Source organism: Miscanthus floridulus, chromosome 8 (genome assembly GCF_019320115.1).
Source record: "Miscanthus floridulus cultivar M001 chromosome 8, ASM1932011v1, whole genome shotgun sequence".
NCBI lineage: Eukaryota > Viridiplantae > Streptophyta > Magnoliopsida > Poales > Poaceae > Miscanthus > Miscanthus floridulus.
This window is the reverse complement of record NC_089587.1, coordinates 157,371,124-157,443,212: the sequence shown is the minus strand read 5'-3', so window position 1 is coordinate 157,443,212 and position 72,089 is coordinate 157,371,124. Positions and strand designations below refer to the sequence as shown.

Sequence of the window (72,089 nt, the reverse complement as noted above, 5' to 3'; positions counted from 1 at the left end):
AAAGGTGCTATGGAATATTCTTTGTCCAATGGTACACTTGATCATGGGTACTCCTGGATTGTCCTTCTTGATAAGGAATGGTGAAGCGAGGAGGTGGTCATGCTCAGATTAAAGTGTGTTGATCATGTTGACTGATTCTTCTTGTGGCTGCCTGGTCTTGTTCCTCCTTCTTCTTTGGTTGTTTTTCTTCTTGTTTACTATTGTCTCTTTGAGCAAATACACCATCTGAGGATGACTAGGAGAGTGGTGTATACGATTCTTGAAAGTAAACTTCTCCTTTCTATTCTTGATTGTGAAGCCGATCTTGGCACTGTCCGCATAGATGATGGCTTTTGTGGTGCTCAGGAAAGGTTGGCCCAAGATGATGGGTGCCCTTTCATCTCCACCTGTTTCCAAAACCACAAAGTCCGTGGGTACATACGACTGTCCCACTCGAACAATGGCATCTTCAAGAATTCCATTGAGGTAGCAGAGCGACTGATCTGCAAGCTGCAAACACATATTTGTGTACAACAGAGTATCTCCATTAATTTTATCATAAATTTAATTTTGGCATGATGTTGACATTTGCGCTGAAATCACAGATAGCTTCTTGGAAAATATGAGGTCCAATGGCTATGGGGATGACAGGTCTCCTAGGATCACCTTTCTTGTCAGGCAAGGAATAATCTATCCACCTTTCTATCGATGGTTGTATGCAGTAGTATGCTGCATTGTGAATATCGACAAGATTTGTAGTATCTAGATCTTTCAATTGCCCCAAAATCTTACCTTTATCAATCAAAGGAACAGCAGCCGCCAGCTAAGCTATTTGTGATTCTATCATTTTATTAAAGCTATGCTGGTTTTTAATGGCAGAAGAGAAGCTATCCATTCTATTATTTATGTTTTCTAAGATTTTATCATTGGAGGCTAGTTTTCTAGATAAGCCCTTCATAATTTTAGCTTGGCTAAAAATTAACTCTTGAAATTATTGTAATTATTACCTTGGTAATTACCTTGGTAGTTGGGCCTCTATTGCTGATTCCATCCTTGATTCTGTTGAGGATGATAGTTGTTGTTGTTGATGAAGTTCACATCCTCTTAGGTTTTAGGATAGTTGTTCCTTCAATGCCCAGTGTTTCCACACTCTTCACAGGTCATGCGGGAATCATGAATGTGCATGACTTCTTGCTTCTCATTAGTTCAGTCTTCAAGCTTCTTCATGAGTAGGTCCATCTTGGTAGACAACATATCTACCTCCTTGAGTTGATGCATACATCCACCTCTTTTGTGGGTTTGAAGGCGTTCTTCATTCCAACCTTAGTTGGAGGCCATCTTCTCTACAAGAGTTGTTGCACCTGGGATCATGAGTGATAGGAAAGCACTTCTAGCAGCAGCATCCATGTTCTCACGGGTACTATTAGTCAACCCGTGGTAAAAGGTCTACATGAGTAGCCAATTCTCCATCCCATGATGAGGACATTATAATATGTAATCTTGGAAGCATTCCCATGCCTTGGGGATAGATTCATAATGTTGCTGTTGGAAGCTCAAAATTCTCCCATGTAGAGCATTGGTCTTGTTTGTGGGAAAGAACTTTGCTAGGAAGCCAGTGGAGCAATTATCACATGTAGTATTTCTATATTTGTTGGCATAGAAGCATTGCTTCACCTTCCCCAAAAGTGAGAATGGGAAGATGCAAAGTAATATGGTGTCTCTAGATACTCCTTTGATGGTGAAAGTGTTGTAGATCTCCAAGATGTGTTGGAATGAGCATTCGCATCTTCTTGTGCCTTTCCACAAAATTGGCTAGCTTGCACCATATTTATGAGAGCTGGCTTGAGCTCAAATCCATTATCTCTAACATTGATCGCTGGTCCAGTATGAATGTTGGCCGTAGTTGGAGCAGAGAACTCATAGAGGGTCTTGTCAGCCATGGCTTCAAAAATTGGTGTTAAGCTGCGGCTTGTCTGGTTGTGTTCCGATTCTAGAGATGGAACTTTCTTGAGTTTAGCTATAGTCCTAATTAATGCTTCTAGATCTTCAACATAGTTTGTTGGAAGGTCAAAACCGGTCATACATTACCCTGCATAAGATATAAAAAATAGACAGAACAAGGGTAAGCCTATTTGAGCAGAGGTCAATGGTTATCTCAATCACATCAATAGTACAAGTTTATCAATATTTCCATCCTGACTACCTACCTTCCCCGACAACGGCGCTAGAAATGCTTGTTGGTATTTATTAACTTGTCACTTGTTTAAGTAGCCACCTAATGTTTATTGACATTTCTTAGCATCACTTTTACTAAGTTGTCATCCCTAGCTATGATGCCAGAAATGCTTGTTGGTACTACCTAGTGCCACCTCTAGAATGACACTAAGAAGTTCTTTACTATTTTATGTGACTAGAAAGAATATATAAATAAAAGGGATCTACAAGTGTACAAATAATTATACCATTGTAGCACTTCACCCAGGAGTATTCTAGGTATCGTTATTTATATTTTTACCACAGGGAAGGACAGGCAGTTGGAATATATTGATAACTTATACACATGATGGAGAAATAAACTATAACTAATATTCTACTCACAACAGGGGTAAGTCAAGAGATAAATATGATAAGTAATGATAAATGATGAATGATCACTCAGAGTACTCCTTTCTATGGCATTAGCATTGCTAAGTAGAAATTAGAGGAATAATTCCTAAGTCATTCTTAATTACAAGTCAAAGCATACGTTGATTAATCCAATTACACTTAGTAGTCATCGCTAAGGTCAACTTCATATCTACACATAAGGGATATTACTAAGGAAGATCAAGAACAGAGCATGTCTTCCTTCATAACTAGATCCCACTTGTCCTATGTTCAAGGAGTGGACTACAAAGGACTCAACGGGAGTGTCACATCCGCGATCTACCACATGGCCAGGAATATAGGGTGCATCCATAGGTAAACAACGTATAAGCACCACACTTACACAATGTTGACCACTCACCCCATGTACACTAGAGCGAGCGCAAAACAAACTTATGCTTGAATATAACCACAATCTAGCTATACTAAGCATATAATCAAAGTAAACAATGAACATGATAACTAGGAACATACAACAACAACAACAACAAAGCCTTTAAGTCCCAAACAAGTTGGGGTAGGCTAGAGTTGAAACCCAACAGAAGCAATCAAGGTTCAGGCACATGAATAGCTATCTTCCAAGCACTCCTATCTATGGCTAAGTCTTTGGGTATATTCCATCCTTTCAAGTCTCCTTTTATTGCCTCTACCCAAGTCAACTTCGGTCTTCCTCTGCCTCTCTTCATGTTACTATCCTGACTTAGGATTCCACTACACACCGGTGCATCTGGAGGTCTCCGTTGCACATGTCCAAACCATCTCAACCGGTGTTGGACAAGCTTTTCTTCAATTGGCGCTACCCCTAATCTCTCACGTATATCATCATTCCAAACTCGATCCCTTCTTGTATGACCACAAATCCAATGCAACATACGCATTTCCGTGACACTTAGCTGTTGAATATGTCGTCTTTTCATAGGCCAACATTCTGCACCATACAACATAGCAGGTCTAATCACCGTCCTATAAAACTTGCCTTTTAGCTTTTGTGGTACCCTTTTATCACATAGGACACCAGACGCTTGCCGCCACTTCATCCACCCTACTTTGATTCTATGGCTAACATCTTCATCAATATCCTCGTCCCTCTGTAGCATTGATCCTAAATATCGAAAGGTATCCTTCCTAGGCACTACTTGACCTTCCAAACTAACATCTTCCTCCTCCCGAGTAGTAGTGCCGAAGTCACATCTCATATACTCAGTTTTAGTTCTACTAAGTCTAAAACCTTTGGACTCCAAAGTCTCCCGCCATAACTCTAGTTTCTGATTCACTCCTGTCCGGCTTTCATCAACTAGCACTACATCATCCGCGAAAAGCATACACCAAGGGATGTCCCCTTGTATGTCCCTTGTGACCTCATCCATCACTAAAGCAAACAAATAAGGGCTCAAAGATGACCCTTGATGTAGTCCTATCCTAATTGGGAAGTCATCCGTGTCTCCATAACTTGTTCAAACTCTAGTCACAACATTGTTGTACATGTCCTTAATGAGCCCGATGTACTTTGTTGGGACTTTACGTTTGTCCAAAGCCCACCACATAACATTCCTTGGTATTTTATCATAAGCCTTCTCCAAGTCAATAAAAACCATGTGTAGGTTCTTCTTCTTCTCCCTATACTGCTCCATAACTTGTCTTATTAAGAAAATGGCTTCCATGGTTGACCTTTCGGGCATGAAACCAAATTGGTTCATAGAGACCCACATTATTGCTCTCAAGCGATGCTCGATAACTCTCTCCCATAGCTTCATAGTATGGCTCATCAACTTAATTCCCCGGTAATTTGTACAACTTTGAATATCCCCTTTATTCTTGTAGATTGGTACCAATATACTTCTTCTCCACTCATCAGGCATCTTGTTCGATCGAAAAAATATGGTTGAACAGCTTGGTTAACCATACTACAGCTATGTCCCCGAGGCATCTCCACACCTCGATTGGGATACCATCCGGTCCCATCGCCTTACCTCCTTTCATCCTTTTCAACGCCTCTCTGACCTCAGATTCTTGGATTCTCCACACAAAGCACCTATTGGTGTCATCAAAAGAGTCATCCAACTGAAAGGTTGTGTCCATATTCTCACCATTGAACAATTTGTCAAAATACTCTTGCCATCGATGTCGAATCTCATCCTCCTTTACCAAGAGATGCTCCCTTTCATCCTTAATGCACTTAACTTGGTTGAAGTCCCGTGTCTTTCTCTCATGAACCCTAGCCATCCTATAAATGTCCTTCTCTCCTTCCTTCATACTCAAATGTTGATAAAGATCCTCGTATGCTCTACCCTTTGCCACACCTACAGCTCACTTTCCAGTCTTCTTTGCCACCTTATACTTCTCTATGTTGTCCACACTCCTATCATGGTACAAGCGTCTATAGCATTCTTTCTTCTCCTTAATAGCCCTTTGGACTTCCTCGTTCCACCACCAAGTATCTTTAGCCTCGCATCCCCTTCCTTTGGTTACTCCACACACCTCTAAGGCTACCTTTCGAATGTTGGTTGCCATATGAATAATATTAAGAAGAATGTTGAATTAATTGTAGCAAACATATGAATAATGAAAGATACAAAATAGGATACAAGGGGCTATACCAAGCCATGCTATTAACATGATCAGGAATCCAAACGAAGCTTGCCTCACTCTAGATCTAGTCTAGCTAGCTATGCCCTATAATATGGGTTTCTATCTTCTTGACTGAATGACTTGAATCAGGGTTATGTTTGGGGGGTGGCAGGGGCTGGTATATATAGGCTATAGCATCCATTCTAAGCTCTCAGATCAAACTGACTTGAAAGGATGGCGTAGATGCAAACCCTAAGGCGGTGGAGCACCGACATTCGAAGGAGGAGGTGGACAGGGGTTGGCCAGCCTACAGGTGGGGCTAGGTGGCCCCACCTTGTAGTGTCTCATGGTGTTCTTTAGTGGTTTGGCTTCTAATGTCCTCTAGAACCTTCTAGAGTTGTTTTTGTTGTGGATAAGCATGATTAATTCTAACATGTGGGTCCACCTTGATGGTTTTCTGAATAAACCCTGCTAAAAACATAGAATCACCAAAACTCATGGAATTTGTTAGTTTAAACCCCTAAGACTATGTTGGTGATTACTTTCATTCATTATATTGACAATTAATAATGTTTGTTAACTACCATCATTTTGATAGAATATCGTTGGCAGTCCTCTAAAGGGTAAGTGCTTGATGGTGGGCCTATGACTTGATGTTAGGCTTGCTTCTAAATTCAATGGAGTAAGTATCAAGCTCGATAGCCCACTTGATGATGTGGCCATTGGCCTCTTTGTTGCGGAGAATGTCCCCTAGAGGGAACTTGGTGACCACGGTGATCTTATAATACTCGAAGTAATGGTGGAGCTTGCATGATGTGATCAGAATAGCATATAGCAATTTTTGAAATTGTGGATAACGAGTTTTGGGCTCGTTAAGGACCTTGCTGATGAAGTAGACCAGATGTTGCACCTTATAGGCATGCCTGGCCTCCTCACGTTCGACAATGATAGCTATGCTAACGACATGAGAAGTGGCGGCGATGTAGATCAGTAGAGTTTCATCTGGTCGAGGTGCTGTCATGATCAGAGGCTTCATTAAAAACAACTTGAGCTACTCAAAAGCTATATCAGCCTCCTCTAACCAAGAGAAGTGCTCAGAGGCCTTGAGGAGTTTAAAGAACAGTAGTCCCTTTTCGCCGAGGCGCTATATAAAGCGGCTTAGAGTAGCCATGTAGCCTGTAAGCTTTTGTATGTCCTTTACGTAGGCCAGATATTTTATGTTGGTGATGGCAGAGACCTAGTTGGGGTTGGGTTTGATGCCATGGGCACTGATGATGTAGCCCAGTAGTATACCAGATGGAACTCCAAAGATGCACTTTGAAGGGTTCAACTTACATCTGTACCTTTTTAGGTTGGTGAATGTTTCTTTGAGGTCAGCGATGAGATTATCGGTGGTCTTGGACTTGATGACCACATCGTTGATGTATGCTTCGGCATTGCAGCCGATCTATTGATCGAGGCACATTTGGATGGCCCTTTGGTAGGTCGCCTCGATGTTCTTGAGTTTGAAGCACATGGTGGTATAGTAGTACGCACCGAAAGGCGTGATGAATGATGTCTTGATCTAGTCGTCTTCCTTCAAGGATATCTAATGATAGCCGGAGTAACAGTCGAGGAAGGAGAGTAGTTCATAGCCGGTGGTGGAGTCTACAACCTTGTCTATCCGAGGCAGACCAAAGGGGTCTTTAGGGCAGTGTTTGTTGAGATCAGTATAATCAATGCACATTCTCCATTCTTTATTCTTTTTTTTGAACAAGAACAAGATTCGCTAACCACTTAAGATGATACACTTCTTTTATAAATCTAGTAGCTAAGAGCCATTTTATTTCTACCCTAATAGCCTCCTTCTTGTCTAGCGTGAATCATCAAAGTTTCTGCTTGATCAGTTTGGTAGTCGGCAAGACATTCAAGGAGTTCTCGATCTTCTCCCGTGGTACCCCTGGCATGTCTGTAGGTTTCCAAGCAAACACATCGGTGTTAGCACATAGGAAGGAGATGAGCATGCTTTCCTATTTGGGGTCGAGGTGAGCCCCAATCTTCAAGGTCTTGGAGGGGTCATCGAGGCTAGGGCCGACCTCTTTGGTTTCCTTGGACTTGGCGGAGGCACGAGGAGGCTCCACAGATGGGATCTCTAGGTCATTGGTAGGCACCGTCTTGGTGTCGGTGACCACATTAGCCATCTGGATGGAGAGGTTGGTGGCTTTGGTGAGGGCAAGACTTTCTATCTCGTAGGCGTAGGCGATAGAGAGGTTTTCCCATAGGGCCAGGACTCCTGCAGGCAAAGGCATCTTCTGCACCAGATAGGCATAGTGCAGTATGGCTATGAACTTGGCTAGAGCTGGCCAACCAAGTATGATGTGGTAGGTGGTGTTGAAGTCAATGGCATAGAAGTTGATGTGTTTGACGCGGTAGTTGCTAGCCGTGCCGAGCTATACTGGTAGGGTGATCTCTCCAAGCGGTTTGGATGCCCTACCAGGTACCACACCCTAGAAGGAGGAGTCAAAGGCTATGAGATCTCCTATCCTAAGGCCTAGCTCCTTTAGGGCTCTGGTAAAGAGGAGGTTTAGAGCGCTCCCGCCGTCGATGAGCACTTTTCTAAAAAGCACTTTCTGGACGATTGCACCAAGGATGAGGGGGAAATGCATTGTGTAAAGGGATGTACACCCACTAGTAGGACTTGCTAAAGGTGATGGGGACCTCGGACTAGGGGCGATAGCTAGGGTTGGCGATGGTGTCTTCCGCATTGATGGCGAGCACCCGATGGGCGGTGAGCTTCTGATCGCTTCTGGTTTTGGTAGAGGCAAGGCTCTCGAAGATGGTGGTGACCACCTTGTCATGATCCTAGAAGGCATTGTTGTTGCCCCTAGGTGATCGGTGGCCTTTGACTCCATCGTTGTTGTCGTCGTCTAGCTTTTTGGCCTAGAACTCCCTAGCCAAGCCAAGGCAGTCCTTCATCTTATGCTTGGCGTTCTTATGGAGAGGGCATGGGCCATCGAGGATCTTCTTATACTGCTCATCATAGTTGTGCTTGGCATGAGGTTCGTCAAAAGCAGCGATAATATGGTTTGGTCAGTGGTGGTGATATTGACCAGACTTGGATCCTTCTGGCCGATCACGACCACTGTCCTAATGGTGACTACGGTCATCGTAGTGGCGGTCGCTGTGGCACCGATCATCGCTGCGGTGAGTTGGGCGATGAGTGCCCACATCCTTGTTGAAGCGCACTTTGGCTTCTTTAGCATCGACGTACTAGTTAGTAGTTGTAATCATCTTGCCAATCCCCATGGGTGGCTTGCAGTTGAACTTGGAGCAGAGGTCATGGTGATGTAGTCCTCAGACGAAGGCGGTGATGACCTCAGCTTCCATGATGTTGGGAATAGAATTCCACATCTTAGAAAAGCGTCTAATGTATCTATAGAGGAGCTCGGATGGCTTCTGGTAGATTTAGTTAAGATCATGCTTGGTGCTTGGCCAAGTGCATGTAGCCATGTAGTTGTCAGTGAAGACCTTCTTTAGCTCTTCCTAGGATCCGATGGAGTCCAGGGCAAGACTTGTGAACCAGTTCATCGCAATAGGCATAAGCATGATAGGAAGATAGTTCACCATGACACTGGTATCTCCCCCAGTGGTGCAAACAATAGTGGCATAAGCTTGTAGCCACTGAGTGGGGTTCATCCATCCTTCGTAGGGCTCAACCCTAGTGATTTTAAACCATGGGGCCACTTGAGTGTCCGGAGTGCCCTTGTGAATGCTTTAGGCCCTTTAGGATCATCGTCATCGTGATCTATGGTGTTGAGTGGCTAGAGGGCTGAGTCCAGATTACTAAACTCTTGCTCGTACTCTTGATAGCGACATACTTCTTCTTCATGGCGACCGAAATAGCACTCGTTGATATGTCATCACGTGTCTTAGAGATTGTTGAGGTGTGCTCGGACATCCTAGTCATCGTCCTGGTCATGTTGGTGAGGGTGTTCGATACAGTTGCCCCTAGCTCCCCCCTAGAGGGGTTGTCTATCATCATGGTGCTGGTCGATGAAATGACTTGGGTGGCAATCAGATCTTGGAGCGGCTGATCGGTGGATTGAGCTTGTGGAGTATGAAGGTCTCTGATCCTGGTGGATCTCATTGACCTGGCAGTGCACCACTTTAAGCATGGTAGTGACCTTGGTGACCTTTAGTGTCTGCGGGAGCCAGGCGAGCTTGTTGGTGGCCATGGCCAAGTTGGCGCTTGGGGTCTTGTAGACAGCGTGGCCATCAACGTGGACAAATTCGTCATCGAGGTTGTGTTGGAGTTGGCATGGCCTTCCTTGCAAGTCGAGTTGGGCCTCAGCTAGCATAAGGTCAGCCTCATTTGCTCGATGCTACGCATGGTTGACATTCCTGTTGATGTGGGTGGTGCGGTCCTCCTCGGTTTTCCCTTCCCATGGGGGCTGCTGATGCTGGCGTTGAAGATTGTGCCTCCATGGAAGGGAGGGAAGGGAAGTTGCTCGGTGGTGGTTTTGATGACAGTCTTCATAGAGCCCTAGGACTTGGAGCCTAGATTCTCCTCCAGGATGGTTTGGAGGGATGCTTTGAGGCGTCGGCTCACATGTAGCATTTTGACACTCGGCGGGACCTGGTCGGTGAGAGGATGAGCATCTCCAACCTGGTTAGCGAATTTGCCCCTTAGGGCATCTTGATAAGTGGCGGTGACATTGGTGAGCCTAAAGGGTAGGGCCGTAACCCTTGGAGTTTCTTGAGCAGCCTCTAATAGATCTAGATCAGAGGGTGGTCAGCATAGAACCAGAGTGGTCAGAGCTAATTCTATGATGGAGAGGCAATCGGCGAGCTTCTGGCCAACCTAATCGATGGATGTGATTAGATCGTCGTTGTTGATTTTCCTCCTCTGGTAGTGGGGGAGCGGGTGGTGAATTGTTGGTGAAGATGACCTTGGAGGTGGTTCCAAGATCGAATCTATAGTCGCAGGTGTTGGGGTGATCGGCATAGAATTGATCTACATCGGCTCGATGAGCTCTCCGACTCCATCAGCATTAATGATCCACAAGATCGATCTGACCATGAAGATCTGACCGAGCAGTGGAGGGACAAAGAGCCTACAAAATGTACCATCTTATTTGACATGGAAACAGCACGCACACCCCTACCTGGCATGCTAACTATCGATAGAATATCGTCGGCAGTCCTTCGAGGGGTATCCTATGAAGGTAGATTGATTGGCAGAGATGCATGTAATCAAGAACAAGAAGGCAACCGAGACACATGAGTTAGATAGGTTCAGGCCATTAGTATGACGTAATACCCTACTCATGTGGTCTATTGGATTATATTGGCTATCGTATGATATTGCGTGTGTTTAGAGGGGGTCCCTATCCGCCTTATATAGTCCAAGGGCCAGGGTTACAAGTCGGTTAGATCTAGGAGATAACCGGAAAGTAATAACAGATTATAGGCATCATGGGATCATACCTATCCTAATAGATCTTGTAGTATCTTCTGGACATCTTCCTGGTGTCTTGTGGGAGACATCGAGTAGCGTCATGCCCCGTAAGGCTTTATCTTGTGGGCTGGACTGCCCCTGAGGGCGCAGCCCATGTGGTCTGCCGTGGGTATCCGGGGTTGTACCCCCCACATGCCAATACTCAACACAAAAACAAGTAGCATATGTAGAAGGTTTTCATCATGATATTTGGCCTTGGTAGGAAATTTCTCACCATTGAGGAGTATGTGTGAAACTATGGATTTTGACAATTTATTAAAAAGAAAATTCTACAAGTACTTTGAATAGAAAAGGTTGGATTTCTATGTCAAAGCCATATCTCACTTCACAATAACTTAGTCAATATATTTTCATATATGACATTTTCCCACAAGCACTAAGTGTATGTAAGGAATAAAAATTATGCAGGCCATTCTCAAAGAGCTATATTCATGTTCACTTTCAAAATTTGACTCTAAGTGTGAAACTTGTTCTTTTTAATTTACATGTTTCAATGAGTGTAGAACCAGGAGTATGCATATGAACAGGTGAAATAGGATCAAAGTTGCATGCAAGCCCCAACACTAATTCATTATGTGGTTTGGTGCTTTTGTTTCATATTTTAAGTTTGATTATCATGTATGGCATTTTGAAACACAATCAAACTTATAGGAACTAAGCATGGATGAGAAGATGGAGTGCAAACTAGTGTGCCTAAGAGAGAAAAAATGGTAGGGTTGGGTCCCCCACACTTGGACTTTTATGTCATTCGACACTAAAAGCCAAGTGTGAATGTTGGAGCATCTCCTTAGTCTATATTGCAGCACCCATGTTCTTAGAAATCATTCATCCTTCGTTTCTATAATTATTAGTGGCAATGAATTCTCAAAGGGAACTTGTCTGGCACCAAGTTTTTTTTGTTTATTACAGGAGAAAGGGAGGTCATAGCTTTATTCTTAAAAGACAAGACTAAACTAAGTTTATTATGCAAAGCAAATATTATTATTATTATTATTATTGGAAAATTCTAGTAATTGAAAAGTAATAAAGAAGTATGGTTTTTTTTATTTATCATTATATGATATTTATTCAGTGACTTTAGCATAGTGAGCAAGGCATAAAGGTGAAACAAAGTAGAGACAACCAAGACAAAATCAATGAGTGAAGCATGTCATGAGATGTTTTTAGAGAAGTTCACCCCCACACTTGAATTTTGCAATATGCAAAAATCAAATTTGGATGGTAGCACTCTTCGCTGAATGTGCTTCATTTGTTCTATGGTAACTGTTCATTCTTTTTGCTCAAACCTCAAAAGTTAGTGACAAAAATACCCGAAGGAACAATTTCACAAATATGTCCTTAAGCCCATTTTTCAAAAGTCATGTTATTATTATTATTATTATTATTATTATTATTATTATTATTATTATTATTATTATTACATTATATATATTTGAAAGTAAAAGGATTTTTTTGAAAAGAGTAATTTTATTAAAGGAAATGACAAAAGGACGGGTTATCTCTCGGAAGTGCTTGTTTTAGGACAAAAGCTCATCCTTGGGAAACCTTTGAATTGCATCTTTATGTTAGTGAAGTGGTTCCCCCCCCCCAACACCAACCTATGTGGGCCTATCTGTAAAAATCATGCCAAGACACCACAAAATTTGCAAAATTTATAATAGACAAAAGCATCTACAACAACCCTTTTAAAGTTTTTATGGACACAGATCAAGAAGGGGTTGTAGATTTTGCAAGTGATGGCAGAGTTACATATTGATTCAGGAGATTTCTCATATGAGCACGAATTTGATTGGTGTTGGTATTTCTTAATGCAAATAGAAAGATCTACAAGCGCATAGAATTACCATTGTAGCTTTCACCCGGAAGTATTCAAGGTATCATATTTTCCATAGGGAACGAAGGTACTTCTTCTAGCTAATTCATCCAAGAACAACTCAAGGGTAAAGTTGGAAAGGGTAGAGATAGATTCCTATGGCTTAGGGTCTAAGGATAGATAAACTTTACTTCTACTTGCTTACTTTGGGCACCAGCTTATGCTTAGTCTGCCAAGCAATACCAACCTCCAACTCTACACCGTACCTGGACGTGGGGGATTACGAGGGATGGACAAGGCTGTCACCACCAGTAACACCCTAAAAATTTGACTTAGTTTCAAAATCACTAAAAATTTGAATTTTGAAAACCTTATATAGAAACCCACATATATAGTTGGTTGACCTGAGTAGTAGTATAAATAAATCAACATAGGAAATAAAATATTATGAAACCTTGTGTGCTTCAGTGTTTGATTGCTTGTTGAACATATGGTGGTACCTTTATTTTCAAAAGTTGCATTTAGTTTTGAATTGAAACCATTTCAAATAGCTTAATAGGAAATAAGGAAAATAGAAGAGGAAGGGAAATAGATAAAGTGACACTAGGCCTCTTCTCCCTCACCCTCTCCTTTTGGCTAGCAGTGCAACCCATCCCCTTCCCTTTCTCCCCTTCCTGTGTGGCCGGCCTACGGCCCAGCACTGTAGCGGTAGCAACCCACTTCCCCTTCTCCCTCTCCTTCTTGCTAATAGGTGGGACTCGACCATTAGCTTCTTCCTCCTCCCACAGAGCCTAGCCTGCACCACCATACTAGTCCCACTGTGGCCCATCCCGACGCCAGGGAAGACAAGCGCATAGTCGTAGGGTTGATGACACCCCAAGCCGACCCATCTCCCCCTCTCCCCCTTTCCTTCTCTCTCAATGCTCATAGCGCATCAATGCTGGTAAGGTAGCCAGCAAGGGAAGCCCCACTGATGTGACCAAGCATGTCACCAACCTTGCCAGAATACGAATGAATGTGGAAGCATCTAGCTCACCGATGTGACCAAGCTCGAGCACATGCGAGAGGTGGAAAATATCCACCGGCGAGTGAGGAAATATCTCGCCGCTGCCACCGACCTTGCCCGCCTATAAAAGGGCCTGGCCAAAGAGTTTCCACCTCAACCATCACCGCTTCAAGCTTTGTAGTGAGCCAGAACACACCATCACTACCTCTGTTTCCCCTTCTCCATATCGGTAAAGCTAGATCCATTTCCCCTGATCTGGTTTCTGCCGATGCCATTGGAGCCCCTCTATTCTTCTCCTCCTCTCGCTACATCCATAGCCAATTGGAGTAGTAAGTGAGTTTCTCTAGAGCCTCCTCCACCTGCTGGTCTAGCTACTTTCCCTTCCCCGCCTCTATGTTGCGCTGTCCGTGAGCGACGAGCATCACCAAGCCACCATGGCCACCGGCTAGCCATCGGTGAAGCTCGGCTAGCCCTTGCGTCACCTCCACTACACTTCCCACAGCCCTGCGCACACTCACATGTAGTTGGTTAGGTAGTTTAGGATTGATAGGATCCCCATCACCACTTGCCGCCGTAGCACCGGCTCCGACGAGCCTTCACCACTGCCACGGGCGCTCGCTATTGCCATTGACCACACCACTGGCCGTGGCAAGCCACCCCGAGCGCTGCCCACCCCTTAGGCACTTTCCCCAAGGCCCAATGCCACTAGCATAGACCACTCTAGTGAGCCCAAGCCCCTTCCCCTATTCTGAATTGACACAGATGACCCTCCTCCCCTCCCTTCTCTCTCTGTTGGGTAGGACCAGGGCAAAACGACATCGCTGTTACCACCCATCCCCATCCATCACCGTCCCCTTCCCTTTTTCTCTTTGCCATGTGGGCATGGCCCTAACACCACTGATGCCATCTCATGTTGACATGGCAGTGTGGCCCACCTGTCATACACACACACGCACACCCACCACACACAGCATTGGGTACACAATGGAAATTGCTAGGTGCAACCGGTTAGTGCACACAGTGTGTTAAAAACCTATTTTCCTGACTAGATGCATTAGAGAATTTAATTATGTAGTTTGTACATATTTTCATGCATCAGAAAACACATACAAAATTCCACCTAGTTAAATAACTATCGGATAAACTTCTAAAATAGATAACTTTTAAACCCTGACTCCTGTTTACATGGAACCACCTCTAAAATTCATCTAAAATACAACCCCATCATTTGCACCTAGTACCACCATATTGTTCTATGTTTGCCTTTGCTTTTACTTTATGTTTTAGTAGTAGTCTTAATGATCATTACGCCTGGTAGATGATGGTGATCGTTAGGAGAATGAAGCCCCAAATTTTTTAGACGTGCTGGAAGGTGACAACGACGAAGGCAAGTCCTAACTTCCCTCCCTACCGCCTTGCTTTAAACCACTAACATGCTAAAACTAGACTATGAGATTATCACCCTAGAATATGAGCTCGGTCATTGTGATATGAGGATTATTGAATTAAGATAAATAGTTATCTTGTTATTTTATGAGCTCCACACCATGAATAGAATTAGGGATAATAATGAAACTTAAACTATGCTTAACCTGAAACTAAACCCCAACATGGGGCGAGTGGTGGTAAACTATGGAGGTAGTTTACCATGGTAGGAATACCTAGAGAGGATTCCTGTGGGAGATACTCACCTCGGTCACATAAGGACTGGTTTGTAGTTCCTCTCGCCTAGTGAGATATTGCGTATAGCCACATGTCTATATGGGTAGGCTTGATCTCGCACCCCGTTAGATAGAAGTATAATTCCTACTAAGAGGCTGCTATAGGTAGCAGAATATTAGGAGCAGATATGGATGCTATGTGTTCTTCTATGGTCCGATTGGCATGGTTGCTATGTGATCTTCCACGTTAAACTTTAGAGTTTTGGCCGCGTTCGAGCCCATATCATTATCTATATGGATGCTATGTGATCTTCCATGGTGTGGATGCTATGTGACCTTCCACATTGTTCTCCAACCCCTAAGAAGCTATAGTAGGGTTATATGGACATCTAAGGTGACGTACTTTGGGGTATGGGGTCTCGTTAGGTCTATTTCATCCACTAATCATGAATGAGGTTGCACCTATCGTGTGGGGAAACTTGAACACCTATGCAGAGTTAACTAAACCTATTCGAATAGCCATGTCCTTGGAATGGGCAGATGCTAGGATGGGATACTATGATTAGTTTTACTTTTATGTGTAATGAAACTGGTAATGGAATTGATGCTAATCCAGGTACTAGTGGGAATGGTAATACTCCGCTAGGACCCAACCTTTAATTATAACCACCACTACCCTTCTATTTCCACCCTATAGTTAGGGCTTGCTGAGTATGTATGTACTCACCCATTATTGAACATAGACCTCAGCATGGAAGGAGATTATGACTTTGATGAGGAAGCGTACCCCGAGGAGTAGGATTCCCACAAGGAGATATGTTCGTAGGAATGTGACATCGAGGCTAGGGTTTTGACTATGCTCAAGTTGCCTATGGAATAGGACACTGCTTCACTGTATAATAATCCTGCACTAGAGACCACTAATAATGCTGTTTCATGGCCATAGTCTTGCTCTAGATATGTAGTCCATGACCATGCCCTTTGGGTCACTATTGTAAGACCTTATTTCTGGATATCAATAAAGCTCAGAACCTTTTATTATATATATCTATGTACCATTCTTGTGATTTGTGCGTATTTATGCATGATCAGTATATATCAGATACTGACACACTTAGGACTCTCATATTGAGGAGCCAACATCACCTGCTGCCTACCCCTCAACTATGGAGTACAAGGCAAATGAAGGTAGCCTCTAGCCAAGACACCATGTCTACACTATCTACTACTACTCTAGCGTTATGCAGGGTTATCTATCTTTATTAGGGCCCTCTACTAGAGTATCCGCCATAAGGACGAATGATGAACCCGCAAACAAGTAAGAATAGAGCTTAACTAATCAAAAGACTTAATAACATAAGAATCACGAACACTCACTTAGCGGAAAGCTCTGTTGAGGCACAAGTGTTTGTCGAGGCACAAGTTTGGGGAGACACTGACAAGCCTGGGCTTCCCCATACTCTCCCTCACATCTCTCCCTACTAACTCTACTAGGCCTCAACCCATGGAGTGAAGCTCTTATTTCTCTAGTGGTGTAGCTCTTGCTCCTTGGATGATGTTGAATGAGGAGAACAGAGTCTCTTTTTATAGGTGGAGAGGAGGGGGGTCATTTGGAAAATGCTTCATCCCCTCATGGAAGGCACCAAACTGACCTCCAAGTACGTTAAACCTGGGCAAAACCACCACACCGATGTTAGGCAAGGCGATAAGCATCAACCGATTGAATCTTGGGCCAAACGGGGCCGGTGGGGCTGCAGCCACACCATGGTCTGCTCCAAATCAGCCCATCTTCATTGGGCTTCCTCTTGTTATCTTCTGCACTTGGCCCATGGTGGTGTTGCGCAGAGTTGAGTTGGTTTGGTTTGATTTTGGGCTTGTTCTCCACTTGATTTGGACCCTGATTTGCTTGGTTGTGGGCCTCCTCCTTTGGGCTTGTGTAGAATGGTATTTGTGCTTTGTTCTTTTCCACATTTTTAGCCCCTTTATGTGTATTTCCACAAATGCTCTTCTATAAATGGATAAACACCAAAACTCATGGAATTCGTTAGTTATAAACCCTATCACTAAGTTTGGTGTTCATTTGAGTGGATTTTATACGAGTGTTGGTGGTTGGAAATAGGGGTTAAGGACCACCAACAAGCTCCCCACACTTACCTCTTTGCTCGCCTCGAGCAAAGTTTAGAGATAAAAGTAATCATGAGCATAACATCCTAAGATAATGGCTTACAAGAAAGTTATTCCAACACATTCTTTATACAAGTGGGATTTGTGGCATTAGCTAATATGTTTCCTTGGGTTGTTGAAAAGTGGAACAATTCTCTAAACAAAGTCATCTTCCCAATTTCATATCTTAGCAACTTGGGGTTTTGAAAGTTTTTCTCAAAAAGCATAGTTCACTTTATACTCCTCAAGTGGCACTCTCAAATCACTCAATGGTGTATAAATTCTTACCAAGGCATAGCAATGTTTTTCCTTCTTTTGTTTTATCCTACTTCTAAAAAGGTTTATGTGGAGCTTTAGGTAGGGATAAACAAAATAGCATACTTGTATTGCATATGTTGTAAAGTCAAATCAAGGATCCAAGGAGAGAAGTGCCATACTCTTAGATCAAGATGAGCATGTGTGTGGAAAAAGGTAAACTAAAACTATACTCCCTTGGTAGAAATGATCTCTCTCTATAACTTATTGTTTTGAAACATGGCTATCTTTCTTCCTTCTTTTTTTCAAAACATGAGCCTTCATGTGCTCATCATTTTTTCTTTTATACTTGAACCTTCATGTGTCCATATTTTTTCTTCATAAAATTTTGCCATAGCCTATGTCTCTTCTTCTAAACCACATATTTAGAGAGAGAGATCACTATCTTTTAGAACATGGAGTATTTACCTAACAAACATTTTTTTCTTTTGTCTACTCCCAGTGTAGGAGTAGAGTTTTTGGTGGATCTAAATGGAAGCATGTTTTTGCGTACTCCCAGTGTAGGAGTGCTGACGGTAGTTAACAACCATTATAAACCGTTAATAAAACACGTATAAGGGCACAATTGTGATCACCAACAAAGGTCTAGGGGTTTAAACTAACCAATTCCATGAGTTTTGGTGAATCTGTATTTTTTGCAGGGTTTATCCAGAAAACCATCAAGGCAGACCTACATGTTAGAATTAATTGTGCTTATCTACCATGAAATGGGCACTAGAAGGTTCTAGAGGACTCTAGAGGACACCACACCGAAGCGGGAGCCAAGGGGCTACCATATGGGACTGGTAAGCCCCACCTATAGGCCGCCCGGCCCCTAGGCCCACTTGCCAGCCTCTACGTCATAATGTTGGTTCTCCACCACCTCCTAGATTGCATCAACACCGTTCTTTAAGTCAGTTTGATCCAAGGTCTCACATTGGATGCTCTAGCCTATATATTAGCCCCTACCCTCCTCCCTCAGCAGATCCCTAAAACCCTAATTCATATCTTTAGGATTAGAGCCAGCAATCAAGAGAAGATTAGTCTTCCATAGGATCTAGTCTTATAAATAGAATAGTGAGATAGAGAGTAAGGGAAGAGTTTGGAGGAGGTGCTGGCCTGTTGGAGCTCACTCTATGGCTTATACCTTGGTGGACCCAAGTTCTACTTGAGCTTGCTTCTAAGGATTCTCTAGTAATCAACTTCTAATTCAAGTAAGCATCGTGTTTATATTGCTCATCAGGTTCATAACTCTTTGAGTGCTTTAATCTATAGGATGCTCTAGTTAAAGCAGTAATTGTAGGTGTAAGTGTGGTGCTTAGACCGGGTTACATGTGGATGTACCCTATATTTTGGATTGGTGGTAGCTCACGAGGGTGACTCTTATAGCCTCGTTGAATCCTCTATAGTCCACCTCCCATTTGTAGGCCCAGCAGGATTTAGTTACTATAGTAAACATACTCTGCTTGTGCTTCCCTTAGTAATATCCGCAGTTGAACAATAGAATACATAGCTTACCAAAGTTAGAACTAGAAGACCTTTGTGATCACCTATATACTCCTATTTATCCTAACCTTATTGCTACCCCTAGTTAAGTTAGACCGTAGTTTGTCTCACACGTTTTCTTGTGGATATGATACTTGGAATACCTCAGGGTGAAAGCTACAGCGGTATCCGTGTGCTTGCCAATTTATTTGTGTGTGTTAAAATATACCAACAAGCTTTCTGGCGCCATTGCCGGGGAAATGGTTGTTGAATTAACTACAAGCCTAACTTAACCTTTTATCTTTTATTCTTTCTTTTGTTTTACTTTTTCTTTTAGCATGGATTCCACTCGTATTTATCAATATGCTAAACCCACAAGTGCAAGCCTAAAACCACTAGAATCTTCAGAGCCTATCATAACACCTGGTTATCAGCTGCACTTGAGTTTAATAAAATTGATTCAGGATCAATCCTTCTTAGGAGAAGGCAACAAAAATCCATAGTCACACCTATGAGAGTTGAACGGACTTGTGCATGCTTGCGTATCGCTGGCATGTCTGCAAGACCTTAAGATGGAAGTTGTTTCCATTCTCTTTGATGGGAAGAGCTAAATAATGGTATAGTCTAACCGTAGGAAGTATGCAAGGAGATTGGGAAATGCTTTGCTCTAAATTTTGTTTATGTTTCTTTCCCATCTCTAAAATGGTTAGCCTTCAAAAAGAGGTTCTAAATTTTAGACAACTAGAAGAATCTCTTGGCACATCATGGGATCATTTTATTGACCTCATCATCACTGGCCCAGACCTTGTCATTCAAGACCCTGTACTTCTTCAACATTTTTACATGGGTCTCAGCAAGGATTCTAGGGAATCCCTTAATGTAGCCTCTAGAGGAGCTTTCCTTCATTTGTCTACTAGTGGAGCAAGGGCTATGCTTGATAGAATTAGTGGAAAGACTCCCTGCACTAGCATTCCTAATAAACTCCATGAGGAAGAGAAGGAATCCTCTCTGAAACAAGAAGAGGAAGTTTTGATAGCCAAATCACAACCAATTCAATCCCAAGATTTAGCTATCAACCCCGAACCATCAATACCCCAGAATCTAAATCCTCCAAAAGAAGAAGAAATTCAACCTTTTGAAATTTCTTGTGAGGATGATCTTTTTTATGTTGATTGTGGGAAAAGCTTAAACTTTTAGTTCCATAAGAGACCTTCAAGCGAATATAATTCAAATCATCTCAAGAAGGCATCTCTTAGAAAGCGTCCTTATTCCCATGTGTGACATTGGGAAGAATTCAAGGATGACATGTCTAGTGATGTCATAGAAGGAGAGCCTAGCCATTTAGAATCCACTCCTATCTTCTCGCCTTCTATACCCATATTAGATGTCTTATTTGAACCCATCTCTCAACCCATCCTTGACCCTGATGATCCCTCTTATACTCTTTCTCCTAAGTCTCATGATGACCCTAAAAATCCACTAAGACAACCAAAGTATAGGAATCATGAAGACCGCAAGGATGACCAATAAGAGCAATGATAGTGGCTGGAATGTATTAAGAATTCATATGCCATTGCTAAAGAATGGATGGACAAGGACAAAGCCTTATGGGTAGAATCCAAACATGGCCTAGATTCAAATAGTGAGCTTGAATCAATATCTTTAATAAGCATAACTCATCCAAGTTTGGAGGAAGCCTTAGACGAGATCAACTTGAGAGCTACCAATCAAAGGAAAATATTACACATTCAGGAAGAAACATCCCTAGAGCTTGAAAAGGAAGATGACATTGATGTGCATGGGAGTTATTTCATGAACACCTCATCAAATCCATGCTCACATGAGAAATATCCTGAATCAATTAGTCTCTCCAACATTGCCACACATGAGATCTTCAACCCCCTCATACTCCCTGTTCATAAAGACTTTGAAAGGGTGGTTGTAGATGCATATGTTTATCATAAATTTTGCAAATCTCATTGGCATGAATCTTGAGATAGGCACACAAGGGTTGGTGTTGGAGGGGAAACCACTTCACCAATTTGAAAACACAATTTGAAGGTTTCCCAAGGATGAGCTTTTGTCCTAAAGCAAGCAATTTTGAGAGATAACATGAGCTTTCACCTTTTGCTATAATGTCCTTGTGGAATGCAAATAGAAATATTGTTGTGAAAATATTTCTTCGGGTATTTTTGTCACTAACCATTTTAGGGTTGAAGAAAAAAGAATGAACAATGATGACTCAAGGTATGTCCAACCAATCATCATGCAACATTGAATTATATCCATCCAAACATGACTTTGCCTTGCAAAATTCAAGCCTGGGGGATGGGCTTCTCTAAAAAATTTTATGCCATGTTGCTAATTCATCTTGGTTGTCTCTACCTTTAAATCATGCTCAATAATAATCATGCTTTTTTCATCTCTAATTGAATAAATCTCTATAATGCTTTTATGCTACCTTTGTTTACTATAGTATGCTTAAGGTTTGGAGTATGTTCATACACCTTTTAAATTAGGCATGGTGCTTAGTTTAAACTGTTTTCTTGAATTAGATTAGACGTGGTGTCTAGTTTGATTCTTGAACCAAAAGGTGTGCTCATTTTACTTCCAAAGGTTTTTAAATTAAGCATGGTGCTTAGGTTAAAATGCCTTCCTAAATCAAATTAGACGTGGTGTCTAGATTGATTTTTGAGTCGATAAGTATGTTGTAATAGATACTGGTTATTTTGTTGGACTAACCCCTACAGGAAACTCTCAATTCAATTTGGGTAAGTCACGAGATGAATTCAAATCGGAGATGAAGCAAGGCACATGACGAACTTCAATAACTTTGCACAAGAAAACATAGCTCATTCATCATAGATATTGAAGAGCAGAAATATGGCATGACAAAAGGATGAGAAAGAAAGGGTGCAATCTAGGAGACAAGAAGCTCATGAACAGCTCAAGCTGCAAGGCTAGCTAAACAAGGAAAACTTCAAGCAAAATGTGAAGGACCATCTCGAGTCATCTACCCTTCATCATATGGTGGTATCATGCTCCAATGACAAAGGCAATAGCCTAAGGTAAATGGTCATTATTTAAAAAAAGTTTTTCCCTAGTTCTAGTAGGCACACAAATAAGAAACAAACATGTTTGAGTTATAGTTCTATTTGATCCAACCTGATTAACTCAACATGTTTAGTCTTGAAGTTTGTTACTTGCACCACTCTCTTGTGACCATAGTCTTAACCAAATAAACTAAAAAATGCACATCCTATCTCTAGAAGCTGATAGTCATAATCATGTAAAGATTGATACATTATTCACAGATAGACAATCCTTCCAAGGGTTAAGAAACTCAATCTTTTCTGCCAAATGAACTTAAATGCTACATTCATGCACAATCTTCTTACCACCTATGTTATAATTGAACATAGCATATAACATCAACTTCATCTTGTTCAATGTGCCTAAGGTCAGAGAAGAATAAGTAAAGTTTTGGTTTTGTTGGTGTTTTCCCACCAACAGAGCCCATGCACTTGATCTCTACCTTGTTTTATAGCAGGACATGTAACACCCTGGGTGTTAGTCATGAGTTAAGCAGTGGAAATTGGAAGTAAGTAGGATATGTCAAACAATGATTATAATCTCTAGTTCATAATCTAGAAGTAATAATGAAGGTGTTGAGGTCCAATCTATGAAATTAAGTCCCAACTTGAACTTGTACAACACACCTTTGCTTACATATGGACCCTAGTTAAGGTTAGGCATGAGTAATGTTAAACATGCCTTTTTCATGTACATTACATCAATATGCATCCATCTTGACCAGTGAAAAAGTTTTATGAAGTTTGGAATCAAGAAGTCACATGAAATGATAAGTTATAATCTTTCTTGAATTGCTTCATCAGGTGAATGGGAAAATGGGATGTTGACCAAACCTTGACACCATACCCAAATGACTCTAATTTAACTCTACAACAAAAGTCATGAAGTGTTCGTGTTGAGAAAATGTCAAGAAAATGCCTCAATTGGTCAAAAACCCTAATTCCAGGGTTTAACAAGGTGCTGCTTTGACCAAGATGAAGCAATGGTTTTTTTACCAGATATGAAGTTTGACCTTTAATAAAAGTTGAAGTTTGAGTGGAGTACAACATACTTTATTTTTGAACCAAGACCTGATTCAACTTCTAAGTGTCTCATATAGTGGTCTCATTTTTGAATGCAGTGATGTTTTGACTCCTCTGAAATTTTTCTAAGTCCTCGATCAGTAGCTGCGTGATGGCAAGCTTGTGACATTATATCTTCCAAATTTACATGGCAGATCAAGTGGGTTCCTTAATATGAGTTGAAGTACACTTTGTGTAGGAAACAACTAAACAAGTCTCATCACTTTTGGAGCTTGTTTGGATGTTCAAATTGAATTTCAAAAATAGAACCTTGCACTGTTTTGTCCCTGTTTGGACTAAATGTCTGAACCCTAAATTTTAGTTTCGGGTACTCCACTTTGGATCCTTGTATCTCACTAACTAGGCTGAATTAGACTTGGACACTTTAAGAATGCGTAGCTCTACAACTTTAATTACTACAGCTTGTGCTAAAACTAAATGGATCAGGAGTTGGAAGAGGGAGAAGAATGTCATTTCAGTCGGCCTGAAACCAAAATTCAGAGTTCCATTTTCGGGTATCCTCCTTTGAAGATCCATATCTCAAAATCTAGGCTAAGTTAGCTCTTGATCCTTAAATCAATGTTGTTCACCTCACAAAGATCTACAACTTTGCCTCTTGCACCGTGATCACAGGACAACTGGATCGGGAGATAGAGAGGGGAAAAATTTGGGGATTTAGATGATTTTTGAGCTATCTTGAAAGCTTCAGGAGTAATGCCATCATTCGACCACACACAGGCACCGGAGGCCACATGGCTCCCTCATGCCCTCGCATGCTTGCCACCTCGCTAGCACTCGCGCTGCATGGATGAAAAGGCCGAGCGCTCGCCCCTCCTTCCTCTAGCTCGCTCTCTTGCTCTCTCTTCTTTGTTCTTCCCCCTCGCTCTTGCCATGGATGACCGAGCAGTAGAGCTCATGCAACCACTGCCCCTCCTCTACAGAAGCCCCCTCCAGCCACTCAGCGTGCCAATCCTCCACCAACACCTCGCACCGCCTCTCCCACGCCATCATCCTAGCAACGCTACTGCCTATAACCTGCTACCGCTAGAGTAGTGCCTCTACGTGCCGCATGCACATGTGGCTCGACTACCTTAGCTCGCCTTTGGCCGAGCTGTGCCCCATCGCAGGTGCGCGAGCACGCCCTGATGCTCCCCGCCACTGCCGGCCCCTACTAGCCAAGGCTGACCGACCCCGAGCCCGTCCATGCCCACCGTCGGTCTACTGCTGCCATGGCCGTGCCACCTAGGGCCACCTCAGGCCAATCTGAGCTATCCCATGGATGTGCGTGGACCCCCTAGTGCTCCCCCACCATTTCCTCGACGCCAACGACAACCTCACCGGCCAGAAATCGCCTGGTCGGGGATCCTCCTCCGTCTCCTCTATTCTGACCCACATGAAGGACCTCACGCAACAATTGGAACAAGTGCAAGGGGTTATTTGCAAAGTCTGTGACTCATGTGAATAGTGATTAGAGGGACTATTTTGTTGGAATTTATTTTCATGGAAGTTCGAGGTCCTCGGTGCAAATCTATTTTTCTTTTAAGGCTAAAACTTTCAAAAATCATAATAAATTGTAGAAAAATCATAAAATAACAAATGAGTACTTTTTGGAATCCTTGTCAGTAGATCTATACAGTAGAGTCATAATATAATATGTGTTAGTAGAAAGTTTCTGATGTTTTTATTTATTCTTTTAAAGTGTTTTTAGAAATCCTTTTAAGTTGTCGTATGCATATCTCAAGTTATAGAAGTCCAAAAATGGTAATTCTAGTTGTGTTAATCTTGTTATGACATGCTCTCACTAATAAAAATATTGAACATGCTAGTTGTGTACTATTTTTATAATGTTTTGATTTAATCTTGTTAAATAGGCAATTTTAGCTTGTTTTGATTGTTATTCTCATATCTAAAGTTGTGGTGCTCCAATTACTGTGAAATTTTTATGGTAGGCTACTGATTCTATATGTGTGTTGTGGTAAAAATTTCATATTCATTAGATGCAGTATGGTTGAGTTATTGAGTTAACTTTATTAATGCTTGATAAATGGTTTTCAATGGTTTATAAATAATTTATATATGCAAAAATGTGAAATGTGGTTCCTTTGCCCTTGCATGGTGATATTGTGACTTGAGAAACCATAATATGGCTATATGTTTATAGAAAATAATGATCTTTAGATTTATCTTGCTTTTACATGTTTTCATGCAATAGCAATTTGTCTTTTCATAGTAATTAAATTATAAAACCTGAGCTTGTGAAATTCATGCAGTAGCCATGTTTTAATAACAGCTACCACTCATAAAAATCTCAGCCCCAAACTAGTTGTTCTCATATATCACTAAAATTATATATATGTTTATTAGGAGAAAGGATTAATAAAAGTATAATTGTAGATAAAGCTTATAATTGTATTTGGTGATGCTTTGAGTGATTGGTGTTCAATAAAGTGTTTCTAAGTATTTAGTGGTGGTTGAAGTTCTTGAATGGCTCATGTGTGCAAGCTCTTTGTTTGCAAAATAAGTGAAATATCAAATTGTTACATTCTGAAATGGCTGCATGTGCATTTTCTGTTGTGATGATAACTTCGTGGATCAAATGATGTTTTCTGTAAATATGATGAATACAAAAGTTTTAGATAATTCCCTTATCTTGCTTTTCCTAACACTTCATGATTTTATGCCTCATAGTTTAGGATCTATAGATTTTAGAAGTTTGCTGTCAGGTTTTTGCATGTCCTTTGGATAGACCTGAATGATTGTATTGTTTGGCTCATTTAAACATGGAATAATGTATTAGTGATAATATAACAGTTGTAGTGATTTTCCTAAGCTTTCTAAAATGTTTAAGATCACTAATTTTGGTGGTATAAAACTCTAGTTATAGCTGTTCGAATTGGAATGGCAGATTTCTGTCCAAATCTAGATAGAGATGCCTTCTTGATGTTGTTTAACCTTGTTAGCTGTAGAATCATCTTAAAATGATAATGATAAAGTTATAGATAACTTAATAAGATTTCCATAAAGTTAATAATCATGTTTATTGAATGTCTAGAACTCCAGTTATGTATTTCTGAAGTTAATATCAGTTTTCTATCCTTAGTTATATAAGCTCTGCTTCATGATCTATTTTGACCTTGTTATTTGTTGAATCAGCTTTTGATGTTAATAAAAAAGTTTTAGATAATTTCAATATATTTCCAAAAAGTCTTGAATCACACTTTTTGCATGCCTAGAACTCTAGGTATGATTAAAACAAGTGACTATGGTGCTGCTGTTCAAAATATGTGTTTGTACCTAAAATTGTTTGCTTCACCTTGCTTTGCTTTGTGTGTTGCTAAGTGTGGCTAATGCCTTTGATTGTGTAAAGTTAATATACCTAAAATCTTGTGAAACTTGTGTCATGCTTGGTGCTACCCTCCTTGCTATCCTAACATGATAGGTTGTGGGATGTTTAATTAAGTAACATGGAGTGCTTATATATGCTCGGTGTAACCTTGTGCTTATCTTGAATACTTTTATGTGAGGCATCTCATGTTGCCATTCATTACATTCATGCACTTGCATTGTTGCATCTCATCTAGGTATACTAGATGCACCATGTGAAGGACATGATGATCGAGTCAAACTAGAAGATGGTGTTGGTGGACCTATCCCAAAGATGGAAGGACTAAGCAAGTGCTAGGACCAAAGATGTCACCAAGACGGTGCGAGCTAACTAAACTGACTTGTGTTGGATCCTAGGCAATACCTAGAGCATTCTAAGCCTCCTATGTTTTTATAAATATCACTTGAGTCCTTTATGTTTTATGCATTAGATTATAAGAGTTGATTGGAACTACTTGATGCATAGAACTACCTTGTCTAGAAATATACCTTGAACCCTATGTAGGTCCAGGATCGAATATATGCTTAGCAATTCTTAGATCGGTAGAAGTCAGGTGATTTTTTGTCACCTGTGAAATATAGGTGGATACCAAAGCATGGTTGGCTATATTTGCTACCGTGGAAATAGCCATGTGTTGATAAATAAAAGGAGACCGAACGGGATTGTGATAGAGAAGCAACAAGGCATGGAGCTCTTGGTGCCTATTTATCCATGTCTATGTCAGTTAAGGATTGATTCATTGTACGTCCTCATATCATGTTGAACGCATGACTAGCACTTAGTTAGCCAGATAACTCGTTCTGGATTGTAAAGCTGAGTAGCTCAACTCAGGCCAGGACTTGATAAGTGAAAGTGTGCACACTGAAGGAAGTAAGGATGTGCAGGGAGCCAGTGGCATGAGTCCAAGGGTAGGCCAAGCCTAAACTTCTTGGTAGACTAGTAGTATCCCTGAGGGTGTGGTGCTGCTCGGATCCTCAACTGTACCTAAGTTGTACCAAAGGTGACCTAAGACTACCTTGGTGTAGGTATGTCTAGGTTTGTGTTAGGAATAACTCCCCTACTAGTTGGAATAGATTTGGGTCGCCGTCTCTCCCGGATAGTGAGAACTTGACTGAGCAGCAGCAACGTAGCATTAATTGATAGAATTTGATGGTTATGATGAATATGGAAATGTTACACCGGATATGGTTACTAATGCTTGTTAGCTTAATCACATGATTCCTCTAGTACAGGTGCTAATCTAGAGATGAATAGCTATAATTAACTTGGTTACTAAATTATAAAATGTATAGCTCAACTAGTGGCTTTTATGCAAAATTTTGTCAGGCTAGCTCCACCTATAAAGCCTTGCATGATCCTTGGAGTCACTTTATTTCTAGTTTATAATGGGTAAGTCTAGCTGAGTACATTCGAGTACTTAGGGTTTATCCCACCATGTTGCAGGTGAAGTTCTTGACCTGCTGAAGATGGTGGCTAATCATCGGTGGGCTCGGTGACTCTATATTTATTTCTCATCTATATGCTTTTATCAGAGGATGTCACTTATGCTAGCACTGTATTTGAAACTTATATTAATGTAATCTTTTGAAAGTTATGTTGTTTTCCCTTAACCGGTTTTGAAACTAAAACTTGAACTATTATTTGTGAACCCATTTGTAATATTATTTCCGCTACAACTTTGTGTATGTGATGTGTATTTGCTTAATCATGCGATCTTGGTTATGATGTTGATTTACCGAGGTCCTTCGTGACACTCGGCAGACTACTGGGTTTATATAAGTGAAAATATGCGTGTGTCAACATGTTTAACGAGGACAACTGTACTTGATCTTGTATAAATTGGGCGGTTCTGTCATAGGACACACTTCAAGCAAAATATGGATGAGTTAGTCAATTCCCTAATTTCTACAAGTGAAGGTCCTGAACCTGTCAAACCAAAATCAAAACTCAAAACCAATATAGGTTGGCGGAAGAAGGTGACATCACCATTAGAGGCATCATCATAAGAATCTTCGTCTTCAGAACAAACTGAGGTATTAATGAACTTCACAAGGAGAATTCTAGTTCAAAGGACTTACAACACCGAACCCTCACCGAAAGAGCTAGCTTGGGGGAGAAGCACTCTCATGTATCCAGGTAAGTATTCTTTCTCCTTTTGTTTTAGATTTTAGTTTCTTTTTAATAGTTAAGAAAATGATGAATGAAACAAAATAAAAAGTTATCTTTATAATAAATATAAATAGCTATAGTAATAATGTGTGATCTAGTGAAATTGAAAATAAAATAAAAGGTGTGTCTAGTTTGCTTTAATTTATTTTTAAGAGTTGAATAAATAAAGAGGACTCAGAATAATCTCTTGAATGGAAATGATGAATAGTTGCTCTATTGTAATTCCTTTCAAGTACCTAGCTTTTAGCCTCGAATTCTCCTGAGTTTTGGATAAGATTATTTTTATATAAGATTTGCTCTAAACTTGAAATTTGTGGGTAGTATATGCTTGATCTAACTCTAGGTAATTGACGGATATGATATGAGAAGGTCTGAGCTATTGTTTATCTTGTTCCAAGTGACACTAAAGTTCTAGAGATTTATCTTTTGAAAAACACAAAAATGCTACATGATGAGTTCCTGTATGATAAAGTTTGAATTCCCACTAGAGCCATACATGTTATTTATGCTAGGAAACTTCCATATATATGCTGCTTGCTTTTGCATTGAGTTTTGTCAAGCTTTGTTGACCCTTATGAGAGGTTTGTCATGCCCTTAAAATCAATATCACATACACACAACCCACATATGCACTACTCCTACACTAGGGGTAGGCACAAAAACATGCCTTCCATCTAGATCCACCCAAAAATATTCTACTCCTACACTGGGGGTGAACACCAAAAACATGTTTGTTAGGTTTCCCATCTAGCAAATAAATGCTATAAGTTCTTATTGATATCTCTCTCAAAAGTTTTGTTGCGGAAAAGAGGCATGGGGCTATGCAAAAGTTATTCATAAAATAGGAAAGGAAAGAAAAAAAGAGTTGAGAAAAAAAAATTGGACAAGTGTCCAAGATATCTAAAACAATGGGTACTTAGATGCCACTTGGAAAAAAAGAGATGAATAAGATACCCATGTTCTCTTGCAAAGTTGTTTTCCAAGTTTCAAAAGAGAGATAAGTTTTCAAGGAGCAAAGTAGAATTAGGATTAGACACCATATATATCCACCATATATTCCACACACATACACATCTTAATTTGATTGTATGACTCAACTCTCTTTGGATCCATTGTTTGACTTTACAATATATGCATTGCAAGTATGCTCTAGCTTTCTCCCTACCTATGAACTCCACATAAGCCTTAGTGGTAGGAAGAGAAAAAGGCATAACATCTTTATTGCCATGGTGAGGATCCACAAATATCACATATATTGAGAGATTTGATAGTGTCATATAATGGAAGCTCTGAGTTTTATTTTGAAAACTTATAAAAACTCTAGAATAATAGTTGAGCAAAGAACTTGAGACATAGTGCTTGACTTAATCATTCTGTCTTTCAATTGCTCAAGACCAAAGTGAAGGCTAAGAAGCCCCATGGTTAAAGGTAATATGGGTAAGTTTGAAGTCAGATCGGTTTATTCTAATCTGGAGGAGAATTCTTGTTTGAACCCATGTGTACTTTTGAGGAGTGAAAGCATTGTAGCAACTTCTGATCCATTTTTGTTGAGTTTAGCTTTGTTAAGGGACTAGCAAAGGTTAAGCTTGGGGGAGCTTGTTGATGGTAGTTAATGACCATTATAAACCATCAATAAAACATGTATAAGGGCACAATTGTGATCACCAACAAAGGTCTAGGGGTTTAAACTAACCAATTCCACAAGTTTTGGTGAATCTGTATTTTTTGCAGGGTTTATCCAGAAAACCATCGAGGCGGACCTACATGTCAAAATTAATCATGCTTATCCACCACAAAATGGGCACTAGATGGTTCAATAGGACTCTAGAGGACATCACACCAAAGCAGGAGCCGAGGGGCTGCAATGTGGGGCTAGCCAACCCCACCTATAGGTTGCCTGGCCCTTGGGCCCACCTATCAGCCTCCATGTCATAATGTCAGTTCTTCACCATCTCCTACGTTGCATCTATGTCGTTCTTTAAGTCAATTTGATCCAAGGGCTCACATTGGATGCTCTAGCCTATATATATCAGCCCCTACCCTCCTCCCTCAATAGATCCCTAAAACCCTAATTCATATCTTCAGGATTAGAGCCAGCAATCAAGAGAAGATTAGTCTTCCATAGGATCTAGTCTTATAAATAGAATAGTGAGACAGAGAGTGAGGGAAGAGTTTGGAGGAGGTGCCGGCCTATCAGAGCTCACTCTATGGCTTGTACCTTGGTGGACCCAAGTTCTACTTGAGCTTGCTTCTAAGGATTCTCTAGTAATCAACTTCTAATTCAAGTAAGCATCTTGTTTATATTGCTCATCAGGTTAACAACTCTTTGAGTGCTTTAATCTATAGGATGCTCTAGGTTAAAGTAGTAATTATAGGTGTAAGCGTGGTGCTTAGACTAGGTTACTTGTGGATGTACCCTATATTCTGGATCAGTGGTCGCTCACAAGGGTGACTCTTATAGCCTTGTTGAATCCTTTGTAGTTCACCTCCCATTTGTAGGCCTAGCAGGATTTAGTTACTATAGGAAACATACTCTGCTAGATACAATACTTGGAATACCTCTAGGTGAAAGCTACAGTGGTATCCATGCACTTGTGGATTTATTTGTGTGTGTTAAAATATACCAACAAGGAGCAGCATATATATGTGGGTGTATGTGATCTTGATCTTGGGAGCATGATGAATCTCTCAACAAGGGTCAACAAGACTTGACCAAACTCAACACAATAACAAGCAGCATATGTGGAAGTCTTAAAACTTGCAAGATGTTATATTTGGCTTTGGTAGGATTTGCTCACCAATTGAGGAGTATGTGATACTATGGTTTTATAATATTTTTATCAAAACAAATTCTCCAAGCACCTTGAATAGAAACAGTAGGATTTCTAAGTTAGAACTATATCACACTTCACAACAACTTAGTCAACCTGATTTGTCCAATTTAGAATATTTTCCTAGAAGCATAAGTGTGTGTATATGGAACAAACTTTATGCAAGCTTCTATCTTAAAGCTATTATGAACATGTCACTTTAGGAATTCTAAACGAAGTGTGGTTTTTATGATTGCATGGGGGCATAATTGGTTCATTGAGTTTAATTTTAATGATCAAGATTTCATTTTAAACTCAAGATTGTATGGAGTTCAGGGTAGAGTTTGCACAAACCATCATTTGAAGAGGAAGAAGGAGCAAGGGGATCAAAGGTGGTTTCGCTAAACCAAAAGTTCAACCAACCCTCTCTAGAGCCATTCGTCCTGTCCTTCTGCATGATGGATCGTTTGGGTTTGTGCAACGTGTTGGTGGAAGATCTCAAATGTGTGCATGTTGTGCTTGAGAGATCTCCCCCACACTTATTCTTGTACCTATTTTATTTAATAAAGAAAAACAAACAAGGGCTCTGCCGGTTTGAACACTAAGGAGCCTAAATAATTTTATTATTATTATTTTTATATTTTTTATTATTATTAGGAACTAGTTTTGTAATACCCTAGGTGTTAAGCATGCATTTGGCATTAGCATTGCATGAGCACAAGCATCATTGATCATTCATGAGCATGAGCATCTCAAATTTTATCTCTATGATTGCTTATATCACATATGTTTGTTACTAAATGCTTTACATATGCTAGGGTTTACATGTGGCCAATGTATAAACTATTTGTGAGACCCTAGGAGTACCTTTAACATGTTTAGAATGTCATTTGGAACAACTTTGTTATTCATGACTTGGACCAATTTGGCCTCTAAGTCATGGTTATAGTGTAAGTTATCATTTTCAAGTTGCATGATTGACCTAAGTTGAACTATAGCATAGACTATTTACATGGTAGTGCACCCTTAAGCAAAGTTCTAGTACTTTACTAGAGTAACAATTTTTATTTTTGGGTCAAGACCTGATTCGGTGCATAGCATGCTCAAAAATAGTCCACAAGTAGCAATAGAATTATTGTTTTTGACTTTGAAATTTTTTTAAGTCTTGAGCTAGTTTACTGTTTCAATGAACCTGTGTTTGATGCACTATAGTTTGTAAACTAGGCCGATCTAGATTGAACTCATTTAATCAAAGTTATAGATCTTGTGTAGCTGTATAATTCTTGTTAAAGAAGTTTTTGCAAAGGACGAATAGTTTAGGAGTAACGATCACATGAAATTGCTCTGTCAGTCGTGTTCATCGTATGCCGTTTTGACACCGGTGTCAGTGGCCGACTGGGTGTAGGCTAGGTGCACCACATTGTAGCCATACACTAGCACTGGCCTGGCTAGTCAGGCCAGCGTGGAGGGATAAGGCGCGCCCCTCTGCTGCTCGCTCCATTTCACCCTCGCACCCCGTTCTCTCTTGCCCATGCTAGAGCAAACCGGAGCACCGCGCCACCGCTCCATCACCGTTGCTCCACCATGCCCGCTCGCCACCATCATTGCACCACCACATAATCTAGCTTGCCAGCAGCTCCGCCATTATCACCTCTTCCACCCTAACCTGCTAGCCCCACTTGCCAAGCTAGGGTAAGGGCGCATTTTGCTTCATCGCCACCGCGCGCTCGGCTCACCATAGCCACGCCATTCCACCGCACCTCCTGTCCTCCTCTTCTCTGGTCTATAGCCACTTTGTGGTCCATATGCTTAGGTAGGAACTAGGTTAGATGTTACTGCACGGTCGTGTGGGAACACACCGTCGCTCCCGCCGTGGCCACCATGGCCATGAGCTTGAGCTCACTGCAGCCAGCCATCTTGGGGTCACTCTAGTCCCCACTCTTAGTCATCTCTACATGGCTTTGTGACCTAGATCTAGTAGACTAGATGGAGACGCCTCTATCACTATTCACTAGCCAAAATGGAGAGCCCTGCCATAGCGCACCATGCGCCGTCGCTTGGCCATGCACACGACTAAGCTTTTCCACTACGTCACCATGGCCTAATCCTCGTCGTAGTGCTATGCTAGGCGACTAGGATGGAGGAGCCATCCTCACTAGCACATGTCATGGTCGGATATGACCAGTGCACCACTACACAGCTCCACCATGCCACCATCGCCGTCGGCATGGGTGCTCTAGTGCACCACCGGTCCATTGAAGGGTAGCACTAGGTGCGGGAGATCATGGGGAACACGTTGGTGTCACTGTCATCGCCGGTGATCTCACTGCCGATGAGATAATGCTAGCTGAAGCACCTCCTCTGCTCTAGTATCGCTGACACATGGGTCCTACTAACCAGCGGGCCCCATCTGTCAGTCTGTGTAGTGATTGATTTCTTATTTGTTTTCACACATTTGAATGCATGTTTAAAAAAATTCATATCTAGAGCTTGGAGTGTCCAAATGGGTGAACCAAATTTTGTTGGATTCATCATGAAGTGTAGTATTTGATAAAAATATGCAATGCACTATTTATCATATTTTTCTAGGAGAATAAAATGGATCTATTAAATGCTTTTTAAATGGTTTCTATCTTGAAAAATGCATAACTTGAGCTTAGTACGTGCAAAAATTGTGATTCAAATTTCGTTGAGTTTGTATTGACATGATCTAGCTAGAAAAAACACTAAACTTGTAGTAAACATGATTGGAGTAGGGTCTTTCAATTTATCTTTTAATAAATAGTTTTTTCTAAGGAAATTCATAAGGATAAAAATAAGTAACATATTGGCATGCAAATTTTTGTAAAGTGTTAATGGGTTTTACGGAAGCTAAGAAAAATATGAAATCTATTGCTTAACACTTTTCAATAGGCTAGACTATTTTTGCTAAAATAAACATAAGCATCTTGTCATTTTTGTATAGAGGGCTATACTTATCCAATTAGCATGAAATTTGGATAGTAGACTTTTGGGGTCATATGTATTCTATTCCATTTTTCTCATAATTTATGGAGCACTAGAAATATTTATCTCATAAATCACCTTATTATATAAAGAAATTAATAAATGTATCTAAATAGATTAGTTTCGCATAAACATAATGTTTTCTGTAGTCCTTGTGATGCATATGATCTGCTGATAATGGTTGTTGTGCTTGAAGTTGATTGGTTATAAGCAGCTACTTAATTATTGCTTTATAATTTCGCTAGATGGCTGCATGAGTAGTTTCTGTTGTATGGATAAATTCATGATGATAATTACATTTCTTGTGAAACTTGTTATTAACAAAGGTGTAGATAACTTACTTATCTTACTTGTGTCAAATTTTCATGGTAATAGGCTAAATGGTTTGGGAGTTATAGCTGTTCGAAATCTGCTGTCAGAATTTGCTTGTCTACTAGACAGATCTGGATGATTGAATTGTTTAACCTAGATAGATAATAAATCATCTTGTGATGACTAAATGAAAGTTGTAGAAAATTTATGAGCTTTCCAAAAATTCTTAGATAACAGCAATTGGTTGAGTAAAACTCCAGTTATGATTTAAACTTGTATCTGTTGTGTTGTGGCCCAGAAATGGACTTAGTGTGGATTCTTGAAAACTCTAGAGAAGAGATATGCACTTACTCAGTAAATAAAAACTCAACTTGGTTATCATCTAAGTAACTTGATATAATCATCCGCATAGAATCATTCACATTCTCATGTCATATCATTCACAATCCTTCTTATGCATCCATGATACTTACTTTATGCATATGCATGCAATAGGTGCAGCGGAAGAAATCATGTTGGTGGAACTCGAAGCCAATCCACAACAGGAGAACCAGGAAGCTCAGCACCAAGAAGCTCTAGGCGAAGGCAAGCCTGAAGTTGATCATCTCTAATGGTGCCTTGACCACCAGCCGGCCACGTTTATGAAAGGCAAGCCCTGAAGCATTCTAACATCCTATGTGTTCTAATACCAACTTGAGTCCTTTTATGTTAATGCATTAAGTACTAGGAGTTGATTGGAACCAATTGTTGCATATATACTTTCCTTGTCTAGAAATATCTATCTTGAATCCTATGTAGGTCCAAGATCGACCTTTATGCTTAGCCATGCTTAGACCGGTAGAAGTCGAGTGATTTCCTATAACCTATGAGCTATAGGTGGTGACGTGATCATGGTTGGCTATATTGTGCTATCATGGAACATAACCTGGTGATGTTGAACAAGTGGAGACCAGATGGAATTTTATATGTTATGTGTGGTGACTTATAGTTATTTCATCTGTGTCATTTAAGGACCAGCCGTTGGAGGCCCTCTTGTTATGTTGATCGCATGCCTCTCACATAGTTGGCCGAATAAGTCGTTCTGACCATGAAGCTGAGTAGCTCAACTCAGGCTAAGGACATGAGCAGTTAAAGTGTGCACCCTAGAGGTAGTAAGGATGTGTGAAGAGCCAATGGCATGAGTCCAAGGGCAGGTTCAAGTCTTGAGCTTTCTGGTAGATTGGTAGTATCTTTGAAGGTACAGCGCTGGTCTTACCCACGATTTGGACCTAAGTTATACCAAAGGTGACCCAATGCGACCCTAACAGGGGGAGTATGGGTGTGTGTTAGGAATAATTCCCTAGCTAGGTAGGAATCGATTTGAATCGTCATCTCTCCCAAATAGTGAGAACTTGACATGAGCCCCCTTTATTGTAGTAATTGATGAAAGTAATGGTTATGTGGATTATGGAAATGCTCAACTTGATATGGTTACTATTGTGATGATTTAATGGTACACAACATGTTTGGCATAGGATAGATGCTAATCTAGAATGGGATAGGAATAATAAACTTGTTATTTCAAAGTTAAAAGATACTAGATAAATATTGGCTTGTAGGCAAAGGATGTCAAGCAGCTCCACTTATAAGCCTTGCATGATCCTTTGTGTCTATTATTTTTGGTTTATGATGGGTAAGTCTAGCTGAATACCTTCTTGTACATAGGGTTTATTTCCCTATTGTTGCAGATAACGTGATGTACCACGGCTACTATAAGCACTGCTTTGCTCCTACAGTGGATGAGGAATAAGACCATGGGCATGGGCATTCTATATATCATCTCACCCTTGTGCTTTTGGTTGGAGATGACTATGAAAACTAGCTATGTATCTAAATTACTATTGATGTCATTCAGAACTATGTTGCTTCCGCTACTGTTAAACTGTTGTTGTAACAACTATGATGGAACTCCAATGTATGACAAACTATTTGTGAACTTGTTGTAACGTGTGGCTTGTATGTTGAATCATGTATGATCTTGCCTTGTATGGTGGTTGAATTGAGATCCTTTATGATACTCGATGGACTACCGGATTTATATGGGCTCAAGTGTGATGGTTTGACTGCCTTGGTGGTGGCTATTGTACTTGTGCTCTTATAAATTGGATGGTTCTGTTACAAGTTCACCCAACTTTTTATTATTATTATTATTAAATTTTTTTAGTTCAACTTAAGCAAGGCTAAGGTAAAGTTTTGCAAAATAAACATAGCCTTGATTTATCTCCATAATTGATTACTTCTATTGTTTATGAAAGTAATTACTCGAGTTCATTAACCAAAATTAAACACCATGTTTAAGTTTGATTAAAGAAGGCTATTTTAACCTAAGCACCATGCTTAATTTAAAAAGCCTATGGATGTACCATGTGTGAACATCCAAACCAAAGCATACAACATAAACAAGTGAGGTATCAACTAGTATGAGCAAGTTATATCTTCATGGAGACAAATATGAGTAACTAGAGTTGGTGAACTTTTATTTACACCTTTGCATACCTAAGTATACTTACCCGTAGCATATATGGATGGAGCTTTGAAGTTGCTGCAGCGGTTGTATGATTGCATGTGGTCCAACTTAGGCAAACCATAAGGCTAGGCCACACACAACTAGTGTGTATGGACCATGGGCCATAGTGGTGGCAAAGGTCTAGAAGAAGAGAATCCTCCTTCTCTCTCTTCTTCTTCCTCTCTTTTTTATATCATGTATATATTTTTTCTCTCTTTTTTCATCATACATTTTTTCTCTTATTTTTTCAACTCTCTCTCTTTTCTTTTAACTTCCCCTTTTTTCTATTTTCTTTAGCAAGGTAGAGCTAACATCATTTTTTAACCAAGATGGTCTTTTTGTGTGGGTGGAACTTTATAGTGAGATTTTCACCACCCTCCCCCACACTTGGACTTTTGTGTAAAAGTCAAGTGTGCAATGTCAGGGGTTTCTCTTTGAGTGTGTTCCACATGTATGGTTGATGTAGCTCCCATGTTCTTTAGCATCATATGTACCTTGTTCTTCTTGATCTCAACCTGAAAAGGTTAGTGAAAGGATCAAGATGCCCAAGAGGGGGGTGAATTGGGCTAATTCTAAAATTCTTTGTAATAATTAAACCCTACGGTTAGCCCACTTCACCCCTTGTGCCTAGAAAGTGTTTCTATTGTTCTAACGCATAAAAGTTTAGCAACCTATGTTCCAATCCTACTCTAGCATGGCAATTCTATGAATCTAAAGACAAGAATTGAATTGCTCAAGGTAAATGCTTAAAGTAAAGAGAGAAGAAGGAACACAGTGATGTTTTGCTAAGGTATTGGAGAGTTGCCACTCCCCACTAGTCCTCATTAGAGCACCCACGCAAGGGTGTATCTCCGCCTTGATCCGTGTAAGGATCAAGTGCTCTCTATGGGTTGATTCTTCAACACTCCGTTGCGATGAATCACCCACAACTGCTCACAACTTGAGTTGGGTCATCCACAAGCTCTGTCGGATGATCACCAAGCTCCCAATCACCACCAAGCCATCTAGGTGATGGCAATCACCAAGAGTAACAAGCATGAACTCTCACTTGACCACAACAAGCCTAATGAGAAGGGTGGATGCACACTTTGCTACTCTTGCTTTCACTAATGAGGCCTCTCTCTTGGATTCTCAAATCTCAATCACCTCACTAGGACCTTGCTCTTCTTGGCACTCTCAAGGGTGTTTCTCAGCTGTTGGAATGAGCAAAAGTGATCCCATGAGTGAATAGAGGAAGTATTTAAAACCCCTCATTCAAAACAAACCGTTATGTGCCACTATGGGGTGACCGGATGCTCCAGTTAGTTCTCCCCGCAACCAAGCAGTTAAGTTGTGACCGGACTCTGACCAGTGTCAGGTCAGCACTGACTGGACATGTTCGGTCACAAAAACTGCTCTCTAGAACCTTACTGATGTTGACCGGACTTTGGAACCTAGCATCCAGTCACTTTGCTGCTCAATGTCTGGTCAGTAGCCGAAACCTGACCAGCACTGACCGGACATGTCCGATCAAGATTCTCCCTCTCTAGAACCTTACTGGAGTTGACCAAACTCTGGCACCCAACATCTGGTCACATTTCACTCGGCATCTGGTCGCATCCAGACTACTTCACCTTGATCAAATGAACTGATCGGACTCTGCGCCAGCATCCGGTCACACTAAAACTAGCGTCCGGTCAACATTTGATCCTCCATTCACTTCCAACTCACAATCATATGTGAATGAAGTTTGCTCCAATTGATCTAAGGGCTATTTTGGAGCTACCTAGTGCTAGATTTGACAAGTGTGCACCACACCTAACCCACTAGACTCACCTAGGTCAAGCTACCCGTCCATACCCCCCTTAATAGTACGGCCAAAGGAAAAACAAAGTCCTAAACTACTCTCCTTTACAATTATATTTGCCAATAAAGTGACATGTACATCTAGATAACCATGGCAATCCTGCACAATTAAGTTTCTCTTCTAAACTACTAAGAGCATATAAAGTATCAAACTCAATATAACCCAAAGTATTTGAAGAATACAATAATTTCTTTTCTTTTTTCTGGTAGCAATGGGAAGCAAACGTTTATGTTCAGCATAAGTAATTGGTTCCAAAACATGGAAAACTAAAGTATCATCAACTAATTCATCTTTATCACAAGGAACATCAAGCAAATTATCATGGGACAAAGATAAATCAAGAGAGGGTTCCACTAACAATTGCTTTATGATAGCATGGTTTGTGGAAAAATTTAGTACATTAAGATAATTTTCACCTTCCATGAGTGTAGCACCATGGGCATTACCTGTGTTCTCAGCAGGAGTAACAGGTGCATTGTGAAGTGATGGTTCTGAATTTGCATATGAGGTTGTGAGCTCCTCATTTTCTTTCATGTCATCCTCTTGCTTATATACATTATCCTGCAGAAGGTTAGTCATAGCAAGAGGAATAACAACAGACTCTTCCTCTAAATGGTGCACCTCATCATATAAAGTCAAAACAGGAGGTGGATTAACAAAAGTTTCTTGCATAAGGAGTTTCATATCATTCCAAGTTTGAGGTTTATTAGAAGGATCTAAAGACTCCCACCAAGATAAAGTAGAATGTCGCAAAACACTAGCTGCATTTTTTACCTTCCTCCTTGGACACATAAAGCGAGTAGCAAATATGTTATCGATGGCAATTTCCCACTCCATGTACTCATCAGCACCTATACCATCATAAGTCGGTGGATACGAACAACCTGTCATTGTTAGAAGATAGCAAAAGGCAATACAAAAATATTATCCCTATCAAATGACTACGTGGTTGTAGTGGTATCACTTTTGACAGCAAGTGGAAGCGTCTTACCAAGCTTTTACAAAGTTCTTACCAATGTAAGCAGTGGGCGGTACAACCGGCGGCTAGTTCGTGATACCTATGAGGTAGTGGTACTGAGATTGCAAGGACCTTTTTTCTGTACTGATCTAAAGTATATATGTGGAGCTTGGGAGGCACGAAAAAAAAACAAATATATATATGTGGCACACAAGCCAGTGACAGACAATAATATTGAATAAATATCCAGAGCACTTGTCCTAGTTGCTGGCCTATACGTATTCCTATCACCAGTTGTGATAAACAAGAGAGGAAACAAGGATGAAAGGAAACAAGTATTAAAGGTAGCAACGGATATGAACAAGGCAAAAGGTACCACAAACAATAGAGCTATTGAGTGTTCCTTATGTGCTCCTTTTCGATATCTTCTATTCTCTTTTACTATTTTTTTTCTTTTATTTTTTTGTCCAATCTTTTTTTTTGCTTTTGCTCTTTTGATATTTGTTTCTCAGCAAGGAGCACACAAGAATAAACCACAAAAAATTTGAGCTCAATTGAATAAAAGATGTGACCTATAGAAAATTAGGATTGTGCTCTAAAAAGCATACGAAAACTTATGTGCCCAGAAACTCAATTTTCCTAATCGAATTTCGCAAATCTAATTTTTGCGAACCCAGCTATGCTGGGATGAAATAGATCTAAAATTTTCTGGCGTTCTCCGTAGATATAAAATTTTCCCCATTTCGAGTTCGGATGCAAAAGTTATGACTGTTTTAAGGAAGCTGCTCGAATAAGGGTTTTAGTGGACACAAGATGCAAATCAATGGTGATACGGAATAGCGGCGGGTGGAGGTATCAACACAAACTAGAAAAGAACACAATCTAAACCAGCAACAAGACTTTGACCTAGGACATAAACTCAACAAAGCGGACTCTGAAACTGAATCATGCAAAGGCTATGGCGCGGATGGTTATAGGATAGGAAACAAATATGTCATTGGACTATGGGATAAGAGCAAAAAACACTCGAACTAAGGGTAAGATGTGAACTTGACGGTATACCTGAAGCTCTGACTACCACTTAATGGAGACGGGGTCCCGATCTTCCATCAGGTTCAAGATAAACAATGATTTGTTCGGAGAGCGACACACCGATCCGGTTTCAGATCACAAAGACCCGAACCCTGCAACCTTAGCACCACAGCTCCTCTGGTTATCAACCGTGTCACAATCCAGTTGACCTTGCCAAGAAGGCTAATCCCTACTGCGAATCGAAGAACACAAGCAAGAACAAGATAAAAAGCAACTCAATTAAGTGACAATTGCAGATAAATGATTAAGCACTCGAAGTTGGGGTCTTGCAAACCGATAACAGCGACTGTTCAATGACAGATTGATCTAAAACAAAACCCAAAACCTAATGTAGGTGGTGGCTACTGATTATATAGCCTAAGGGATGTCCAAGGATCCCTCTTCACATCCTAAAGGTGCCCCAACACGTTACAAGGCCCAACGGCCCAAAAGACAACGACACAGCGCCATGACAGATTCTCAATGTCAAATTGTTTCAACGATTCCTATTGATTCCGAAGAGGTTTTGATGTGAAACCACTTGGATTAGCTTCCTTATCAAATTAGCTTTCCATCCATATGTGGATCATCGAAAACGGAGTTCGGATGCGTCCTGGGCGTCCATTTTATTGTAGACTGGTCCTGACTACCGAGGCAGACTCGAACTCGGATTAGACTAGGCCTCTGGCTTCGCTTGGACGTCCTTGCTAGCCTCCTAAGGTGGTGGCCAAGGAGGAGGACGTCCAAGGCCATCTCTTAGGTGTTGTCCATCTTCTTGGGGCGTGCTCCAACTTGGGCCTGGGTCCCAAGGATGTCTAACAAGCCCATAATGACAGTGTGGCTCCCGCCAGAAATAGCGATAGAATATATTGGTGATTTAGAGGCCTTGCCGACATGATATTGAGATGAGACTAGATCTATTTGAAAGCTTATCAAACAAGCTTTCCATCAAGTGCTCATTGACCTCAATCGCACTCCGGATGGATGAGTTATGGCCTTCCCAATGAGGCACTGTCGGGCTACCGACGAACCAAAAGTTCAACTTTGATGAACTTCCATTATGAAACACATTTGAACCTACAATCAAATAGTGACATGTACATGTGAAACCAAGTGAATTATAACCAAAGACACTATACAAATGTAGGAACAAGTGCACCTTATAATCATTGTTCATATCCGAAGGTGCCATGTCCTCATCAGTGGATGTATGACTTTTGGTCTCATGAGGTAGATGTAGGGATGTTGATGGCTTGCTCATGCACAAACTTCATGTTTGCGAGCTTCTAATATATTTTGTACTTATGAACTTGAATCTGACCGACCTTACATTGGGCTACTCACATATGAATGAATCAGTTATGGTTAATATATCTTGTAATGAATGCGTGTGCATTGATAATAGATTATTTTTGGGTTATTATGTACTGCTGATTAGCAACATATATATTGTCTCTGTGAATGATTCGCGTTGGACTATTAGTTGCTAAAAGTATTTATAGCTTCAAACTATGTGTTGGTATATGTGGCCCCTAAGGCGTCAGACTGTCGGTCGCTAAACATTTGTCGGTCGGTGTAGGCTATACTAACACCACTTTCAGCGGTTGCAAGTGTCTGCATAGATCTATACCGACTGACGGGGTGTCGCTATATTGACCTATACCGACCGATGGTACGTCACTAGTTTGGGGCTATGGTGTAGTGTTGATAGTACGACCATCTATCCTAAACCTGGTCATAAACTTCTTTACACACCTATGACTGGTGAAATAAAATGCCCTATGGTTATACCTTTGCCTTGTGTATTCCATTCCATCTCCTCTAATGTTGATGCAACACATGCAACAACATGATCACAAATGATATGATCCACTTCATATCATCGTATGACCGTATTGATTCATCGATCTTGACTTCACTTCTCTTTACTGTTGCTTCGGTTCATCGATGTCAAGTCATCACTCAACTTGCCCTTCACACTTGCAACCGCCCATCAAGCCAAGTCTTGTCTTGATCTTCTCCACCTTAGTCACATGACTCCATGTCATGTCTCATATGCAATGAGCTCCTTCATCATATGTGTGAGCCTTGCAACATGTCTAAGCCACTTCACCTACATGGCATAGATTGCTCACACATGATGTACTTGTGGACTAATCACCTATGTATCTCACTCAAACACATATTAGTCCACCTAATGTTGTCACTCAATTATCAAAACCAAACAAGGACTTTTCAATCTCCCTCTTTTTGGTAATTGATGACAACTCTACAAATATATGGAAGTTAAGCTCAAATGGATTCATGTTCCTTGCCCAAGCAATTTTACCAAGTGTAAATGATTTTGGACAAGTACCATAAACCCGAATTGGTAGTATTAGCTCCCCCTACATATGTGCTAGAGAGTTTGGTTTGAAGCTCGCACATATGTAAAGATTAGAATTGTGGGAGAGTAATTACTACAAATGATGCTAAGGTGTAAAGAATTAACCTTTGATGCGTGATACCAATCAGAGTGCACATTTTAACACCATCTTTAGCACCATGAGTAGCTAGACAACAAAAACACTAGAAACCCCATGAGATCAACATTATAAGCAAAGTTCTAGTACCACGTGCAGAAATACAAGTCTAGCTACCATCCTATGCATGCTAGTTATCAAATCATCATTCAAGTTCTATAACTAGCATACACTACACAAGCATGTATATCAAATTTAAAAACTTATGCAATGCAAGCAAGCACATGAATATGCACATATCAAATTCAACCAATCAAAGTTCATGAGCTTGATCCCCCTACTTTTGTGCTTCTCTTGTCCAAGAATTTTGATCCTTCTCCATTCTTCAAAGTTGCTCCCTCTTTGTCCATGTCCATGTCCAACTTCTACTTCTCCCCATGATGTATTTTCATATCTTTGTTTCAACTTCTCCCCCTTTATCATCAATTTCCATAAAAGGTGTGCTTCTTATTGATACAAATGATTGCATTGGGGTAGATGGTTGACACTTGAGTCTTGCATTTTTTATGGACACCACCATATATGTTGGAATGACACCACTTGTATAGCTCTTGAGATACCACATATAGGATCTTTTGACCTTGATACCAATCGGCGAGGCACCTCCCCTTATGTCATAGCATGGGTCATCCACTTGATAAAATTGAGCTTTTGTTGGTGAGGGAACTTTCTTCATTTGATGATCACTTAAAGTTGAGGATCACTTGTGGAATCACTATTTGATGTGCTAGATACCACTTGTATGAATGCTACTTGTAACAAAGTGATAATCTAGATATACCACGTGTAAGAACAATCATGGAACCACTTGTAGGATTTGTCATTTATAACCATTTCTTGAACACTTGTCATCTTCATGAGCTTCTATGTTTGACTTGAACTAGATTGATTTGCCTAAGCTTCCAAGTCCGGTTTGAACCCTCTCTAAGCTTCTTCACACACAATAAGCGGTTATCTTATTGAGGTTGTACTTGTCACTTGTTGGTAATTCAAATTAGATCAAGTACTTGGATTCACTAGCTCATGAACAAACTCATATGCTACCACTAGATCAATTAACCATTCAAGCGATAGTGGTAGGCTATGAATTTTAAACTTTTCATTTGTTATGCATGATCCTAATAAGCATGTACTATATGCACTGACCGCATACTAGTAAGGGATGAAATGATCATGCATATTACAATGATACCTTTGATATGTTGGAGAAGGGGATAGTCACATAAATTCTAATTCGTTTCTCCAATAGCAATGTGAAGTCCAATTATAAGCTTGGTGAAGACCAATCATCGATAATGAAATCCATTCTTCACCCATATGAAAAGAGAACCACTACTGATCAAGTGTATTATCTTGAGTTGTGGTTGGCTTGCTTCATCATCTATCAATGCTTGCATGAGAGCACCAAATGTGAGTAACCACTTGAATTCTAATAATTTGCTCTCTTTTGGGTGTTGCTTGCTCTCTTCCATATTAGCCTTCCAAGTATCACACTTGGTTTACCTACAAAAGGCGGCAAGTCCCTACATGAGGGAGAAGTGGCCTCTCTCCAAAGAACCATTTTTGATACTCACTTGAAATGTGACTTGATTGATTGATCCATATGATGGACTTAACTAGATGTGTAACCTTGAATCCTTCTTTAAGTCCTTTTATTTCTACTTATTTAATTCCTTTTCTTTCTACTAAATGATTTCTAATTATCACTAGAACTTAAACTTCATCTCCATCTTAAGTTTGATCTTGATCTTCAACTTGAGTACCAAATATGTGCCAAGAACACTCCACAATCAAATGGCCTTGTACTCTTTGCTTGTCATGCTTCTAGATCAATCCAAAACCAAACTTAGGTACCTCAACCACTTATAATCATGTTTCCAACTTGAGGTCCTTTCAATCAAAGTGACTCTAAATCAATCCAATATTTATCACTTTTTCTGGCAGATTTTGTACCATTCAAAGATTAATCCATAACTACCAATATACAGATCTAAATACCACGAAATTTGGTGGAGATGTGCTTCACTAAGTCATCTAGTAGATTTCAAAATTTGGGCTTCATTTGACATCTAGATTGCTACCAGATTTCACATCTTCTAACACTGCTACATGCTAAAAACTGCTGTACTATAGCTGACAAGATCCACTCCAAAACGGAAGCAATTCTTATCCAATTCTCATGAAATTTATATAGAACTTAATAACATAAGTCTAGAGCATGCATACCAAATTTCAAGCCAATCCAAATAGACTTGATCACTCAAACTCAGACTTGATCACAGCTCACTCAGATTTTCAATTTTGGACAGATTTTAATACTTGAGCTATATTTCACCAAATGCGAATCTAACTTGTTTGAATGCTTTCACAAGACATATATCCATTCAATCCACTTACTAAAGGTCATCTTTTGAATTTATCCAACTCAAATCAATGCAAATTTGATTACTAATCAATTAATCCATTCAATCATCTCATAGCAAGCAACATATGCATATTTATCCAATTCAACCAACTCATATGCAACCAAAATGAAATAGATCAACTAGGGACATACCTTTATAGATCATGATCATCCACTAGCAAGCATCAACTCAAATATGCAAGCCATCAAATAATTCCAATAAATCACCACAACTTGATCTTTGCACTTGTATGTTGTAGCACATTTGTACTTCACTAACTTGTCATGGCATTGGGATAATGATCATCACTTTGCAATATTTGGCTCAACTATAAGATCAACAAGATGAATATCATTTGAACCAAGCCTCCAATGCCAATGGTACATACACACATTTATCCACTTTTTGATGGTACCCAAACTAGTTTGGGTCCTCTCAAGTTAGGTGCAGCATACTTAGGCATAGCCTTAGTATAAGTAATGGGATGTTTTGCAATTGCAATCGATGAGGTACCATTACCATCAATTCTAAGCACAAGATTTTCATCAATTGAAATGGGCTTAGAATTATTACCTAGGGGACATGAATTAGCCATGTGTCTCCTTTCTCAGCATGAGTAGCACACTCTCTTTGTTTAAGACTTCTCTTCCTTGCTCATATGGTGCTTCCCATTGCCTTGCCTCTCATGAGTTGCTTGAACCTTCTTCTCAAGCTTGGTAGGACACTTCGAGGCAAAGTGTCTCATATCTTCACACTTGAAGCACTTGATGTGAGCATACACCTTCTTCTCTTCTTGGTTCTTGCTCATCATCTTAGCATCTTGAATAAGCATTGGATGCCTTGCCTTTCCACCCCTTCTTGTTTTCTTCATCTTTTTCTTCAAGTCACCACCATCTCCATGGTTGATCTTGACTTGCTCTTGGGGTGTCTTCTCTTGCTCAACTTGTGGTTTTGGTCGAGGCTCTTCTTGTTGCTTCACCAATTGCTTGGTTGGGCACATTGAGGTGAGATATCCCCAAGTGCGGCACTTGAAGCATTTGACATGCTCCTCTCCTCTTCCTTCATCAACTTGAGCTTCTCAAGGTTGGGGCAACTTTTTTCAAGACATCCCATTTCATGGCATTTGTAGCACATGAAATGAGAAAGCTTCTTTTGTAGTAACTTCTTCATCCTTCTTTATCTTTTTCTCTCCCCCTTGGTCATGCTCTTGTTGAAGCCAAGGCCACTCTTGTCACCAAAGTTTCTTTGAGTCTTCATCATGTGCTCAAAGGTGACTTTTGAGTTGTAGCACCTCTCTAACTTGTTGCTCAAATTCTTCACTTCTCTTTTGAGCTCATTGTTCTCCTTCAAAAGGTTAGTCTCACAAGACATAGAAGTAGAACAAGCACCTATTTGTGAAGAACATGGCATATCTAATAAATCATCACAAGAGGTGGATACATGCTTCTTCCCTACATCACAAGAGTTAGTCACATGTTGCAATTCATCACTTGACTCATGTGATGAGCTCTCATTCTTTTTATGTTTCTTTGGAAACACTTTAATGATAAAAGCATGTTTCTTCATGAGATGCAAGTAGTTTCTCATGAGTCAATTTTAGCTCACCATGTGAAGATTTAAGAACATCAAGTAAGTGCTTATGTTCTTCACATGAGTTCTTTAGAAATGAGTTTTCATTTTCCAATTTCATTGTTTTAGCTTTCTCATTTTCTAAAGACATGGTCATGCTAGCAAGTCTACTAACAAGCTCATCATATGAATCAACATGATCAACCACATTATCATTTTGTACCTTTGTGTCACCTCGTGACATGAAGCAATGTGGTGTAGTGGATGGGCTTATAGTAGCATCACAATCATGGCTTGAGCATGAACCAACATCATCAAGATCATCACCAAGTGTGCTTGAGGTAGAATCATCATGTGCATCACTTGTGGCATCATCAATCTTGTCAAGTGATCTTGTGGTAGTATCATCATCATCTTCACTTGACCATGAGGTGGAGCAATCTTCCACAATCACCAAATTGTGGTCATGCTCGACACACTCATGCACCTCCTCCTTGGGCTCCTCCTTGAACTTGCCATCATCCCATGTGGAGGAATCACCGAAGGTGTGCTTGATTGATTCCCATATCTCACGAGCGGTTCCCACATAGTTTATCTTTTTTCATCAATTCAAAGCTCAAAGCATCCATTAGATAACAACAAGCATGTGCATCAAGTTCAAAGAGAACTCTTTGAGCTTTGGTGAGATTTCTATGATTCAAGACAAGAGTGAGACCACTAGTGACAATCCACCAAAACTTAGGTCCCTTTGCACGAAAATGATCAAGCATGTGATTTTTCCAATGTGCAAAGTTTGTGACATAAAAAATATGTCGCACAATCATCTAGCCCACTAGACGCCATCCTCTCGGGTCGGTGAAGACCACAAATGAGAGACCTAGCTCCAATACCACGTGTAGGGTCAAGATGGCAGACTAGAGGGGGGTGAATAGTCATTTCTAAAATTAATCGTGCCGACTAACCAAAATAAATGCGGAATTCAAACTAACAGTCTAGCCAATACTACACCCCTCTATCTAAGTTCACAAGCACCTTATAAAGATCCTAATTAGGTAAGAAAGGTGCCAGGCTAGCTAGAGCTCACCTAATCAATTCTAGAGTAAGGTCACACAAACCTATGCACTAGTACTTTGGCAACCGGGGAGCTCCTACACATGCTAGTGATGCAAACGCACAGAGCTCCTAAGCTCACTAGCAAAGCTCAATAACAAGGCTACACAAAGCCAAATTAGAGAGCACAAAGCACTTAGCTATACAAACTAAGCAATATGCCTAACAAGGTTACACAAACCAAATTAGTCATGCAAGGGAGCTACTTCTATGCTACACAAGCAAGAAGGTAACTAGCAAGCTACACAAGCTAACTAATTACAAGAGCAACTACACAAGCACAATGTATATGAAAGTAAATACAAGCTTGTGTAATGGGGATGCAAATCAACGAGAAGACAAGGATGACATGGTGATTTTTTATCCTGAGGTTAACTTGGTTGCCACCAAGCTAGTCCTCGTCGTGTCGATCGCTCACTTGGTGGTTTGGTGGCTAATTAACATCACTCGCCAAGCCCACATGTTCGGCGCCATAAGAACCTACCCACATGTGAAGGTAGCTCAATGACATGCTCTACTAGTGTTGCTCTTTGTGGCTCCCGTGGGTTGAGCATGGTACCCCTCATAATCACTTCTCTAGAGCACCGCACAATCTTGTGTGCTTCAACAGAGACCACCACCAAGCCATCTAAGAGGTGGCAACCTCCAAGACTAACAAGCACCACCGGCTTGCAACTCAATCACCTAGTGCCACTCGATGTAACCTCATGATGCAATCACACTAGAATCGCACTCACAATCAATCCGATGATCACTATCAAGAGTATGTGAGTTAGAGGGCACCCAAGCACACCTACACAAGCCACCAAGGCTTAAGGGTGCTCAGCAACTGGCACAAGGCCGAGCTCCACCTCTATTGATAGCCCCCAAGCCAAATAGATTTGTTGGAGCAAAGTTCCCCTTTTCTGCGAGGGCACCAGACACGGTGGTGCCTGGCACTAGACATGGCGGTGCCCCTCCAACGGTTGAATTCCAATGGCTATTCCAACTAGCCATTGTAGACCTAGCACCGGACAGGCAAGGGCAATGCCACCGCCATAGGGTGGCGGTGCCCGTGCCCATTTTCCTCCCTCTTTGGATTATTAGGGCGGTGCACCAGACATAGGGTGGTGTCATAGGGTTGAAACCATGGCAAGCATGTTGTTCGAGTCAGTGTCAAAGTATGGGGTCTCCGATGGCCTAGTTGGACTCAGGAACACAAGAATCATGCAGAGAAGATGCAATAGTTTATCTTGGTTTAGGCCAATTCGGTCCCTCTGTCCAACAGCTGATTATCCTTATACTCATGAGCACCCAAAATCTAGGGGGTTACAACAGAGTGTAAAGGAAGAAGAGTTTGGTAGGGGGTTAACTCGGTGCTAATCCTAAGGTTGCCTTACCGCTAGTGGAGTCTCTCCCTCGTCAGAGATGAAGGAGACGGTGGGATGTGGTGGAGGAGAGGCTCTTGGTGCCCCTCTCTAGGTTGCCTTGCTCTCTATGTAGAGCGGAGGTAGATGGAATGGAGTGTCTAGTGATTGAACTAGCATCCGCTCCCCTCTAGGTCTAACCTTATCCCTTGTATAATGAGATAGGTTGGGTACAAGGAGGTTTGGTGGTTCTAGTCTATGGTTTACGTGCACTGAAGTCTAGGGGGGCCTTGTAGTGGTGCTCCATGGACCATTGAGGTGTCTTGGAGCCAAAGAAGTCAGGGTATCATTCGATTGCTCTATTCTGACACTCTATGTGTTAGAGGGTGTCGCCTTGGACCGATGTCCCTTGGGTGAGACCTTCTGGAGTCTTCTTGGTGGCAAAGGTGGTTGGATCGAGGGGCTGACGCATAGGCCCTGAAGCCCTTGAGCCCTAGAGGTCGCTGGAAGCTTTGTCTTCTTGTGTCACGCCCCAAACATGACCATGTCTGAGTAGCAGTTGATAGGGGCATGCCTTGGGAGCGATGCCAAGGAGCCCCCTGGCATCGGTAGCCTGGGGCTTGTCTTCTTGTGCCTAGGCCTTGGTTGGCATCATTAGCCGGGTAGGAGCCAAGGACTGGGTTTGGTCGTGCCATAGATCTAGAGCCCAAGGCTGAGGGAAGCCCTCGAGCCCTAGGCAGAAGCTACGGTCGAGTTAGAATCGGCCAGATCTCTTTGCTAGAGGGTGCGCATGAGTGTACCCTATGGGCATAGCCCCCGATCCCCTAGGTGATCCTGAAGGGGCTAGTCGAGGGATCTTATTCATTCAGGAACCATTGGACCTGAGGCTTAACATACCTATCTATTAGGATCTCGTCAAGAGCCCCGAGCCCTTCGTGGCCTCACCTGGCGTGATGGAGACGAAGGGTTGAATTTGATCTTCTAGTGACCAAACCCTCCTTGGCAAGGTTGGCTTTCACTGGCAAGAGTGTTGTGCCCTACTTGGGGCCACCTTCTCTAGTGTGATGGATGATGCTCGGCTGTCGAGGACGAGCGAAGATGATGTTGATCCCATCATGAGTCTATGTCATATCGGTCTTCGACTTGAGCGAGAGCTCTAGGAGTTTGTTGACATTTCTTAATGTCGCTACTAAGAATAAGGTTATGAATTTAATCTCTAGCAATGATGCCAGAAATGCTGGATGGTAACTACTTGTGACTTGAAAGAATAAATATATGAAAGAAAGGATCTGCAAGCGCATAGATAATACACCATTGTAGCACTTCACCCGGGAGTATTCCAGGTATCTCTATTTATATTTTTACCATAGGGAAGGTCTAGCATGGACATGTATTGATAACTTATACTATTGATGGAGAAGTAAACCATAACCAATTTCTACTCACAATAGGGGTAAGTCATAGGATAGAATATGTATATGATAAGTATTGATCAATGATAAATCAAACAAAGTACTCCTTTCTATGGCATTAGCATGGTTAAGAAGAATATTAGAGGAATAATTCCTAAGTCATTCTTAATTACAAATCAAAGCATACAATGATTAGTGCAATTACACCTAATAATCATGGCTACAATCAACTTCATATCTACACATAAGGGATATTACTAAGGAAAATTAAGAATAGAGCTTTTCTTCCTTCATAACCGGACCCTACTTGCTCCTATATTTGGGGAGTGGACTACAAAGGACTCAACAGCATGTCTACCTCCTTGAGTTGATGCATATCCCCACCTCTCTTGTGGGGTCTAAAGATGTTCTTCATTCCAACCTTGGTTGGAAGCCATCTTCTCTACAAGAGTTGTTGTAGCTAGGATTGTGAGTGACAAGAAAGCACCTCCAGCAGCAACATCCATAGTCTCATGGGTACTGTTGGTCAATTAAAGGTAGAAAGTTTGCATGAGTAGCCAATTTTCCATCCCATGACGAGGACATTATGTAATGTAATCATGAAAATGTTCCCATGCCTCAAGGATAGATTCATCATGTTGTTGCTGAAAACTTGAAATTCTCCCACGTAGGGCATTGGTCTTACCCATGGGGAAGAACTTGGCTAGGAAGGTAGTGGAGTAGTTATCTCATGTAGTGTTTGTATCCTTGTTGGCATAGAACCATTTCTTCAGCTTCCCCTAGAGTGAGAATGGGAAGAGACGAAGTAGTATGGCATCTTGGGTCAATCCTTTGATGGTGAAAGTGCTACAGATCTCTAGGAAGTGTTGGAGATGTGCACTTGCATCTTCATGTGCCTTCCCACAAAACTAGCTTGCTTGCACGATGTTGATGAGAGTTGGCTTGAGCTCAAATCTATTATCTCCAACATTGACTATTGGTCCAGTATGGATGCTGGCTGTAGTTGGAGAAGAGAACTCATGGAGAGTATTGTTGGCCATGGCTTAAAATTCTAGTGTTAAGCTTTGCCTTGTTTGGTTGTCTTCTAATTCTAAAGTTGAGACCTTCTTGAGTTTGGCTCTAGTTCCCCTGATTAATGCTTATAGATCTTCAACGTAGTTTGTTGAAAGATCAAAACTAGTCATACATAACCCTGCATAAGATACACAAGAAGACAAAACAAGGGTAAGCCTGTTTGAGTAGAGGTCAATGGTTATCTCGATCACATCAATAAGTATAAGTTTTTCAATACTTCCTTTGCCAAGCTACCTTCTCCGACAATGGCACTAGAAATGCTTGTTGACATTTCTTAACATCACTACTAAGAACAAGGTTATGAATTTAATCCCCAGCAATGATGCCAAAAATGCTGGTTGGTAATTACTTGTGACTTGAAAGAATAAATATATGAAAGAAAAGGATCTATAAGCGCATATATAATACACCATTGTAGCACTTCACCTGGGAGTATTCCAGGTATCGTTATTTATATTTTTACCATAGGGAAGGTCTGGCATGGACATGTATTGCTAACTTATACCATTGATGGAGAAGTAAACCATAACCAATTTCTACTCACAACAAGGGTAAGTCATAGGATAGAATATGTATATGACAAGTATTGATCAATGATAAATCACTCAGAGTACTCCTTTCTATGGCATTAGCATGGTTAAGAAGAATATTAGAGGAATAATTCCTAAGTTATTCCTAATTACAAGTCAAAGCATATAATGATTAGTGCAATTACACCTAATAATGATGGCTAAGATCAACTTCATATCTACACATAAGGGATATTACTAAGGAAGATTAGGAATAGAGCTTTTCTTCCTTCGTAATCGGACCCTACTTGCACCTATATTCGGGGAGTGGACTACAAAGGACTCAACAGGAGTGTCACATCCGTGATCTACCACATGACCTAAAATATAGGGTGTATCCATAGGTAAACAACGTATAAGCACCACACTTACACAATGTCGACCACTCACACTGTGTACTTAAGAGTGAGCGCTATACGAACTTATGCATAAATATAACGATAATCTTGCTATAATAAGTATATAATCAAAGTAGACAATGAACATGATAACTAAGAACATAAATGAGAGGAACACTAATGTTGTCATAACAATTGTAGAAAACATATAAAAGTAATGGATATACAAAAAGAGAGGGGGTACAAAGATTATACCAAAGCACACTCTTGACAAGATCGAGAATCCAAGCGAGACCTGCTTGCCTCCCTCTAGACCTAGACAAACTAGCTATGCCCTAGAATATGGTGGAGCTCTGAGGATGATTAGAGTTTCTGCCTTCTCAAATGACTTATGCCTCCATGGGGGGTGGCTGGGGCTGGTATATATAGGCCAAAGTGTCCATCATGAGCCCTTGGATCAAACTGACTTAAAGGATGGCGTAGATGCAACCTAGGAGGCGGTGGAGAAATGATATTGCGATAGAGACCGACATGTGGGTCCTAGGGGGCCAAGCGGCCTACAGGTGGGGCTAGCCAGCCCCACCTGGCAGCATCTTGCTGTCTGCTTCGGTGTGGAGTCTTAGCCTTCACTTGGGTCTTGAGCAATTGAAAGATAGAACGATCAAGTTAAGCACTATGTCTCAAGTTCTTTGCTCAACCATTATCCTAGAGTTTTTGTAAATTTTCAAAATAAAACTTAGAGCTTCCATTGTATGACACTCTCATCTCTCAATATATGTGGTATTTGTGGATCATCACCAAGGTAATAGTGATGTTATGCCTTTCTCTTCCTACAACTAAGACTTATGTGGAGCTCATAGGAGTGGAAAATAGCATGAAAGGGCATACTTGCAATGCATATATTGTAAAGTCAAACCTCAGATCCAAAGAGAGTTAAGTCATACAATCAAATTAAGATGTGCATGTGTATGGATGTATATGGTGGACATATATGGTGGCTAACCTAATTCTATGCTCCTTGAAAGCATATCTCTCTTTTGGAACTCAGAAAATACTTTGCAAGAAAACATGGGCTATCTTATTTATCTCTTTTTTTGTTTTTTCTTTTCTTTTCTTTTAGGTGGGCATCTGAGTACCCATTGTTTTCAATATCTTAGACACTTGTCCATTTTTTCTCACTCTTTTTTTTCTTTCTTCTTTTTTTATGAATAACTTTTGCATAGCCCCATGCTTCTTTTCTGCAACACAACTTTTGAGAGATAGCAACAAGAACTTGGAGCATTTATTTGGTGGATAATCCTATGAACATGTTTTTAGTGTTTTACTCCCAGTGTAGGAGTAAAACATTTTTGGGTGGATCTAGATGGCATGTTTTTGCGCCTACCCCTAGTGTAGGAGTAGTGCATATATGGTGGTGTGTACGTGATCTTGATTTTAAGAGCATGACAAACCTCTCATAAGGGTCAACAAAGCATGACTAAACTCAACGCAAACAAGCAACATATATGATTGGAAGTTTTCCTAATCTAAATAACATATATGGCTCTGGTAGGAATTCAAGCTTTGTCATACAGGAGCTCATCATGTAGTATTTTTATGTTTTTCAAAAGATAAATCTTTGAAACTTTAGTATCACTTTAAACAAGGTAAAAAGCAGCTTTGACCTTCTCACATCATATATGTCAATTACCTAGACTTAGATCAAGCATATGCTACCCATGAGTTTCAAGTTCATAGTAAATTCTTATATAAAAATAGTCGTATCCAAAACTCAGGAGAATTCAAGACTAAAAACTAGGTACTTGAAAGGAATTACGATAGAGCAACTATTCATCATTTCCATTACAAGCGATTATCCTCAGAGTCCATTTATTTAGCTCTTAAAAACAGAAAACTAGACACACACTTTTTATTTTGTTTTCTCACTTTTAAGATCACACTCTAATAACATATAACTAGATAAGACAACTTTTTATTATTTTTTAGTTTGTTATGCATTTTTTATTTCTTTAGCAAATATATAGCAAACTTAAAAATAGTAAATGGAAATAAATACTTATCTAGATACATGGGGGATGCTCTTTCCCCAAGCTAGATGTTGGCGTGGTCGAATGTTGAAGTTGAGTGATTCTTCTCAGAGCAGATTTGCCAGTAGATGCCCTTCTCATCCTAGGATAGAATGAGATGAAGACAACCGGGTGAACTTACTCTTAATCTTTGTGCATCATCATGCAAAATGCCAACAAGAATACCAAAACTCGTGGAACGGATTAGGATAAGGGGTTATCGATCAGCCATTCGGAGATTAGTCATTCCTAAGGTTTAGAAATATTTTTGTATTGGTAGAATCTAGCAGGGTGTCTCTCTACTATTTTTTTGTATTTTCTAAATTTATGATATGCAGAACAGAAAATATGTATGCATGGTATTTTTAATTTTTATGCCACCACAATGAATATTCCCATGGGTATTTACACCATAGACTTATTCACATGGGGCTTGGGATCTATAATGCAATGATGAAATGCAGTCATGAAACTTTTTATTTTTCTTTTATTAGCACAATGTAAATGAAGAAAAGTAAATATGCTAAAGTGAAAAGAATTCATGGAATGCTAGAAAGTAAATATGGATAACTACTGATGTTACCTCCCGATGAGGGTTTGGATTTTTAAGTTCTCCGAACAAGACTTTTCTCCTATCTTGCTCATTCTTCGGGTGCATCTGTCGGTCCCGGAGATGGAGACTTTGATGGTTGCACCTCTAGTGATGGTGACTCTAATGTTGCCACCTTTTCCTTCCACACCTGTCTGGTCTATGGACTTGACCTTGGCAGAGTAGGTTCATCTTTCATGGGTTCTTCATGTTCTTGCTTTTCATCCATTGGGAGTTGATTCTTTTGGTGTCAAGATGATCGACGTCTCGTAGAGAGGTTCTTCTTTGGCTGCTCAAAAGTGGTATAACTATTAAAATAACAGCATACCTTTTCTCTAGGGAATTGGTAGTGGACTTGTCTAGATCCAACATAGATGATCACGTTAGTGGTATTGAGTAATGGTCTTCCTAGGATGATGGGTGTATCATCTTCTTCTTCTCCCATGTCCAGAACCATGAAGTTGGTAGGGGCACAATGATCATGTATTCTTACCATGATATCTTTAGCTATCCCCTCCAGGAATTGAATTGATTGGTCTACCATCTACAATTGTATGTATGTAGGGAACAAAGGTTCATCACCAAATAAGTATTCATACATTACCTTGGACATTATATTGACACCCGATCCAATGTCGCAAGAGGTCTTGTGGAAGATTCTTTGTCCAATGGTACATTTGATCGTTGGTACACCAGGATCATCCTTCTTGGCAAGGAATGGTGAAGTGAGGAGGTGGTCGTACTCTAATCGGAGTGTGTTGATCATGTTGACTGATTCTTCTAGTGACTACCTGACCTTGTTCTTCCTCCTTCTCTGGTTGTTTTTCTTCTTGGTCACTGTTGTTTCTTCAAATGAGTACGACGTCTGCAGATGTCTAAGAGATTGCAAGATACGATTCTTGAAAGAAAATTTCTCCTTTTTATCCTTGATTGTGAAACAAATCTTGGCACTATCTGCATAGATGATTGGTTTCATGGTGCTTAGGAAAGGTCCTCCCAAGATGATGGGTGCCCTTTCATCTCCACCTATTTCCAAAACCACAAAGTCTACGAGAACCTATGATTGTCCCACTCGAATAATGGCATCTGCAAGGACTCCCTTGGGATAGCAGAGTGACTGATCTACAAGCTGCAAACACATATTTGTATACAACAAAGTATCTCCATTAATTTTCTCATAAATTACCTTAGGCATGATGTTGACACTCGCTCCGAAGTCACATACAGCTTCTTGGAAAATGTGAGGTCCAATGGTGATGGGGATGACAGGTCTCCCTAGATCACTCTTCTTGTCTAGTAGGGAATAATCTATCCACCTTCCCATCAATGGCTCCATGTAGTTATAACACCCCAGGTGTTTGTCACCAGTTAAGCAATGGGTTTAAGCTCAACCTTGACATGTTAAGTGGTGATGGAGATGTTAGGTCAAACATATGAAAATGAGCCACCACTTAAACTTGGACCATGGACCATTGCTTACATGTTGCCTTTTCTAAAAAAAGTATGCTTGTGTAATGCTGGATGTACTTGTTTCATGTGTCTCGCATCAATATCCATCTATATTGATCCATGAAAAAGTTTCATGAAGTTTGGAATCAAAAAGTCACATGAAATGATAAGTCATATCTTTGCATGAATTGCTTTATCAAGTGGATGGAAACCTATGAAGTCAACCAAACCTTGGTACCTTGCTCAAACAACTCTACTTGCACTCATGAACAAAAGTTATGAAGGGTTCATGTTGAGCAGGTGGCCAGAAAATGCTCCAATAGATCAAAAAGGGTGATTTAAGCTTTATAGTGATGCTACTTTGACTTGGTTTGAACTGCAGCTTAGAGTGTTTGCATGGTAGTGGAACCTAAATAAAAGTTGGATTCCATGTTATGTACAACAAACTTTATGTTTGGACCAAGAGCCAGATCAACTTGGAACTAAGTCAAACAGAGGCTCGAAAATTGATACAACGGTTGTTTTCAGACTTAGAATTTTTCTAAGTCTGGAATTCATCGTCGTCGCCATTGGCATCTTACGTTCTCGTGATTTTGTTAAGCAAAGTGAGCAGGTCCCAAAATAAAACTTGGAGTATACATGATGGAGAAGAGCATGATGAAGATGACACTCAGTTGACTTCATTTGGCCCATCAATTTTTGGAGGTTGTTAATCGTCGTTAATGCACTGACACTACCATCTTGGAGTGTCATTAACCGCTAATCTATTGCCCCAATGGCTATGATCCCTTAATAAAGTTTGTAGATCATCAGAAGTGGAACAATTTTTATTCAAGGGCCATAGCCCAGTTCAGCACGCAAGCATCCCTATCACGGCCTCCAAGTTGAGCACCGCGACGTGCGCCACGTGTTCGACGAAATGACGTCATGGCAGCCATGCACCGAAGCGCGCCCTGCCATGGCTGACGCGCATCCAAGCTCTGCGCCACGCGCTGCCGAGTGCCCCTGCCCCTCAAACCGAGCGCCCGAGCGGCCCTCGCCTCCTCTCTCGCCTCTCCATCGCCCCTCTCGCTCTCCAGCGCCTGCGCGCATGCTTGAGCACGGTTGTGCCATGGCCACAGCAAGCTCGAGCAACTATGCTGTCCTCCTGCTGCTACCACTGGCTAGGCTATGGCCTAGCGTAGTCCACGGCTTGTAGCGGCCTTACAGCTCGCCGCTGGAGCCACCTGTGCCAGCTAAAACCACCGTCCGCTGCCGCCCTTTTCCCACCGTCGCCAAAGCCGGCGGCTTAGAGCCGCTGCTGCTCGTGGTCAGGACAATTCTGGATGCCTCTATTCGAGCTATGCCCCTCCTTTGGTGCGCACAGGACCCTTCTTCCCCTAGCGCCACCTCACGCCGACGGCAGGGGCTTGTGCCGGCGGAAATCGGCCGTGCCGAGCTCGTCGCCTGCTCTGATTCACGACCAGGGACTTCGCGCTTGAATTCGAGAAAAAGGAAGGTTCTTTCTGTGAAGTTGTGACACATGTGAATAGTGCTCTGGAGGACCTCTTCGCTGACATTTGATTTATATTTTCCGTAGAGACCCCGATGCAAGATTTCAATTCCTTTTCTCTGGTTTTTACAGATTTGAATGCTCCACTTTGAAAATTTGTAGTAATTTGTAGAAAAATCGTAAAATAGTAAATGAGGACTTTTTGGAATCCTTGTGAAATTATCTATGCACTAGATCTATAATATTACATGTTTTAGTTTAAAGGTTTAGCTGTAAAAATAGATTTATGCAGTTAGGTTTTTAATGCTAGTTGTATTTGTCTTTGTCATAACTATAGTTCTTTTGCTCAAATAAATGAGAAATTTTTATGGAGTGCTCATAAGGTGATTGTTGTTGTCTGGTAAAAATGTCAGAAGTGTAGGATTTATATTTTTAGAGTTATAAAAATAACAAATGTACTGTATTGCTTTGCTCCTATTCTGAATAGTCCTGCATGTTTGAATTAATTGGCTTAGTTAAGTTATGAATCATGACTTCATGATAATACATGGGTTGTAGTACTTTTAGTAAGCTTTTCAAAAAGCTAAATATCATGTTTTGTCGTTAAGTAGATCTTGAGTTATACTTGCTTAAATCTCTGTGGCTGTTTCTGCCCAAACCCAGAGAGGGTTTCCTTGTTCTTATTGTGGGGCCTTCTTAATAGTAGAATTAGCTTGAGGTGTTTACAACAAAGTTGTTTATAATTTGACAATATTTCTAAAAAGTCTAGAACCACATTTATTGGACATGTATAACTCCATTTATAGCTGTTTAAAGTGGCATGTCAGTTTCTGTCTATGTTTTGGACAGAGATGCAATTATTGGATTAATTGACCCTTCTAACTGTAGAATCATCTTAAGATGAGAATAAGAAAGTTGTAGGTAACTTCCTAAGATTTTCAAAAAGTTATGGTTCACCTTTGTTGGAGGTCTAGAACTCCAGTTATGCTTCTCAGAAATTCCTATCAGTTTTCTGTACCACTGCTGTTGGGTTGCATTTGCAGTTTTGCTTGTGCAATTATTTTCGTGCTGTAAATGATGTTTGCTATGGTTGTAGTGAATACAAAAGTTGTAGAAAATTTCATGATCTTTCTTGTGTTCAAATTGTAAGGCCATAGGCCTGATAGTGTAGGAGTTACATGACTTTTAAGTCTTCTATCGGGTTTTGATTGTATTCTGAGCAGATCCGAAAGATGCTAGTGTTTGATCTAGTTAGGATTTGAATGAGCTTTTGGTGATATTAACAAAGTTGTAGATAATTCATGTATCTAGATGCTGTTAAAATTTGGTGGTATTTGGCTTGGTGGTTTGTGAGTTATGCCTATTTAAAGTTGGGTTTCAGAAATGGCTGCTCTCTGTCAATTGTGGACCAATGTCTATAAATGGGTACATTTGACTTAGTTAGCTAGAGAATCATGCTAAGATAATTAAAGATGAATTGTAGAAAATGTCATAAGCTTTCCAGAATGTCTTGTTGCATGGCTATTGGATTTGTATAACTCTAGTTATGATCCAAACATGAAGCTGTTGTTTCCAGTCCAGAAATAGACATATGCTAGTTGTGGTTGTTTACTTCATGTGTTGCTAAGTGTGGCTTATGCCCTTGTTGTTGGTCAAGTTATGATACTTGTGACCTTGTAAAACCTGTGTCATGCTTGATGTGCTTGCTCTCTATAGTTAGTTGTGTGATGTTAGTTAAATAGCTATTGGTGTCTATATCTTGCATAACCTTGTGTTTGTCTTGAATGCTTATGTGATGCATCTTGTGTTACCATTCATCACATTCATACACATGCATCTTGCATCTCATTTAGGTACGCTAGATGAACCACGTGAAGGATGTGATGTGGAGCCAAACTCGAAGATTGGGTTTGGTGGATCTATCCCAAAGATGGAAGGACTAAGCAAGTGCTAGGACCGGAGATGTCACCAAGACGTTGCAAGCTAACTGAACTGACTTGTGTCGAATCCTAGGCAAGCCTCGGAGCATTCTAAGTCTCCCATGTCTTTACAAATACCTTGAGTATCTTTTATTGTTGATGATGCATTAAGTATAGGAATTGGTTGGAACCAATTGTTGCATTATATCCTTACCTTGTCCAGATAAAATCCTATGAATCCTAATTAAGTGTAGGATCGAATGATGCTTAGCTATGCATAGACCGGTAGAAGTCAGGTGATTTCCTGTCACCTGCGAGATGTAGGATGAGCTCTAGTCATGATTGGCTATATTTGCTATCATGAAAAAGAACCATGTGTTAATAATGAAAAGAGACCGGACGGGATGACGGTAGTGCAGCAACAAGGCATGGAGGTCTTGGGTGTGAATCTATCCCCGTCTATGTCGTTTAAGGACCGATACACTGTATGTCCTCATGTCATGTTGAACATAGCCTAACACTTAGCTGGCCGGATAAGTCGTTCTGACCATGAAGCTGAGTAGCTCAACTCAGGCCAGGATCCGTGGGGGTTGGATGCATTTTGGAGGTAGTAAGGATGTGTGGAGAGCCATTGGCATAAGTCCAAGGGGAGTCAGGTGCTTAAAATCCTACACTTCCTGGCAGAGTGGTTCTCTGAGAATGCAGGGCGGCCCGGACCCGTGTCTTTTCTTTTATTTTTCTCCTGAGTTGTACCAAAGGTAACTTGTTTGCGACCCTGACGGGGGAAGTAGGGTTTGTGTTAGGAATACCCCTCCAGCTGGATAGGAATCAATTCAAATCGCCGTCTCTCCCAGATAGTGAGAACTTGACTAAGCAGCGGCAACATATATTCACTAAATTTTAAGATATGGTTAAATGATGATGATGATAATGACAATGAGCTATGAAATACCTGATATGGTTATTATTGTTTGCAACTTAATCAAGTGATTGATTAGTATAGGTGCTAATTTAGATGATAGGTAATGGCTAAAAGTCACTGCTAGTACAGGTGAATAATGCTAATGGTTACTCAAGCTTTTATGCAAAAAGGTTGTCCAGCCAGATCCACTAAATTAAGCTATGCATGATCCTTGGTGTCATTTGTTTTGGTTTTCGACGGGTAAGTCTAGCTGAGTACATTCGAGTACTCAGGGTTTATCCCACCATATTGCAGGTGGAGTTCTCGGCCTGTGAAGATGGTGGCTAACCGCTGGTGGCTCGGTGATTCTATAGTTACTTCTCATCTATATGCTTTTGTTGGATGATGTCACTTATGCTAGCAATGTAATTTGAAAGCTATGTTGTTTTCACTAAGTGGTTTTGAAACCCAAACTTGTACTATTATTTGTGAACCCATTTGTAATATTATTTCTGCTGCAACCTTGTTATGTGATGTGTATTTGCTTAATCATGCGATCTTGGTTGTGATGTTGATTTATATAAGTGAAAGTATGCGCGTGTCAATGTGTTAGTAGGGATAGCCGTACTTGATCTTGTATAAATTGGGCAGTTCTATCACAGTAGTAGTAAGTTGCATTATGAATATTGACAAGATTTGTAGTTTCAAGATCTTCCGGCTACCCAAGAATCTTACTTTTTCGGATGGAGGAACAGCAACTGACAACTGAGCTATTTGTGATTCTATCATTTAATTAAAGCTATGCTGGTTCTTAATGGCAAAAGCAAAGCTATCCATTCTATTATTTATGTTCTCTAGAATCTTATCATTGGTAGCTACCTTCCTAGATAATCCCTCCATAACTTTAGATTGGTCAGCAATTAATTCTCTCAAGGGTGGTTGATTGAAGTTATTATAATTGTTAGCTTGAGGGTTACCTTGGTAATTACCTTGGTAGTTTAGCCTCTGTTGTTGGTTCCATCCTTGATCCTATTAAGGATGAAAGTAGTTGTTATTGACGAAGTTCACATCCTCAAGACTTTTAGCATAGTTGTTCCCTAGATGCCCAGTGTTGCCACACACTTTGCATGCCATGCGGGAATCATGAACGTGCATGACTTCTTGCTTCTCATTGGCTCGATCTTCAAGCTTCTTTATTAGTAGGTCCATCTTGGTAGATAGAATGTCTACCTCCTTGAGTTGATGCATACCCCCACCTCTCTTGTGGGTCTGAAGACATTCTTCATTCCAACCTTGGTTGGAGGCCATCTTCTCTACAAGAGTTGTTGCAGCTAGGATTGTGAGTGACAGGAAAGCACCTCTAGTAGCAGCATCCATAGTGTCACGGGTACTATTGGTCAACCTGTGGTAGAAAGTTTGCATGAGTAGCTAATTTTCGATCCCACAATGATGACACTCTACAATATAATCTTGAAAATGTTCCCATGCCTCAGGGACATATTCATCATGTTGTTGTTGAAAACTTGAAATTCTCCCACGTAGGGCATTGGTCTTGCCCGTGGGAAAGAACTTGGCTAGGAAGGCAGTGGATCAGTTATCTCATGTAGTGTTTCTATCCTTGTTGGCGTAGAACCGTTGCTTCAGCTTCCCTAGGAGTGAGAATGGGTAGAGACAAAGTAGTATGGCATCTTGGATCACTCCTTTGATGGTGAAAGTGCTATAGATCTCTAGGAAGTGTTGGAGATGTGCACTGGCATCTTCATGTCCCTTCCCACAAAATTGGCTTGCTTGCACCATGTTGATGAGAGCTGGCTTGAGCTCGAATCTATTGTCTCCAACATTGACTATTGGTCTAGTATGGATGTTGGTTGTAGTTGGAGAAGAGAATTCATGGGGAGTATTATTGGCCATGGCTTCAAATTCTATTGTTAAGCTTTGCCTTGTCTGGTTGTCTTCCAATTCTAAAGTTGAGACCTTCTTGAGTTTGGCTCTAGTTCTCCAGATTAATGCTTCTAGATCTTCAATGTAGTTTGTCGGAAGATCAAAACTAGTCATACATTACCCTGCATAAGATACACAAGTAGACAAAACAAGGGTAAGCCTATTTGAGTAGAGGTCAATGGTTATCTCGATCACATCAATAACTATAAATTTTTCAATACTTCCTTTGCCTAGCTACCTTCCCCGACAATGGCGCCAAAAATGCTTGTTGACATTTCTTAACATCGCTAGTAAGAACAAGGTTATGAATTTAATCCCTAGCAACGATGCCAGAAATGCTGGTTGTTAATTACTTATGACTTGAAAGAATAAATATATGAAAGAAAAGGATCTGCAAGTGCATAGATAATACACCATTGTAGCACTTCACCCGGAAGTATTCTAGGTATCATTATTTATATTTTTACCACAGGGAAGGTCTGGCATGGACATGTATTGATAACTTATACTATTGATGGAGAAGTAAACCATAACCAATTTCTACTCACAATAGGGGTAAGTCATAGGATAGAATATGTATATGACAAGTATTGATCAATAATAAATCACTCAAAGTACTCCTTTCTATGGCATTAGCATTGTTAAGAAGAATATTAGAGGAATAATTCCTAAGTTATTCTTAATTACAAGTCAAAGCATACAATGATTAGGGCAATTACACCTAATAATCACGGCTAAAATCAACTTCATATCTACACATAAGGGATATTACTAAGGAAGATTAAGAACAAAGCTTTTCTTCCTTCGTAACCGGACCCTACTTGCACCTATATTCAGGGATTGGACTACAAAGGACTCAACAGGAGTGTCACATCTGTGATCTACCACATGACCCAGAATATAGGGTGTATCTGCAGATAAATAATGTATAAGCACCACGCTTACACAATGTCAACTACTCACCCCGTGTACTTAAGGGTCAGCGCTATATGAACTTATGCATAAATATAATGATAATCTTGATATACTAAGTATATAATCAAAGTAGACAATGAACATGATAGCTAAGAACATAAATGAGATGAACACTAATGTTGTCATAACAATTGTAGCAAACATATAAAAGTAATGGAGATACAAAAGAAAGGGGGTACAAAGATTATACCAAACCACGCTCTTGATAAGATCAGGAATCCAAGCGACACCTGCTTACCCCTATCTAGACCTAGCCTAACTAGCTATGCCCTAGAATATGATGGAGCTCTGAGGATGATTAGGGTTTCTATCTTCTCAAATGACTTCTACCTCTAGGGGGTGGTAGGGGCTGGTATATATAGGCCAGAGCATCCATCGTGAGCCCTTGGATCAAACCAACTTAAAGGATGGTGTAGATACAACCTAGGAGGCGATGGAGAACCGACATTGCGATAGAGACCGACATGTGGTCCCTAGGGGACTGGGCGGCCTACAGGTCAGCGTCTTCTATCGGCTTCAGTGTGGAGTCCTCTTGAGTCTTCTAGAACCTTCTGGTGTCCATTTCGCTATGGATAAGAGCAATTAATTCTAGCATGTAGGTTCACCATGATGGTTTTCTGAATAAGCCCTGCAGAAATTATTGATTCACCAAAACTCATGGAATTTGATAGTTTAAACCCCTAGACATTTGTTGGTGATCATATTTATACCCTTATGCATGTTATATTGACGGTCTATAATAGTTGTTAACTACCATCAACAGAGTTGCCGACTATAGGCCTATGGTCGCCCTCCTTTCTGAATGAAGCCTATAGTGGGCCGAGTGATCAAGAGCGCTGGGCTCTGGCTTGGGGCCATCTAATCAACTAGAGCTCCACACCCTTCTGAGGGCTGCGATAATAGGTCCTGATCCTCTCAAGCTGGCCTTCTAGGGCCAACCCTTTGTAGCCCTAGATCGGGGAAGTGGGAGCATGCTAAGGCTTAGACGAAGGCCCTCATTGGGCCCACTACTCAGTGGCTCCCAACCCAACTTTGGGGAGTTGGTTGGTTTTTGGGGGATGCGCCATTCGAGGGCCCATTGATCGGGGGGTCAGGCTACTCCATCTAGGGAGTTGGTGTAGCCCCCGAGGCCATTATGTGGCCTCCTTGCCAATGAAGGGGGTGGCTTCTGTGCATGTCCCATCCGCTGGCGCCTTGCGCAGACAGTTGATGGCATCTGGGCCGTTGTGCCTAGTGGACAAGTTATGACACACACGTGTGCCCCTGCGCCATCCTGTCTTATCTAGGAGATGGGACATCAGGACCATGTGGAGCAGATCTATGGAGGAGGAGCCACGGCACTTGGTGCGTGTGGATCCGAGCTATTGATGATAGTCGGTGGGCCTAGGGGAGGTGGATCCCCCAAGTCCTGTGAGGAGGCATGCATGGAGTGGGTGGCATGCCTGGGCTGGCCCGTGTCCACACCTACATGCTTGAGTTATAGAAAGGGTCGGATTGAGAAGAGAGTGGGCATACCTTTCTCTCCTGCTTCCTCTTTGCTTCTCCATCTAAGCGCCACCGCAATTGCTTGTGCCTCCCACAAGGTTATGCTTCAATGGTGGAGTGGGACATGTCAAAGGCCGAGGGCGAGATGTTGGAGGTGGCCAGGCATGGTTAATTCTTCCTCTAGATGGAACCTATAGGATCTGGATGCGTCAAACCCCACACTAAGGGAGTCATAGGTCATCTCCTTCATCCCCTTTCACCTCACTGGTTTTGGGGTCACCACACATCCATTCGTGGGGAGGTTCCTTTGCCACTTTAGGCTATGGTTTCATGACCTGATGCCACATGGGGTGGTGCGCCTTGCAGTGTTCATCACTCCCTGTGAGTGCTACTTAGACATTGAGCCCCACTTTGACTTGTGGAGGTGGATCTTCTACCTGAACCTAAATAAGGACAATGATAGATCTATGAGATGGATTGACACCGCCACCATCTAGATGCACAATAATCTAAAGTTGTGGTACCTAGAGCTTTCTTTCCCTACCATGGAGAAGGGGTGGCACCAGAAATGGTTCTTCCTCTCTAACCCCTCTAGGTCCCTTCTGGCCTTCTCCTGAGACCGCCTGAGGTCGGTGGTGCCTCTGTCTTAGAAGAGTTTGCTAGAGGGGCCTACCCTCGAGGTTGTTGAGGGGCTACTAGGCTGGATCACTACCCTAAAGGATGCTAGACTAACTGGCTGGATGGTGCTCTAGGAGTTCCTATTTCACCAGATCCTCCTGTTGATGGTGAGGCTGACCCTGATGTGGGAGTACATTGGGGTAGGGGACCCATCCATGGTGGTAGAGGGAATCTTTCCAAGGATTCTATGGCTAGAGTGGTGTGGATGGTGCTAGGATCTACGTTGAGGAAGCCAGCGGTTGGTGAAGTCTTGGCTCCAATCTCAGTGTATGAGCCGAGACCCAACAACCTCCTGTATCTAGGCGAGGTCTCCATTCCCCCTAGCCCTAGGGCACAGGGAGCTAAGGCCACCTTCGAAGGTTCTTAGGGGAGTCGCTGGCCGCTCGCTCCACCAGGAAGCGTCCTTGCTCGAGTCCCCCTAGGGTAGGGCCACCTTTGCGGAAAAGGCACTCTGCTTTGAGGCTCTCTTCGAGCGGTAGGTGAGTGCCTTCACCGGTTAGGCTACCTCTGCTTGAAGGTGGTTTGTTCATGGCTTGATGACATGGGTGTTGACTTGTAGGGAGTCTTCCTCGGTGGAGGCTTTAGGTAGTGCGATGGCTTTAGTCCAGCCGCTGGTGCTAATGTTGCACCACTGCCCACTGTTGTCGCCTTCGATGAACAGAGCGACAACATCAGACACCATCATGGTAGGGCCAGTCGCTATAGCCCCAACACGCCAGGTAGGATTCGACACCATGGTGGGAGGCCCCCACTCAGGGAGCTTCCCCTCTAAAGTAGAGGAGGATCAGGATGAGGCCAACATCGCTGTCCTCCCCCCACCACTAGGGCGTGAGGAAGCTGGCTCTTCATCAGCAGCTGCGTCAGCTCCCCTTAGGCTATCGACGGTAGGCCCCACATTCTAGACGATGGCCCTAAGGCGGACACATGGTTGGAGCTGATCAAGCGGTGTGGCGCCTTCGATGAGCTGGTCACCTTCTTCTACGACTCCTTCATGGTGATGGTAGGCCATGTGGGGGAGTTCTTCGGCCTTTAGCAGGGGATGTACGACTCCTATGGGGTGAGTGTCAATTGAATGAGCCCAACACCATAGCCAGCGCCGTGATCTTGCCTAAGCCCTTTCATTCTCATTGTTGCAGGCACTGTTGGAGTACTCCCTGTGATGGAACCACCCAATTTATACAAGATCAAGTATGGTTGTCCACGTTTAACACGTTGATGTGTGCAAACTTTTACTTATATAAACCCGGTAGTCCGTTGAGTGTCACAAAGGACCTCGGTAAATCAACATCATAAACAAGATCACATGATTAAGCAAATACACATCATATACATAGAGTTGCAGCGGAAATAATATTATAAATGGGTTCACAAATAATAGTACAAGTTTGGGTTTCAAAACCGGTCAAGGGAAAACAACATAGCTTTCAAATAATTACATTAATATAAGTTCTAAATACATTGCTAGCACAAGTGACATCCTCTGATAAAAGCATATAAATGAGAAATAAATATAGAGTCACCGAGCCCACCAGCGGTTAGCCACCATCTTCAGCAGGCCGAGAACTTCACCTGCAACATGGTGGGATAAACCCTAAGTACTCGAATATACTCAGCTAGACTTATCCATCATAGACTAGAAATAAAGTTACACTAGGGAGTATGCAAGGCTTTATAGGTGGAGCTAGCTTGACAAAATTTTGCATAAAAGCCACTAGTTGAGCTATACATTTGTAATTCGGTAACCAAGTTAATTATAGCTATTCATCTCTAGATTAGCACCTATACTAGAGCAATTATGTGATTAAGCTAACAAGCATTAGTAACCATATCTGGTGTAACATTTCCATATTCATCATAACCATCAAATTCCATTAATTAATGCTATGTTGCCGCTGCTTAGTCAAGTTCTCACTATCTAGGAGAGATGGCGACTCAAATCAATTCCAACCAGCTGGGGAGTTATTCCTAACACAAATCTAGACATACCTATGCCAAGGTAGTCTTAGGTAACCTTTGGTACAACTCAGGTACAATCACGGGTCCGATCAGCGCCGCACCCTCAGGGATACTACCAGTCTGCCAGGAAGTTTAGGCCTAGCCTACCCTTGGACTCACACCACTGGCTCCCCGCACATCCTTACTACCTCCAGTGTGCGCACTTTCACTTACTAGGTCCCATCCTGTGTTGAGCTACTTGGCTTTGCAGTCGGAACGACTTATCCGGCCAACTAAGTGTTAGGCATGCGTTCAACATGACATGAGGACGTACAACGAATCGGTCCTTAACTAACACAGATGGAGATAAATATGCACCAAGACCTCCATGCCTTGTTGCTTCTCTATCACAATCCTGCTCGGTCTTCTTTTATTTATCAACACATGGTTATTTTCACGACAGCAAATATAGCCAACTGTGCTTTGGTATCCACCTATATCTCGTAGGCGACAAGAAATCACCTGACTTCTACCGGTCTAAGCATTGCTAAGCATACATTTGATCCTAGACCTACATAGGGTTCAAGGTATATTTCTGGATAAGGTAGTTCTATGCATCAAGTGGTTCCAATCAACTCTTATAACCTAATGCGTCAAACATAAAGGACTCAAGTGATATTTGTAAAAACATAGAAGGCTTAGAATGCTTCGGGGCTTGCCTAGGATCCAACACTAGGTTATTGTCTATTAGATGACACTGGCTTGGTGTGCATCTCCTGTTTAGGCATGTACTCCAGGGGTCCTTCCATCTTCGGGATAGGTCCACCAACACCGTCTTCTGGTTTGACTCAATCATCACGTCCTTCACGTGGTGCATCCAGCATACCTAGATGAGATGCAACAATGCAAGTGCATGAATATGAAGAATGGTAATATGAGATACCTCACATAAAAGTATTCAAGATGAGCACAAGGTTACACTGAACATATATAAGCACTCCACGTTAGTTAACTAAACATCGCACCACCTATCATGCTAGGATAGCGACAAAGGTAGCACCAATCATGACACAAGTTTCACAAGGTTTTAGGTATATTAACTTAACACCATCAAAGGCATGAGCCACACCTGGCAACACACAAAGCAAAGCAAGGTGAAGCAAACAATTTTAGGTACAAACACAGATTCTGAATAGCAACACCACAATCTCTTGTTTTAATCATACCTAGAGTTCTAGGAATGCAAAAAGTGTTATTAAAGACTTTATAGAAAGCTAATGAAATTATCTAAACCTTTGTTATTAACACCAAAAGTTGATTCAACAAATAACAAGGTCAAAATACATCATGAAGCAGAGCTTATACATCTAAGGATAGAAAACTGATATTAACTTCAGAAATGCATAACTGGAGTTCTAGTCATTCAGCAAACATGATTCTTAACTTTATAAAAAGCTTATTAAGTTATCTATAACTTTCTCATTATCATTTTAAGACGATTCTACAGCTAACAAGGTCAAACAACACCAAGAAGGCATCTCTATCCAGATTTGGATATAAATCTACCATTCCACTTTGAAAAGCTATAACTAGAGTTCTAGACCACCAAAAGTAGTGATCTCAAATATTTTAGAAAGCTTAGGAAAAGAACTACAACTCTCCTATTATCACCAATACATGATTTCATGTTGAAATGATCCAAACAATACAATCATTCAGATCCATCTAGAGGACATGCAAAAACTTGACAGCAAACTCCTAAAATCTATAACTCCTATCCATCAGGCCTAAAATGATGAAATTTTAGGAAAAGCAATATAAGGAAATTATCTACCACTTTTGTATTCATCATATTTACAGAAAACATCATTTGATTCATGAAGTTATCATCACAACAGAAAATGCAGATGCAGCCATTTCAGAATGTAACAATTTGATGTTTCACTTGTTTTACTAACAAAGAGCATGCACACATGAGCCACTCAAGAACTTCAACCACCACTAACATATTTAGCAACACTTTATTAAACACCAATCACTCAAAGCATCACCAAATACCATTACAAGCTTTACCTACATTATGCTTTTATTAATCCTTTCTCCTAATAAACATATATATAATTTTAGTGATTTATGAGAACAACTATTTTGGGGCTGAGATTTTTATGAGTGGTAGATGTTATCAAAACATGGCTACTGCACGAATTTCACATGCTTAGGTTTTATAATTTAATTACTATGAAAAAGACAAATTGCTATTTCAAGAAAACATGTAAAAGCAAGATAAATCTAAAGATCATCATTTTCGATAAACACATAGCCATATTATATGGCACAACATCATACAAAGGTAGTGGAACCACATTTTCGATTTTTACACCTACATAAAAATTATAACTTATTTAAAACCATGTATCAAGCATTAATCAAGTTAAATTAATAACTCAACCATACTACACCTAATGAACATGAAATTTTTACCATAGTACACATATAGTATCAGTAGCCTACCATAAATATTTCACAGTAATTGGAGCACCACAACTTTAGATATGAAAATAGCAAGCAAAACAAGCTAAGATTGCCTATTTAACAAGATTAAATCAAAACATTATAAAAATAGTACACAACTAGCATGTTTAATATTTTTATTAGCTATATCATGTCATCACAAGATTAACACAACTGGAATTACCATTTTTGGACTTTTATAACTCAGGATATGGATCCAACAACCTAAAAGGATTTTTAAAAGCACTTTGCAAGAATAAATAAAAACAGCAGAAACTTTCTACTAACACATGTAACAGAACCGCCCAATTTATACAAGATCAAGTACGGCTGTCCCCGCTAACACGTTGACCCACGCATACTTTCTCTCATATAAACCCAGTAGTCCGCCGAGTGTCCCGAAAGACCTCGGTAAATCAACATCACAACCAAGAT

At 40.9% G+C, this 72,089-nt stretch overlaps 3 non-coding genes across 3 annotated transcripts; all 3 read left to right on the top strand.

The window, feature by feature from the left end:
* The first annotated feature begins 1,447 nt into the window (after positions 1-1,447).
* LOC136478720 (small nucleolar RNA R71) lies at positions 1,448-1,556 on the top strand. Its single transcript, XR_010764435.1, has one exon. It is a non-coding gene; the product is annotated as a small nucleolar RNA R71 (small nucleolar RNA).
* A 50,743-nt stretch (positions 1,557-52,299) lies between these two features.
* LOC136478598 (small nucleolar RNA R71) lies at positions 52,300-52,406 on the top strand. Its single transcript, XR_010764321.1, has one exon. It is a non-coding gene; the product is annotated as a small nucleolar RNA R71 (small nucleolar RNA).
* Positions 52,407-63,567: 11,161 nt separating this feature from the next.
* Positions 63,568-63,674, top strand: LOC136478714 (small nucleolar RNA R71). Its single transcript, XR_010764430.1, has one exon. It is a non-coding gene; the product is annotated as a small nucleolar RNA R71 (small nucleolar RNA).
* Positions 63,675-72,089: the final 8,415 nt, after the last annotated feature.